Source organism: Stegodyphus dumicola, chromosome X2 (assembly GCF_044657685.1).
Source record: "Stegodyphus dumicola isolate Sdum_Otavi_A_Nest chromosome X2, ASM4465768v1".
Taxonomy (NCBI): Eukaryota; Metazoa; Arthropoda; class Arachnida; order Araneae; family Eresidae; genus Stegodyphus; species Stegodyphus dumicola.
Genome location: NC_140781.1, coordinates 9,590,264 through 9,651,708, shown reverse-complemented (window position 1 = coordinate 9,651,708; position 61,445 = coordinate 9,590,264). Strand labels below are relative to the sequence as shown.

Genomic DNA, 61,445 nt, shown 5'->3' with positions numbered 1-61,445 from the left:
TCGTTCACTTTTCAGAACTAAAAAAAAAAAAAAAAAAATTCTTCAGCCTCGATCGGAAATTATATTGCTCCGAAAAAGTAAATTTGTTTCTCGATTTTTAGATTCGGGTTTCATGACTTATTCTCTATATTTCTGTGTAAAGTAATATGAAAACGATACCAGAAACTTGAAAAGAATAAGCCTTTTTTTCATAATTTATTGTCGTTGTTTTTTTCTCGAGAAAGTTAAAATAATCTTTTAAGGGAAACTGAAAAGTTAATATTTGGCTGAAAATCCAATGTTTTAGACAACTGAGTGCAAATTTTTTTATAAGTTTTTTCTATTTAATTCAGTACCAGATTATTTCTGTATGTAAAACAGCTCTTTTTTTAAGTTTATTCAAAGTTAGAAAAAGACACAGTTTGCATCATTTAGATACGTAATTATGTGTAAAAAAAATTAGAAAAGTTAATTATTATTTACGGCAAGAAAACAATTATATATTTAACTTCTTTTTTTGCTTATTGTCATAATAAATTTAGAGCATTGTTTCTGTTTAAAGTTGAAGATGACGAAAGCCTCCATTAATTCACTGAAAGAATTATTAATTCTTCACTGTGGGAAAAGGCATTAATGAGTCATAAAATAATCCTAATTCTGTGTAATGGATAAAGATGGTTTTAGGAGTCATGAATGTAAATATAAGCTTTAAATATTGTAAACAATTATAAGCCACATCAAGCTGCTATTATTAAAGTATTCTTAGGCATTAGTTTTCGGGCGCAGAAATTTCTCTTCTTTAAAATCAAAAATAAGACTTGTGAGAAAAGACGTATATCTGTTGTGGAACATAAGAAGTCATTTAATCTTTTCATGTTAAAATTAGCTTCAAAACAATGATTCTTATATTTATAAGAGTTACTGTGCTGTTTTATCATTTTCATTTCTGGGAAAATCTAACGGTCGTAATGGGAAACCGTTCTTTTGAAATTTATTCTGCCTAAACAAAATAAATATTAACTTTATACGGTATTTCTCCCGCCTTCTTAGAATGCCTTCGTGGTGTATTGGTCAGCACACTCTACGCGAATTCGAGAGGTCCATGGTTCGAATCCCGGCGAAGGTATTACTCATTTTAGTTAATCTTTGGATTATGGTAACTTGGCGATTTTTTGGCGAAAATTTGGCGACCAACCCTGCTACAGCAACCTGCTAGTTTTTGTTTGGACGCCATTTTGTTTTCACGAAATAAAGGCTTTTTTTTTTTTTTTTTTTTTTTTTTTTTTTTAACTCAACTTTTTTTTTTCAACAATCTGCTAGCCGAATTACGCTTATGCTAGAACTTTTATGGAACAAAAGTGCTTAATCGTGACGAATATTAGATACGAAATTATGAGAAAACACAGAATCGCCCACTGCTTGCCGCGTTTTTAAGAATTGCACATACACGGTATCATCCATGTACCCGTCGACCTATTTTCACTTAAAAAAACATCCCAGAAATGCACAAAAATGGCATTGCGCACACTCTTGACTTTATCCATGTACACTGCTAAAGTCCTAGCTAGTAACCTTTATCGCCTTACCAAAATGTCGCCAAACTACCTGTTACCATATTCCAAAGATTAGACCTCATTTTTCATCTCTCCGGCTTCGAAATAACTTAATATCTCTATAGTGGCACCAGAACTAAAAGGTGATTCTTCACTATCAGGATTTGGCTATTGGGTCCCCTAAAATACCAGTTGCCCTTTAAAAGGAGGAGTATAAAAGGTATTTCTCCCGCCTTCTTAGCATGCCTTCGTGGTGTAGTGGTCAGCACGCTCGACGCGTATTCGATAGGTCCGTGGTTCGAGTCCCGGCAAGAGCGTTGCTCATTTTTCATGTCTCCTGCTTCGAAATAACCTAATGTCTCTACAACTTTGCTTGTTAAAATTAAATCAAAATTAATAGAAAAAATACACCTTTGCTGTGCAATTCAGCTCAAGTTAAGGAAATTCAAGGGAAGATTGTTGGAATAAACAGTTTTTTCCCACTAGCGGCAAATAAATTTAAATTGCTTCTATTTGGAAAATAAATTTTAGTGAATATCTTACAATGCTTGGTGTTCTTTGGAAATATAAAATGTAAGAAACGTCGCATACTTTACGTAAATTATCACTATATCTTGTAAGGTATCAAAGAAACTGTGAAAGGGAGTAAAGGATCCTTTGTTTAACCACATGAAAGTTATCAGAAGGCATCACTCGTGCTTACAAATATAACCAGCAATTATGGCTTGAGTCAGAGATAAGAAATGACTTAACTAAATAATGTTATTTAGCCTAATAGCTACACAATTAAAGTAACGCGAAAATTGGCTCTGATCTAAAGTCGGCGTGACAAGCTTAATGATTAGAATAATGCAACGCCGTAGAATACTACTTGCAAGGCAATGAAATTAGCTACATGGACAGAACACGTTCTATCATATAAAACCTTTCTTTAAATACTATCTTCTTTCTACCTCATTTGAATATCATGCGAGCTAGAAATTTATATTCTGGAAGGAAAAGGAGAAACGAGGAGGATAAAAAAGCTAATTAACTTAAAATAACTGGTTAATAAACCTAAACAGGACCTTATAATCTTATAACTGGAAGTCATTAATATTTAGTTCAGTCTATTTTTCTGCTTAATTCACACTTTCTTACAGATTGTTTAAGATTCTGATGTACGAAAAACCCATTTATCTAAAGAAACAGGTTTACAGTCTACATGGATTTATATGTGAAATAGTTTCACGTTTAAATTAGGTTTGGGTTGGATTATTTCGATCACATGAGCGATATTTGCCTAATGAATGGGGTGCCTGGTGCCTTCGTATAGAAAGTTTTAAGGGAACATGGCTAGTATTCACGTTACACATGGGGAAAACGTGACACTTCCCATGCAGCCAGCCCATTCCCCGGCATTTGAACCTGGCCAAACTACCAGTATTCAGCAATTTTTCCGCTCGGATGCCTGGTGGACCTCCATTTTAATTTTCCAGTAAATTTTTTAGCTAAAGTTATTTTAGATTACTAGCTTGCCAGTTTAGTCACAATAAGTGTCTAGATGTTCTGTTATAGCTAGACTTTACTTAATTCTAATTAGACTTTATTTATGTTATGAGCTAGACTTTATTGAATATTATTTGCATTCTGTTAACCTTATTTAAAACTGCAGGGACACAGTTGCATCATGTTAGCCGTAAATGATTTGTAAGTATGAGAAAGGTGTAACTTGCTGGGCACTTAATACCATAAACCCTAGGTACTGGAAACTAGTGGTATGCTATGATGAGTTGCACTGCATTGTTTTTCAGTCCTATGGTCACTACTCTATATATCAAATCTACTAAAAACAGCAACAAATGCCAAGAAATATGATTTCAAATATTAAGATTTGTAGAATAGTAGTGTTACGATCTTGTCACAGCTTTCATAATATGGACTTGAACCATTAGTGGTGGACTTGAACTGTAATGTATTGGGAGAATTAAGGCAACTATATCATCTTTTTGACATTTCGAGACTTTTTCTCTCAAGTAAAAATAAATAAGAATAAAGAACTGCTAAATAAGAGACCACATTGTTTTTTTCAGTAGCGATTGAAGTAACTTATTCTTTAATAGAATATATAAGCTGTTGAAGAAACTAATCTGAAACTGTAGAGACATTAGGAGTTTTTATGCTGAAAAACCTGAAAAAAGAGCAATGCCCTCCCCAGGACTCGAGCCATGGACCTTTCGGATACGCGCCGAATGTACTGCAAATTACATCACGAAAACAAGAATGGGGGAGAAATACCATATAAACCCCCCTTTGAAAGGGCGACTGGGGATTAGCCTACCCAATCGCCAAATCCTGGTGGTGGAGAATCATCATCTAGCACCTTTTTTTTTTTAGTTCGGGAGCCACTGTAGGAACTTTAAGTTATTTCGAAGCGGGAGCCATGAAAAATGAGCAGTGCCCTCGCCGGGACTCGAACCTCGGACCTCTCATACGCGCCGAGTGTGCTGGCCATTATACCACGAAGGCATGCTAAGAAGGTGGGAGAAATACCTTATAAAACGTCAAAACGTGAAATTTCATGTTAAAAATGCAAGTAGAAAAGAGAAAGCAAAAATATCATTGCTTTCTCCAGAAGTCACTAAATTTAAATTTTAGTAGGTACTTTATAGGCTAAAATAAGGATTTAATACATCTAGAAGTCAATAATGTTATAATAATAATTATATTTGACTATTAAATATGTTTATATTATAAGGTACTTTCTCCGTCTTTTTTAATTTCTCGCACTGTTCTCCTCGTGGTGTAACTGGAAGCATATTCTACGTGTATTGGAGAGGTCCAGGGTTCGAGTCCCGTCGAGGACGTTGAAAAAAACCTAATAGCTCTACAATATTTTAACTTAATTTTAAAGCAGTTAGAAAACAATCATTCTGTCTACAAAAACGACTATGTCTACGAAACGACTGATTTTAATATGTTATGTATAAAATATTGCTACTTTATGCATTAAATATTAAAATTATTTCAGAATTTAAATATTTAATGCATAGAACAGTAAATAAAATACTTACAATTGTAAGAATAAAATTTGAGTTATAAAAATTATTCTGAAAACGTTTGCTTTTAAGGGCAAACCCGTTGTCATCTTCATGTTCTAAGCATCAAATATAAATATAAATTAAAATATAAACTCATCAATAAAAATAAGTTAAGTTTTGTTAACTTTTCCTTTTTTTACAAAAGCACATTAGTGTATTTAAAATTATTCTACAGAGGAATTCACATTAATTATTAGTTAAATAACTCTTGCCTATGATCCCTTTTAATTTAAAGATTTTCACTGCTTTATTTCTCTCTATATAAAATGCATAATTATCTCTTTCTCTTCGTAGAATGTGAATGATAATTATTTTTTGAATTCATGTCTTATTGCTGGTGCGTAGGTTCACACCTTACTTTTAAAATTCATTTTTGAATTAGTAATGTAAGATTGTAAATAATATTTAGGCAAGAGAAACAATAGTTAAAAGAGACTAAAAAATTCTTTATTTGACAAATTACATTGGTATGGAAATTAGCATACATTTTTTTTAAGTTAATGTGACCCAAGCTTGTATATGCTGTAACATAACTCTTAGCAAATTCTTTTTGTCGTTTAAACGTCAAACTGAAAAGAAAAATAATACATATAATATTAGACATTGACAGAATAAGGGTGATGTAAAATTGTAGATAAAACGACAGTAATAATTGAAAGGGGAGAGTAAAATATACAATTTTTTTAATCTCCCGTTACAAAGCTGCAATGAAAAGTAAAAACGTGACAGCGAAGTACTAAACAGTTATCTTGCTTTTTCAGATGAGTAGTTTTAACTCTCCAGGCTGTACTTGTTTTTAAGTGATTGTAAGAATTGGAGGCTCCCTTCAGCGCACGTGGACACAAGTGTCAACATAGCTCAAAAGAAGGGGCTCTGTTTTAAGTGATTGTATAGGACTTGAGTATGAATCCATATGAAGATAAAAATTTACGTAAAAGAATTTTTACAGCCTTGATTAGAATGAATTATTTGAGTGACGGCAAAGCACAGAAGGGCCATCTGCCTAAGGTGAATGATGCCTTTGTGGTGGAAATTGAAAGGCAAGCTGGCTCATGTTCGCATTACATATGGGAAAGATTGCGAAATCTTTCATACATACAACCCGTTTACTGGAATTTTTGAGTCAGGTTGGAACTACGAGTGTTCAGCGATTTTACCGCTCGGCCCGATTACAGACTGCTTTGTTTAAAATTTAAGTTTTAACTTAAGTTTAGATTTCAGTTTAGGTATAGGAATACAATGGATACTTATTTGCTGAAGTAATATATGAGGGTACTGCAACCTTCCTGGGCGATAATAATCAGGCTTCATGATTAACGCAGCACACCAAGCATAGATTAAAATAAAAATACAGTTAAAAACATTAACTCAAAATTTTTCTATTGCCATTTATAAAGTTTATCAAATCCTTTGTTTATCAAATCTAAATTCTTTCTTGCGGCTATGCTACCATATGTTTCCTTAATATGTAGCAATAATACTTACTAAAACCTTAATAAAACTGTTACGTAAGAACTGAAAAAAAAATAGATTCCGCATGCATACAGATCTTTGCTGTACGCAATAAACACCGTACTTCCTGCACAGTGATCAATAGAATTTCAGCGTTCTATACTGTGCAGTATGGCATCAATTTGGATTCGATATCGATGGTAGTTTAGGCGGCCGTTCCAAAAATCTAAATTTGCATGAATGTTCCTCTAGCCATAATTTGAAGTCTCTAGATTTGAGTGATGATGCATTTTCCTACAAGAAGCCAAACTTAGCAGAATGAATTCTGACTACAAATGCTGCAATTCCTCATAGACAGCGTGCACAAAGTGTTCATTTGTCAAATATTCTTATATCAAATATATTACCTGTGCTTCCATTAAATGATATTTAAGTAAACCTCAAACTATTATGGAGCCACAAAAGCCTCCTCTCACTCTTCTGTTGATATTCGGATCCATGGATTCATGAAGAATGATCCATGCACAGATTCTGTAAGTGGACCGTTGGAAAGTTGAGCAGAGTAAGCTACTTGCTTACAGTCATGAAATGACCAACATACTATGTACTGATGAACCAAGGTGAGCTATATAACTCTATGTCGTAATTTTATGAAGGGGACTCTGATTGCATGTCAGCTTCTAAAGCTAACATAATAAAGGGAACATTCTACAAACTTAATTCTGAGATTTATTGAAACCCCTACTTTGAATTCTAATGCTGTCCAAAGCAGTATTGTACAATAACGCGTGAAGCCAGCTAATGCTGATCACGTTCATCCAGAGTCCTTTTACAAACACAGTGTTGTCTTAAATATATTTTTACCAGAATTCTTAAAGTCACGATACTTTCTTGAACTGGTCATATAAGAAAATTCTAGCTTTGTCTCCGCCTCTGAGAAGCTATGATTCATATAGAGTAAATAGTGCATTAAAGCTCTATTTATAGCAAAAACGTGCCATTCTCGTAACCAATGTAACTCTAGAAGCTTTCACAGATGTCTAACATATATGAATATACATTTTATGACGCACCCATTGGTGTGTATAGGAAGCGTAACTGTGTTTACTGCTTAGGTTGTTCCATACTAATTCTTCTAGTAGTTCAGTGTATTAGCTGATTTCTATCCTATAAATACACTGAAGTGCCACTAAATCAGGGACATCAAGTCAATACTGAGTTGGCCTTCTCTGGCCTTGATAACGACTACCATACAACGAGGTATCGATTCAACAAGTTTGCGAAGACGTTCTACGGTAAAGGTTTGCTAAATATCGACTAGAACTGTCCATAATTTAGGAAAGGTCACTAGTGTTAAGTGATGCGCTTTCACACCTTTCTTCCAAACATCCCAACGGTGCTAAATAGGATTTAAGTCAGGGTTTCTAGGCAGCCAATTTCTGACACAGAAAGCAGAGGAATACTCATCCAACCAGGCAGTAGCTAACCGAGACCTGTGAGAGGTGCAGTTATCTTGATGGAATACTCCAAGTTCGTGTGAATGACAGGAAAACATAAATGGATGGAGGTGATCTCCCAGTTATTCCTCTATATACTGAATCGCAATGAGAGAGGTTAGTGCAAGTACCAAAGATCCCATACGTTGCAAAGAGAAAACACTCCAGACCATGATTGAGACGCCATGGCCTTGTACAGTTCCAACCAAGCATGCATCATCAATGGCTTCATGGCCATTGATGCTTGATATAGATTGGGAAAGCTTTCATATAACAGTGAAAAATGGAAATATGATTAAATAGTCCCTCTCGTTCATTCTTATCTTCTTGATGGCTATTTACAATTGTCACGTTGGAAAATGAAATTGTCTTTGAAGACGATATAATGCACCTAATAAAGTTATTATGGAAGTTGTAAGGATCTTAAGTTGACTAACGTTTATTTTATTTTAACACTTTACTATCATCTCTTATTTTCCACTTCCGGCCAGAATAAACGCGTGAATATGTTTACGCAAATTGTACTTGCTAACGCTTAAGTTGTGGCTTTTTGCCAAGAGCAGAGTTAGATGGAGAGAAAGTGAGCAGCTTTGCCACTGCATTTCACGCGAGCTTGCCATCAGTTGCTGTCTACCTTTAAGGCCAGAGGTTTTATTCCTTTCGAAAGCTAAAGACGTATTGTAGTTTTCAGCAGTTTGCGTACTACATACGTAATAATTTAAAAGGCCAGTCTTAGTGTTGGTCATTTGTGTAAAGTATTCAAAATTAGCTTTTATTTAAATTTTAGTTAGTCAGTAGTTCTTATATTTTTACGTTCAGACCACAAGTGGTTGGTCTTTGTATCCCGAAGTGCGGGAGCGCCTGTAATATCGTAGAAAATAAAGGGTAATTTAACCCTTCTCCTCTTGTCATCTTTTCTATACTCCATAGGACATAGTTTGTAGTCAAACTCACTGTCTAGTCAGGACATGTCATGTTTTCCAAGCAGATTAGAAGGAAAGTAGTCCTGATAAAGTTTTATAAGCTATATTTTTATGAATAGTATTTAACTGAGTATAAACTGTATTTTTATAAACTGAGTATTATACAAAAAAAAAAAAAAAAAAAAAAAAAAAAAAAAAAAAATATTGCAGTGTATACTAGAAATAACTTTTTGTTGAAAATGTTTTAAACATTTCATTTATTTACATTACAGAATTTTATAGTATTAAAATTAAATTTCAAACAAAGTACACTTATCTAATTGTTTTAACGAAGCAAACAGTAGAATATATTAGAATGTTTACATGTTCTGTTTCACTCACATTAAGCGGGCAGCCGAAGAACTAGAAACAGTATTTAGTAGTCTTCGGAATAAATAATATATCTATATATAAATACATGGCGATCCCAAAAGAAGGATAAAAAGTTAAAATTTAGCAATTCTAAAATTATAAACCGTACGATCGGTTTTCACTGAAATTCACAAAAAGACAGGGAATTTCACTTTAATAATGAAAGATTTTTATTGCCAGAATTTTTTATTTTTAACCGAAAGGTCGACCTTCAGTTGTATCTGAAGCTCGTACAATGGGGTAGCCAGTATCCTCAATGGAGTGTAACGGTCTTCATTCATGAGAACAGCCATTAGACGTTGCATAATACTTTACTCAGCGTCAAAGAAGGCTCAGACGTTATTCTTGTCATATGAAGGCGAATAACGTCTTTACGTATGACCAGTAAAGTCGGAAAACGTTTATGCATCTGAATTTTAAATAGAATTTTCTTCTTCAACCGAAGAAGAAAGAACGATGTAATCTTTGAAACTATAGTACTGCAAATTTATCACGCTACAGTGATTCTTGAGTCTAATTATTATTATTTTTAGTATTTGTACTTCAACATATTCGTTTTGTTATCACTTCATACCTATGATTACCCAAATTATTTGATATCCTTTGTTCACTTTCCTTGCGTTTCTTCTCCCTCCGTTCTTTTTCTTACTTAAAATGAATTGACGATTGATTTTTCTTCTCTTGACTTCACCTTGAAAGACACCTTTTAATTAAGGATTATTTTTAAAATTTTTATATTACACTATAATTATTATTTAGAAAATATAAATACACCGTTCTGATTCATGGATAAATATTTCTCTCAAAAAGTAAAGAAGATACTCAAAATAAATTTCGATCCTCGTTACCAAATTGTTCTCCTTTCTTTACATAGATGGCGCCACCAAACCGCCAGTGTTGATTTACTTCGAATGCTATGAAGAGTTTACAACGCATTATCGTAACTCCAGTCTGTTAAGTGGAAAATGCAAATGCTACAGTACTTCATTAATTAACTTTTGAAATTATAAATGCCATATTTTTTAATGTCTATCAAATTTTTTTAAATAAACCGGTCTGGATTTTACTTATGTTCTAAACATATTTGGTCACCCATATTAATGCTGAGTGTTAGGAGATTCGCTATGTATCAGAACTAATTAGATGCCATTAAATTATTTTATCATATTTCAATATAGCTGAGGCAAGAAACAAATAAATAAATAAATAAAAATAAAAAATGTACTTATTTTAATTTTTTTTTCCAAATTAAAAGTATACGAGATGTCAAACAGAAGTAACAAAACCAAACATATTTAGGTTTAGGCTATTTGAATGTAGCAAAACACACCAAGGCCTACCTGCGTAAGTGGACAAGCTCCTTTGTAGAGGACTTTCAAAGAAAACTTGGCGCATCACACGAGGGGTAAACCAGCCATGCAGCCAATCTGTTCATCTGGTATCGAACCGAACCCAAATTCCCCGGATTGAGCGGGCATAACTTGCTCGGTCGCCAATAAGACCATATAAGCATAAAGCTAGAGAACTACATTCTTCTTTCATCTCCCACACCTACATCTCATCTTAATTTCCCACCTCATTAATAACATCTGATAATTTAAAATATTCACATTCTTCAGCACAACACGTGGTCGATTGGATAAGGCCGCTGAACACTAGTAGGGTGACAAATGTTCTGTTTGCGGCAAGCGGACTGCCTGCACGAAGCTTTCTCCAAGTGAAAGATAGTTTCTCTTTGAAACTCCTACGTGGAAGTATCCTTTTTGGGCCGACATCCCTCGTGTTTTTTGTGCCGTCATCACTTGATCAATTAAACAAGCAGTTCAGATGTTTTCTTTTCTGTAGCTAGTAGTAGTACGTGATTAATTTTTTTTTTAATCACGGGTGTAGTTATGTTTATTTAATATGTCATGCATTCAAAAAATTCCTTTTACTTAAAGCTATACTATCCGTCAAGTTCAGAAAAATTCTCATTAAATTAACAAATCAGAAAATGAAGACTTCAAGTCAAGTTTTGTAATATATGCCAAGTTTTATAATAGATCTGAAATTTACATGTCAGAATTCTTTATGCTATCAGCTTCTTGTAAAACTCAAAACTATCACTAGCCTAAAAATTTATGTTTCCTTTATTAAGCATGTATTGCATCAATCTTACAGTTTCTTGTTCAGTCATTCCCTCGAATTCACAAGTAATTTGAAATAATCTTTTACACTCATATAAATTTTCAGGGCTTCATGAATGAAATTTGAGACTGTCCCAATACGTACTAAGATAAAACTAAATACTAAGCCTTTTTTTTTTTTTTTTTTTTTTTTTTTTTTTTTTTTTGTATGCACGGTTTCTTCATAGAGAATTTTATAATAAAACTGGCACATTTAAATTCCATTCCCTACAACGGAAAATTCTGCCAATGTGTTTTTTTTTTTTTTTTTCTCTGTAGGAAAAAGTACTGCGTCCATAACATATTTATTAAATAGCAATCACACATTATAAGGTATTTCTCCCGACTTCTTAGCATGCCTTTGTAGTGTAGTGGTCTGCACGCTGGGCGCGTATTCCAGAGGTCCGTGTTTCGATTCCCGGCGAGAGCGTTGTTAATTTTTCATTACTTCTTCTTCCAAAAAAACCTAATGTCTCTACAGTGGCGCCCGCACAAGGACTCGAACCACGGACCTCTGGAATACGCACCCAGCGGGCAGACCACTACACTACGAAGGCATGCTAAGAAGGCGGGAGAAATACCTTACATTCGCCCCATTTTATAGGGCAACTGGAGATTTATGGGACCCAGTCGCTAAATTCTGGGTGTGGAGAATCATCATCCACCACCCTTTTAGTTCGGGCGCCACTGTAGAGATATTAGGTATTTTTTGGAAGCAGGGGTCATGAAAAAAGAGCAACGCCCTTGCCGGGAATCGAACCACGGATTTCTGGAAAATGAGCCCAGCGGGCAGACCACTACATTACGAAGTCATGCTAAGAAATACCTTATAACCTAACTGCACTTAGAAATATAGCTCCTTTGAAAGGCATTGCAGCATATTGCTTACAACACCAATTTTTGACAGCATTCTTCAGTACACCCAGCATGATCTGACAAGTATCGAGATTACACGTTTTGTTTTCACATGTTCGGAATTATTATTCCTTCTGTTATGTAAACTTTTCATGACTTCACGAATTTCCAATCTGAAAGGCTCCACTGATTTTCTACTTTGCTATCTTATATCATTTGTCGAATTCAGAGTTTTTTCGGATAGTAACTGTTTAATTTTTCAAATCTCTTAGGACGCAAATGAAAAGAAAATTTTGTACAATATTAAAACTTTAAATAATACCGAACTTTCTTTTAACAGCATCACTTAACATAGCTAAATTCAATGAAATGGGTACATAAGATACAGAAAAGTTTCAAAGATTTCTAAAAGTATGACCCAATTTATGAAGCGTCTCTTACGAGTGAACTACATTTCTTTTTCGTTGTACGAAAGGAATCCGAAGAAGACTGTCACGTTTAATTAAAAAAAATTCGGAAATTTGGATTATTTTCGGCAACCATTCTATACAGTAAATGAAGAGGTCGACTTTGAAACAGTCCGCAGATTTAGGGAATTTTTGCAGGATGTTTTAATTGTCTGCGAAGTTCTGTGTTATGGGGAATTATCACTTTAAGCAATTAAGAATACTGCAGTATTTCAAGCATTACACATTTAAACATGTCAGTTAGAAAATGCCAAAGTTAGAACAAAGGTTAGCAGGCAGAGAAAATATAAATATTCTTCGATGAGAGCTGTAAACGATAATAATCTCTCTTTTTGAACCTTACCTCCAGCAAATTTTCAACTTTCGAATACGGATGACTTAATCTGTTATCCTTAATACTATTACCTTTAACCCTTCCAATGTCTTTGTCAGACAAGTGAGATAGATAACAACAACAACACCCTTCCAGTGTGATTTTTTGCCTTTCAAGTTTAGGAAAATGAAGGTGTAATTACACGTTTTATTTCTATATATTTGGGTTTTATGCTTATCATCCATTCTTGCTTTTAGCGTTATTTTGGGTTCTATGCATTATTTAGAGCGATTTGTTACTTTTTCTCTTATAGGATTCAGGAAATGCTTAAATTATGTTTCCAAATAAATTAACAGTAATTATTTTATCACATTACGGTATTTTGGCTTATGGAAGGTTTTACTGAAACTTCTTACATGTGCAAGCAGAGGAAATTGCATTCTTATATTTTGTTCACCAAGTCACTGTATGATTAATATGAAAAATTTGCGCGTTATCAAATACCTCCCAATTATCATATTCCTAATTATATTGAACATTCAGTTAATAATCTGTTAAGAATAGGTAGAAAATTGAAAGATTTTTTTTCAATTAAGTAAGTCATTCCCTGCATGCAGCGCCTGATACTACACAAAGCAAAAGAACTCATTCTCGAACTGTAGTATTAGTCAATATTCACAAGGTTTACTACATAACGTTTCAGGTCAATATGACTGGATATAGCTAATAATCGAGAATTACTGAAAACATTATACTTTTGTGGAAGCTCCTTGTTTTTTCACTACTCCATGTTATTGACAGTAACAGGTATGATTTCATTTTAAAATTCATAGACTAATTAATGATGTATAGTAAGTTAAAACTGTGCTATGTTATTAACATGGTGTGAGAAAATAGAGGTCAAGTTTCACTAATATTAAAGTAGTATTTAAGCAAATTTTTTTATATGTTTCATATAATTTATTACTCTTAAGAAGCTAAACATTGCCTAAATGAAAGCTGTATAACAAGAATGACTCTTTCAATAAACGGTTCGCGATTGTTCCAATTATTGTAAGTACCGTTATTATTCTTTATCAGTGGCGATTTTATTATTTGTATGTGATTATTTGACTTGCCTCTTTTTTTAAGTCAAATCTGGAAATTAACTTTCGATCCTTTCCTGGAAAGCTCATTTTTTGAAAACTTTTATGCATGTATATTTTCAAAGATAATACGGTATTTCCTATAAATGCTTACAAACTTCCATGCAGAATTTGTTTTTATTCTAGTTAGCTTTTCGTCCATAGCTTTGCTTAACGATCAAACTAATTTCAGAATTTCGATCATTGCATCACTGGATAAATCAGAAAATAAATCTTTCAAATAGTTCTTTCGGAATTTCTAACACAATTTACTGAAGGGTTCTAAAATGTTGTTAAATTGTTTTAGTTATTATGGGTTTGCTAACAATGATGAAATTTTAAATTAAAACAATTAATCCTTCATTCCTAGCAGCTCCATGTTTACGTTTTCTCATATTTCTTATATGTTATGGTAGTGCAGGTATAAGTCATTTAGCTCAATTAGCAACAATTACGAACTCGAACTTCGTCGTGCATGTTTTATCTTTATTAATTAACTGCTTTGGGGATTATGAATGTTTGATTTAATAGCCGTTCATCGACCCAAAGCCAAATAATAGTGAGCAACTGTTTCACTTTATGATATCCAATTCTCACTGCCCCATGAAAATAGCAGTTAAGATATCGAAGTTAAGTGCTTCATATTAAACACAACACCTGACAAAACAAAACAAAAAAAAATAAGATTGCTTTCCGTTGTATAAAAGTAGTAATTTTTATTTTTTATCATTCTAACCCCATTCATTAAATAAAACACATAAAAATATACATGAGAAAAACATCTGTAAATTATACGGTTTTAGTTAGTTCACTAAAAAAAACTTCGCCATCATAATATTCTCTATCATATATGCGATTAAAAATAAAGTCTTCAAAGACCCGTATAAGAACTGCATTCGGGTATTTACAGAACTTTTAAGAACAGCAGAAGTGATACTACTAAAGTGATTAATACAGGGTAAGTAACAGAGATAAATCCTTAAATGCAGAAATAACTTTTGAGTGCAGAAAGTTAGCGCTGTAAAAGTTGTATCTGCTTATAACAAAAGGATTATGCTATTTAATATCTTGTTATTTAATAAATAACTATATTTATTGTTGAAGTGGCAACGCCATATTTGTATTATGTAACTGTTGCTCAGCAACGTGAGAAATTGTTTAAAAATTAGGATTCTGAAGTTTTTACTAGCTAGTAACAGTATTAAAGTTTTGCCACTAAAGAATTTCTTCAAATTATCTATCTCCGTGAACTAGAAATAAAATTTATGTTCTAATAAGAAGATTGCCTGTTTTGTCAATTACTGCGAAATACATTACACTATACCATATCATAACGACTGAGGCGTTTTTGCTCTTGCAGACGAATTAATTTGAACAGAAGCTCTTGCATTTCATACAGGCTCCTGGACACTCGATCACCGGAATGAATACGTTACTAGTCACATCGTAAAGGGTAAAATCTCTGCAAGAAATATTCCTCCTAAACAGCAATAAATGGGTGATAGTTTTCATGACAGAGCTCAAATAGAAGCTTAGCAGAAGCATAAACTGGAGTCAGTAAAGGCTTGTCTGACAGTGCGTAGATTTTCGAATCTCATAGCTGGTTACTCCAATGAAGGATACTTCAAGATTATTCTCTTGTATCGGGAAGGCACCTGTAGTGTAAGTGAAACAGCATAGCGGTATGTACGACGTTTTCTCAGTTATTCTCATTCCAAAACGCAGATGCTATCATGGATGTCACTGACGAGCTCAGAGAAAGATTTATTCAGACAAGCGACACTTTCAAACACAAGTAGTAAATGTCCTGGCTTATGCGCTAGCTTCACTCGGAACGTTTGCTCTACAGGATCAAGTTCTAGAATTGAACTCTAACTATTCAAAGATGTTTAGAGCTATAGCAAACCACAGTACTGTTTCCTAGATGACTTCTCCATTAGACCAACTGCGTTCTGTGTGGATAAATCACACCCCTTATGCAAAGCTCCTTTTCAGACAATTTCGACCATAGACCATTGGTTACGGTAAGTAATATGAAGTAGACATTTAAGTGGTATGACCAAATCCATCGGATTGCTTATAATGCTAATTAAATGACCAGGTGCAGTTCGTAATCCCGCTATGTTAACGGTCTGTGAAACCGTAATATCCTAACATATAGTAACGTAATACGTGGAATGCTATATTATAATGTATTTCTCCAGCCTTCTTAGAATGTCTTCGTGGTGTAGTGGTCAGCATGCTCGGTGCATATTCGAGAGGTGCGTGGTTCGAGTCCTGGCGAAGACGTTGCTCATTTTTTACTTCTTCTGCTTTCAGATATACCTAATGTCTCTACAATACAGCATCCAAAAAGAAATTCGAACTCGAATACAAATGTATATTGCCGTCAGTCGAACATGTACGAACATTTCATAATTCCAGAATATTACTACGAACGTTTAACTGTTTCATAATTTTAGAACATTATTTTGTGTTTTTCTTGTTTAGAAAGTCATACTGGCGAATAGACATTTTTTTACAATAAACTATACTTTGCTGAGATGTATTTGTTATGGCAGTAAATTTGCGAAACGTCACACACGCGATTTATGACGTGTTTAAGACGATGGTGTGTTCCGATGATAGAATACTGAGGGATTTGCATTTAAGACTTCTATTCGAGTAATTACTGTATTAAGACTTCATTTTATACCAAACTGAGGACATTTGTCACGTTTGCTCTTAACTCCTTTTTCGTTACTTCTTACAGGTTTCGCAATAAAATCGTTAATTCCGAAATTTTGCTTCTGGTTAGGTGGAAATTGGTCTTCTATGAAAGTCCTTTAATGTAGATAGGCACAATCTCTACAAATTTTGTTTTCTGTGTTCAAAAGTTACTTCAGTGCTTAGCGACTTTACTACACACAGTGCATAAAAGTAATTTCATTCAATTCTCTTAAATTTTTCTTCAACAATACGGATAAAAATTAAGCCACTGTTGGCAATTCTGGAACTTTATTTTTCGTCTCGTATCACCAAGAATAATATAATGACTAAAAATTATTTTTTTTGTTTTGAATTTTAATGTATTTTAACTAAAGCCGCATGCTTATATTTTTTATTAAACCCCATTTTTGCAGTTCTACATATGTTTTACATTCATTTCATAATGCGGTGGTGGGTCTGCTTCAGTCTAAAAATACCTGATAAGGAAAGAACATGAAAGAAACATGTCAGTGTAAAATTTAAAATCAGGCAAAAGCATAATTTTAGTTTGGTATAGAGTTTGAATAAAAACTCTAAAGACTTCGACAGCGATTACATACAGGACCACTTCTTCAGGAGAAAAAAATTGCTCGTGTAGAGGGTTTTGACTGTGTGAACGAGCATTTATTCTTTCGAGAAATTATTTCATACATTTGTAGAGATATTAGGTTATTTGGAAGCAGGAGACATGAAAAAATGAACAATGTCTTCGCCGGGATTCAAACACACGGACCTCTCGAATTCGAGTCGAGCATGCTGACCACTACACCACGAAGGTATGCTAGAAAGGCGGGAGAAATACCTTATACATTCAGTGTCTTTCTAACTTGTCATTCTTATTACATACTAAAAGAAATGTTATCCATGTTCTAATACTAAAAAATCAGTCTCAGATTCAGAGCAACGATCTCAAAAGATACGTTATCCATTCTAATTCTCGTACTTTAAACATTAGTTTTATTACGTATTGAAAAAAAGGATTTAAGAACAAAATTTTCTGCAGATTCTGCGATTAAATTATAATGGATTAATGCTGGATGTTACCTAATTTTAGAGCTTCAGTGTGCTCCAGCAGGAAAATATGATTTTTCTTGAAAACAGCAGAGAACAGGAGTCATGCCTCGCTGAGCTCCGGCTGAATTTAGTTGCTTAAGTCGTTAAAGTAATTTAAATTAAAGTTTTTTGCTTATAATTATGTAAAATCTAGCTTTATATATTTGGGGGGGGGTGGAATGATAACATAATCATGGATTTATATATGAAATTCAACAGATTTTGCCACGTGTTGAACAAAGAATGAAAGAACCATGAATTGAACAAAGTGAAATTGTAGTGTTATATCCCAATAAATGTAGGGTAAAGAATATTATTCCATTTAATCGTCTATTTTTTCAATGCAATTCTTCTGTTTAATGTCTTTCAGTAAACAAGATTACTAGTGGCTTTTAATATATAAATTATTTAAGAATCTCTGATGCCTTGTATTATATGAGATATGTGAAATTAATACTTTATTTAAGAATCATTCCTATGGTGTAGCTTTAATTTTTTTTAAAGTCTCATCAGGAATGCTTTGCTGCGAAACTACTTGGGATTAATTATTGTAGCCATTATCTGTGTAACATGCTATTCCCACAGAACATTTTCGCTGTATAGAGTTCATCACTTATAAAATGTTAGAGACAACTAGCCATTTAAAAAAACTCGCTGACCGGTTTCATCACTCAAGAAAAGAAGCGCGTCTTTTGCTTCTATACGAAACTATAGACTGCAGATTTCTATAATCAGTACCAATCACTGGTCACCAAAATAACAGTTAAAACTAGTTTTTATGTGTATGGTAACTCAATAAAAAGTTTACCAAAGTTTAGCTGTCCAAAAATATTTTGGTATATGATCCTAGCTCCATATAGCTGGAGACCTTAGAAAAAGACTCATAATAACTGCTTTAAACTTGAAAGCTCGGAATTCAGTGACGACATCTTTATAAACTTCAAGAAACATGGGAAGGAGAAGCGTCTATCAATATTCGTAACAACAAATCGCTCACATATTAGCGGTTCTTTAGTTAATTTTAAAGCTATTTTGAGTACTACGGCCAGGTGTACGATCATATATACTTATTTAGTACGTATTAGGAATGCAATCTAGTAACAAGAGCTTTTATTTTTAATAATATTATATTTTTATTTGAATGTTAAAATATTTTCCATCAGGAACTAAATATGTATTCTGTTTTTAATTTATTTATAAAAAGAATTTTTACTGTAAAGATTTTGGCTTAAGGGTTATTTCTCAATGTCGCGAATTCCTTGACAGGCAATGTCAAGAAAGCAGGGCTATGCACAACAGTGCATGTTGCGAACACAGAGAGAATGTTTCATGCTCCCTTGGTGAGATGCAAGCCACGGGGAAGGGAGTATGCCTAAGAATCGGATGTACTCTTGCAACAAGATTTCTTTGTCAGAAAGCCTGGAAGGGAAGGTTAACATTTATTTCGTTGAACGAGGAAAATGGATGCAGCAGCTTTGTAAAAAAAGACTTGACATAGAACATGGCACCATTTATTGCTTAATGGGTTCTTGGATTACACAGAAAATATTATTTTCTTGACAGATATTATCTCGGGGCGGGAAACTATCTCAGAAAGTTCCCATATCGATGGGGAGGAGAAAAATACCCTACTTGTTTTTCCCGGGGCGCTATAGAAATATGTGCGGTGTCTAATTTTAATTGCTATGTGGATATATTGGTTTGGAAAAGGTTGTGGTGGACCGTGAGGACTAATTAAGTTCAAATGAGAAGTGGTTGCATCAGAAAGGCGTAAAGAATTTAGCGGATAATAACTAATAGGTGGGAAAATGGCGGAGAGAGGTGAGAGTAATGCAGTGATGATTCTCGAACGTGTACGAGAAAAAGAAGAAATTACAGAAGATGTATCGGCCTCGTGGAAGTTTATGAGCTGCATTGAATAATTTACAGTTGATGAAAGAGAATGACATGAACGGAAAATCCCTGAGAAGGAACTGTGATGATTTGTGTGCTATGCAAAGAAATACCGAATTTGTAAATCCAAAAATGAAGATCGACCGAAACTCTGTCTTCGGGACTGTTCTTTAATAAGTGAAATAAAAAGGTGCGTGAGCATCCGAATTTCTGATTTAAGATTTAGAATATAGGTTTCTGGCACCAACTGATGATGTGCGATTATCTGGGCAATGTGTTCCTTTTTGCAAAATATTATAAAGAGACTGTTCCGGACGGGTACTAGTCAGCGACTTAGAATATCGCTTCTGACTGCCAATGTGAAAGGACATGGTTCAGTGTTCTCGTCTACGAACTGTAATACGAACTGGTATTTAGCCAACTTGAGAAAACGGCTCCACTCTTCGAACAATAACGAATAGTTTTAAAATTTGTAAATAACTTTTTAGGACAGGTCGCATTAATTAATTTGCAGCCTGATACTCCGAGTTATATTCAAATATAGCTAAAAAAGTGTAAATTATGTTATGTTAATCGAACTTGGGGTTAATTTTTTGCGACTGTACTTACTTGGTTATGAACATGTTCATTTGGAAGAAAGATAAAAGTATTGTGTTCTCAAATTTGTGGCTAATTATTTAGCGCTATTCCTTCCTACACAACACTACATTAACTGAAAGTACTTATTTATGCATAATTTAAATTTAGAAATTAAAAAATGCATTTGTAAACATATGGGATATTCAAAACAAGTGACACAACGCCTGTTTTTGCCTTTAATTTTGATGGTAAGCATGCACTAATTTACAAACGTTTTCAGAATAAATCAGATAATTTTATGAAAACAGTTTCGAGGCTGGAGGTTGGATGTTTTAAATTATAATTTAAATTTTATACTGTCAAGTTGGGACATTTGTCCACATTATAAAACGTTGATTGTGTTTAAATAAGTTAAATACAAAATCTTCCATGCTTTTAATTGGAAAATTCGCAGAGATATAAGTGAGGAAATTTCCTAATTTACATTACTTTTCAGTGTAGATAGCTAACGAATTTGGATCAGATACGTATTGAGAGAATCTAGAATTTTTTTTAAATGCTTAAAGTTACTTATTTTGATGCTTAATAATTCCTTACAAGGAAAAGAAATGCCATGGATAACATAATGCTATAAACGATAATGAGATTAATATAACAATACCTTCCATATTTCCATTTAAAAGAACAGAATGTTTTGTATTTTACTCATTAAAGCTCAATGAACATTTTGATCTGAAGACCATATAAAAAGTTAAATTTTATGTTATCGAAACTTCACAATTCCTAATGATAAAAAGTAATTTCGTAAATTTGTAGGGTTTTCCTTATTTTGCATAACAAATTTATTTTAAGTTTGATACTTTAGCTGAACTTCTCAACTTCCCCTCACATTCTCTCGCCAGGATGCAAATTTAAAAATAAGTGAAGTGCTTATTTAAACGGGTGAATCTCTAAGTTTATTCAGAGCGTGTTTTGCTAGCCAAGTGCACGTTTCGTTGTTGTTTTCGCTGGTAAGCCTCTTGGCTGTATCGGATTTATCATCACGCCGGTTAGGTTTTACTGTGAGTCCACCTGGTAGGCGTATCTAGCACTACTTATTTTAGGTTTGACTTAAAATTATATTCTATGTTTTAGTTTCACCGCAAGTTGAACGGTGTCTTTGTGACGCACGAAGACCGTACATTTCTTTAATTGTTTTAGATTAATTTTAAAGGGTTATTTTTCACCCTTCTTCTCGAGTCAGTAGTTTTCTTCACGCCTGTGCCAGAATCCGTCAGGTCATTTTAGGATCTACTGTAGTTTATGTGAAACAAGAGAGTATATAAATGTATCAACCTTATTTAGAAAATCTTTGCATCTGGGACTAATATTTAATAAATTGCTACGGTAAATACTTAAACCTGTGATTACATTTTTCAAATACCTCGTATATTAGTGCGTAATTACAGGCTTTTCCTTGCTACTTATGTTTGAGTAAGTGAAACAAAAAGATTAGAAATTGATACAAACTTACAGTTTCGACCATTTTCCTCCTGCTGCTCCAATTTCCATAAAAGCTGACTTAATTTCTTTCTGAATGATGTATCTTGAGTAATCTAAAGAAGAAATTAAAATAATTTGAGGGAAAATTTTTTTACGTACTGGATTACGAAAACATAAAAAGTTCTTAACTACAGCTGTTAGCTGATACTGATACATTGGCAGACTATATCCATTAGAAGAAAGTATGAGGTAAATACATGCATAAAGACAGAAGGAACAATAATAAAACGCAGAAAAATTAAAAAAAGAGTAGGCCTAGCGATTTTAACAAACCACGCTCATCTTCTTTGAAGTTTCAAATTTACACTTTTAAAACTCGGCAGTGTTAGGAGTGATATTTCAGCCCAGCTTCGTTGATTCTTGTTATTTGATTCCTCAAAGTCAAATATAATTACATGTGATGGAGTTGCCTTGATTTCCCAGTGAAATCACTTCATGTTGTATTCTGTATACATTTCACGCTGATTTCCTATGACATGGCGAAAGCTTGATTGTGGAACGATTTGTTTGAGCAGACATATTATTCATGCCAGGATGATCAGGAGCATTAACCACGGCAAACTGAGCCAAGGTGTAGTTAACAAATTGATTAACAGGTCTCAGAAATTTTTTCTGTAAACTCTGAATTTCTTTCCGAATCTCGTTTAAGCGCAGAAATTTCTTCAATGACATTGGTGATTGCTTAATTTTCGTTCTGTAACTTGTTTTCACATTTTTGTCTGTAGAAGATACTTTCTCATTCATGGCAATCATAACTTTCCCTCTAACTGCCGCCCTGATTTCTTTGTGTTCATGAGTATGTGCTGCTATAGTCTACTTCATTTCTGTGGTCATCTCAACAGTAGTAGCTTTGATGAAGGTCTTCATCTCAGCGGCATTTACTGAGACCTTTCTCATTTTGAATAGAGTCGAAGAGATATTTTCCTTCATTTCAGTAGTATTAGCTGATGCTTCCTCAGTACTGATAGCAATAATTCCCATAGTAGACATAACATGCAGTTCCATTTTCCTTATTATCATCATTCACAAAAATCCCACTTTTAACACCAGGGGTTGCAATCTATAGGTTCATCGACATCTCTTTGAACAATCATCAATTTTTGAACATCAAGTCACCAGATGAGACGGAATGAATTGACAATTTATTGTAATTAATAATAAAACATAGCAAAATTAATAGCTGTGTATAACTAACAGAGAACGCAGATATGAAGTACATCCTCGATAACACACAAAAAATAACGCAGTTTATCGGAACCACGCCCAAATTTAACTCTAAAATGGAGTTCAACTAACTCTCTTTGAACCGCAGTCTTTCTCAAATTATTCTAAACTGATTAACAGCTAACTTATCTTAGCTGTCAGAACTAATTCCACTACAGCGAACCTGGTTTATAATGAAACTCTGCGCCTTCGGTCCCATGCAATTTCTTAGCCATTTAATATAATTTTATACGTCTATAGTGAGCTTTAAAACGTATAATAATCACACAAAATGAACTTTGTGGATTACTTATACTTTTTAAGAGAAACTTACGTAATTTTTGTCTAGAATTTCTTAAATTTTAACCGAAAAATTATCAACATTTAAAATCATCATTTTATGCTATAGGATAGCGAAAACCACCTTTATATTACTGTTCTTTTATCTTCATCCCCACTTTTCTCTGTGTTTTAAGCAAAGGCTATGTGAAGTAGGTTGTAACAACCAATTCCTGAAAAATCAGAATATACAATAAGCATACATTAGAGGAGGCTGAGCCGCAGGGTAACCAATGAACATTGAATGAACTTGAATGTTTTAATAATTCCATTCAGATTTTTCAATGAGCTGTAAAACAAAATGCTCTTTGAAGTTTTCGCAGTTTAGAAGGAGTTAGAGAAGGAGGAAAGAGCAAATAGATTATTATGAGTGAAAGGCTATACGAGTAATTCTTCTTTTAATGAAACTCCTTTTATTCTAATTGATTTGTTTTATTCCAATGTTTAAAACTCTTTTCAATTTCTTTCTTAAAATTCTAAACCAGAGGTGGCGAACGTGCGGCCTATAGCTCTTGCATTAATTAATATTTAATTATATAGATAACGACAGTTCAAAAATTAATAGAATTAAGTAACGTTCTATCACCTATTGAGCCTAACATGAATTAGAATGCTGCAGTTCTAGCAGTCTTTCACAGTCTGAAATTATTGCCATTCTGGCGCACTTTTCAGTTGCCAACATCCAACAATAGAAATTCTTCTGTTTGGTTCTTATTTTTAGCTATGGCTCACTCCTACTTGAAATACACTAGCCCTAATGCTATAGCCACCGCCATCCACAAGATACCGTGACGATGGCTGTTCTGAGAGACAGACAGTACCTGCTTTTCTCCTTTTGCCCCGCACCCCTCAGCATTGCCCTGTATATTGCGGATTTGGTGATTTGTAGTTACCTGTATGTGCTTATAACAGTCTCCTCTCGTACTGCTATCCGGCTATTGTAAAAACTTAGTTATTGTTTTACTTACTCTGAAGTTTTACTAATACACGGTTTTATTGCATTTTTAGTAAGTATACGCTTTTTTAAAGATACTATTTGATAGTTGTTTTTTCTCCATCATGTCCAATTGTAAGAGAAGAAAATTAAATGAAGAAAATAGAACACTTAATGTAAAATGGAAGTTAAATTATTTCTTTACTTCTGTAAAAGACAAAATGATGTGCTTATTGTGCAATACAGTTTTGACTACTTGAATAAGCGAAAGCAAATAAACACTATTTGACTCACAAAGAAACATAAATATTACAATTTATAAGATGACTCTCGACAAGCTGCAGTTCAAAAATTGAAAAATGAAAAGCATCATCAACAGCCGTCTTTTAATGCCTTTGTAAAGAAACGTAAATTTGCACTTGCAAAATAGCACATAAACTTGGAAAAGAGGTACTCCATTTAGTGATGTAGAATTAATTAAAGAATGTGTGGTTGAAGCAGTAGGTATCTTAGATCCAGAAAACGTTGATAAATATAAACAATTGTCTCTTTCAAGAAGAATTATAACAGATCGGCCGCAACTACGTACAATTATACAAAATGAAGATGCTTATTTTTCGACTACTTTAGATGAAAGTATTGATAAAACTGACTCGGCGCAAGTTTTATATTTTATTCGGACACTGTAACTAAAAGTTTTCAGTATTGCGAAGAACTTCTTGAGCTGGGTACACTAACCAGAAGAATTCGCGGACTTGACATTTTAGAAAACTTCAGAGGAATACGAAATCGATTACAATTAAATGTCAGTAATTTAGTCAGTATACGCACCGATGATGCAACTTCCATGAGAGGGAAAAAAGAAGAATTCCTTGCTTTATTTAAAAAGAAAAACTTGAAAAAATTTATATCATTTCACTTCATTTTGCATTGACCAAAAGTAGCCATTTTGCATGACACTTTGGATAGAACTCTTTCGCTTGTGTACTATATTCGTGCAAATGCAATGCGTCAACTTTATTTACGGCAGATGCTAAATTTAGATGAAGAAACGTGCAGTGATGTACCGTACTACGGAAATGTTTGCTGGCTACCAACAAGACAGGTTTTGATAAAAGTTTTATCTTTACGGCGACAAGTTTTAAACTTTTATCAAGAAGAGGGAAAACTATGTGATCTATGAGATGAAGCATTTTGTAGAAACATTGTCATAATATCAGACAAATGTTTGCAATTTGTAGAAACATTGTCATAATATCAGACAAATGTTTGCAATTTGTAGAAACATTGACAAATCGCAAACATTTGTCTGATATTATGACAAAACAAAACAATTTAAATATTTGCCTGTAAGGTAAATATATGAAATGTGGTAATAGTAAGGTATATGAAATATGGCAAAAGATCCAAGCGTTTCAAAAAATATTAACAGTTTTCAAACCATTGCTCTTTTGCTTGAATATATCTGCAAGACACCGTTTAATTTCCTGTTTTGGAAGTACTTACTGCTCAAGTCAACATTTTCTCTCATGACAAAAATTAAAACTAGTTTAAGAACGCAAATTACAGATGCTCATTTAGAAGATCTACTAAGGCTACGCGTTACGAAGCTTGATTCAAATATTCAAAAACTTTCAGGCAAGAAACTATAGAGACATTAGGTTAATTGGAAAAACCGGAGAGATGAAAAATTAGCAACCGCCTTCGATGGGAATCGAACCACGGACCTCTGGAATACCGGCCCAGCGTGCAGAACCACAACACCCCAAAGGCACGCTAGGAAAGCGGCAGAAATACCTTATAAAACAAATACAAATATCCCGCTAAGTTAAATTTTCCATCTGACTTTAACATTATTTTACATATTGTTGCTATGTTTGTTTTTTATAAATTAATATTATTACTTTTCTGTAATAAATTTATTGAAAAATACTTCTACCTTTATTATTTTTATTAGAAACAGTACTTAAAAATATGTAGTTATTTATTAAAATTATTAAAGATTAATGCTATAATAAGTTAGTATTTCCTTATGTGAATACAAAAATATTTTATATTGCAAATTTTTATTTTAATAAACGACTTAATGTTTTTTGCATTATTTCTATATAATGCATAAAATGATAAAACTACACAAAAACTATAATAATTTCACAAAATTCGCATTTATAGGTATATCACCTTATGCGGCTTCCTTTATCACTGCGTAAGTTAAATGTGGCCCCTCATAGCAAAAAGGTTCCCCAACTGTGTTCTAAACGTTTACCTTTCATATTAAGACGTTTCGCATGAATCAGAATGTATTCAAGACAATTCGTTTCTGACAAGACACTTTTTAATGATGCACTTAACTAACACTAAACCTTCAGCGGCTTTTAAAGAAATTAATACGAGAAAAATATTTATGAATGGTAGGCGTTACCTGAATCTGTATAAATAACTATCATAAATCCTGTTAATTATTCAATAATTTAACATCAACGCTACAGTCTGCATTTATGATATGATATTCAGCTTTATGAAGTTTAGTTTTGAAACCTGTTAACTTTCATAAACCTAAAGAAAAACGAAAGGTCAATTTATTTTTATTGATTTTCCCCCAGATGATGTACAATCGCGGACGATTCTAATCAACTGTTCAAACACATACTGAACAAATCTGGAAGATTAAATCAACTAGCTTTAAAAACAGTTTTTATTATATGCCTATAATTCACGAGATGCCCCTGGAAAGAGCAAATATTTTGGGCAAAATATTGGACTATACCAGTCAGGCGGTCTATTATATTCCTCGGATGTCGAACTTGTCCATTCAATAACCATTTTTGCTTGGAATCGCTCAATTATCAGTTGTAATTTAAGCTTCCATTGCAGTTATTTTTAATGGACTTGTAAGTGATTTTAGTGTCCATGATGATAAAGTGCTTTTAGTTGTTTCTTATATCACCTACCGTGAGCATTATTTTATGACTGGATATTAGAATTCTTCTTTTTAGGTTTCTTCAGCGTTATTTCTTTCGTCCTAGTGTTTAATGCTATTAATGGATTGCTTTCTTTAGAAGTGTATGAAATTTTATTTATTCTTAAAATATGCATTAATTTGACACAAATCATTATTTGTGAAGTAATACATATAGTCTGAGTGTAATATCACTTGGATAAAGCGGTGTTAGGTATTTTCTCCATTTTTAACCACATGCCTTCTAAGTGCGATTGAAAGTACTGCTGGCTTGCAGTCGGGAGGTCCAGAATTCGAATCCTGGCGAGAGCACTGCGCTAATTCTGAACGTCTCCAGGATTAAAAAAACTTTAGACAACTCTACAGTGGAACTCGAGCTAAAAGATAGTTGACGATAATTCTTAATTACCAGGATTTGGTGACCAAGTTCCTTCCTCTACAGTCGTCCCTTAAGTTGGGGGAAGAATGTAAGGTATTTTCTCCATCCTTATGTTCGCCTTCAAAATATAATTAGAAACTACGTCTGACTAGCAATCGGAAGTTCAGAGTTCGAATCCAGGTGAAGGCACTGTAATTTTCTCACATCTGCTCCGAAATAACATGCCTTATGGTTTCTACAACGGTACCTACGTCAAAGATAGGAAGCGATGATATCTATTTGGGATGGTTTTCCTCCCTCCAAATACTGACTCCGAATCTATATCGACTAGATCTATAGGCATTCTGATGTTGGTAATTATTTTAATACTCTCTCCACACTTGGTGGTGACCAGAGTTACTCTTAATGATTAAACGGATTATGTCTGAGAACATCGTGGATCACTCCTGCTGAATATATTCATTGAACCTGCATAATCTTTCCTTAAAATCCATGATGTTAGTAAAATGAAGGATACAAGCATATAAGTGATATAGTTGCCAAGAAAAGGTCCTGGAAGATACATGAATGCTGGTAGCGTTTACGAGGTCCGTCCTATCTGTAGGAGTAAAATTTTTATTCCTTGAGGCTATTATATATATATCAGTCTAAGATGTGATGTTTCTTTCACGCATCTTTTAGCAGAGCAAATCTACCTTTAGTGGCCTTTTAAAACACATTTCAAGAAGTGTTTAAAATGTTTGCGTGAGGTAACACATTTCAAGAAGCCTATTGTTAGGGCAACGAAGAAGGACACTTTATAATATCTTTGCCTTACAACTGCTTCTCCACTATCGTAAACACTTAAATGATGTCTTAAAACATGCTAAACTTAATATTTACTAAAAGAGATGAAAATTTATAGTACTTTATCCCGCAATCTAAATGTTTCCTCAAATTTCATTGCTTGAAATTTGGAATAAATAAACAGCTCTTACGCACAGACACGAACAAGATTTCTTGCCCTGCAATGCGCTCTGAAGTTACTTTTCAACAATTTCGTGGTGATCGGTAAAGCTAGTTTGCATAAATAAATTGTTCCTTAGTAATTGTAAAGCAGCGAATATAAATACGCGTATTCCTGTTTTCATAATAATTCATTTATTTAGATTGATAATTTCACGGAAATGATAATTTCTTAAAAATGTTTCAGTAAAACAAAAATAGTTTTTTATAAGCAATTGCTAAAGACTCTTCATTTCTTCTAAATTTCTTAACGTGCAAACTAAAAATGATTTGAATTAAAAGTACATTTATTCTAAAATTTCTTAATAATACTCTACGGATTATATTTATGAATGAGAAAAATAAATAAATTCACATTAATGGAAGAGTACGTGGTTGACTAAAGTGACGAACTTGTAAGGTACTTGTTTTACTCCTCCTCAGCGCGGGCCTTCGCGGTGAAACTATAATCACTTTCAGCTAGTAGCAATCGTGAGGTTCGAATCCAGGAGACAGCATTGCCCATTTTTCTTGTTTTCTGCTTCGACAAACTGAATGATTTAGCTGAAGCAATTTTAATTATCTGATCTACACAGGTAGTAGAATATTTCATGGAATCATGAACTATTTCCGAAAACATTGTGCTTCTATAACACTTGGAATAACAAAACATGTTTCAAAAACTTTATTAGTTTATATACAGTAGACTTGTCATCTCGGAGAGATGAAGTAGACTTCATCTCTCCGAGATTACTGGGACAGTAACCACATTGGATAATCGAAATTCTGGTTTATAGAGACTAAATCTTAAACCATGCTAATTTTTCTATCGAAATGCTTTCTAAATTATTTACTGAAATTCAAAATTAAGCTCACACATACTATTATTGACATTTCTATCAACCTTCACACGGTTTTTCCAGCCCAAATAATTCAAAAGAAAAACATCAGGACGTTGTTCTGATATTAAACATTTTGCTGAAAGCTTCAGTGCGCACTTATTGCCGAGGGAGAAACCACTGGGCAACATAGACCCGGGTTCAGATGCCGGGGAACAGGAAAGCAGTACGAAAGCTTTCGTGGATTTCCCCAAATGTGATGCGAATATAAACCGAGTTTTCATCAAGGCTTCTTGTACTAAAATATATCTCTCTTCAGGCACACAGCCCTTTGAAAAGTATTTCACATCGTACGTTTCTGTTCCATCATCTTCGTTATCCTCAGCATCACTAGAGGTTTTACTGTTCTCTAGATCTAAGAGATGCATAGCTTAAAACTTGAAAACGGGGTTCTTCGTTTAAGGCGAGTCTACGGATTCATTATCAGTTAGTACTGCTTTCATCTTTAGAGTCATTAGTGTTTTTCTTTCTTTTTAAGGCGGAGAACTGAAAAAATGTGCAGGGAACATTCGGTAAGCTTCAGTAAATAGGTAGAAAGCAAAAAAGAAGGAATTTTCTTGCTGTGTTACGTTAATTTCTGCGAAACGAACATTGTGTTTCTTTCATGAAATTCTTCAGTGAAACAGAAGCAAAGTAAAAATCAATCGATATTTGAGCTTAATATCAGTATTTTAAAAATATACTGAAAAATAGAAAAAATAATGAGTATAGAAGATCTGAAAATAGAAAATTAGCTGATGCAAATTATTTTCTGTATTCAAGAAGAAGAGTTTTTTCTGCACTGAAAATAAAGGACGTTAAAACGTTTTTCTTCATTCCAGTCCTTTCCAGAGCTTAGTTAAAAGTAAGTGCCATATTAAAGAAACTATACTAGGGTTGGAGGGAAAGTTCTGTCGTATTTTAAAGAAAATATTTGAATTCACTTATAAAAATATGTGTTTAATATTAATTAATTATATATGCTCTGTTATTTGTTACAACCTGTTGCCATCTTCCAGGTAACCTGTAAATTCCTGTTTTGTAGAAGTTCTCATCCATGGATTTAAAATAGTCAGCAACTGCCTTAGAAACACTTTCAAAAGACTTGAATTTTTTTCCCGTTAGATAATTTTGCAGAGATCTGAACAGGTAATAATCAGAGGGTGCAATGTCAGGTGAATACGGGGGGTGACTAAGGATTTCCCATCCTAACGCATTCAGTTTTTGTAGTGTCACCACTGCAGTATGCGGGCGAGCATTATCGTGATGGAACACTATTCCTTTTCTGGACGCTAATGCTGGCCTTTTTTCTTTGATAGCTGCATTCAATTTATCCAGCTGATTGCAGTACAGATCCGCGTTGATGTTTTTTCCCTGTTTCAGCAACTCGTAATACACTGGACCTTTCCTGTCCCACCACAAACAAAGCAGTACTTTTCGTTGATGGATACTTGGTTTTGGAACTGTTGCTGATGATGTTCCTGGTTTGCAGTAAGATTTTTTTCTTTTAATATTCTAGTAAAGAATCCACTTTTCATCTCCAGTAACCAGCCTGTCCAAAAACGGCTCCACATTGTGTCTAATCAGATGTGATGAACATATTCTTACACGATCAGACAAATTCTTTTCCGTTAATTCATGTGGAACCCAAACACTTTGCTTTAACACAAACCCAAGAAATTTAATGTGATCTCCAACAGTTGTATGATGAATGCCAAACTCTTCTGCAATTTCTCGACTTGTTAAATGTGGATTATTTTCCAACATGGATCGCAAAACATCATTATCGATCTTGGATGGTCGTCCAGATCGAACACTTCCTTTGAGGCTCAGGTCCCCGGAACGAAATTTGCTAAACCATCTTTGACACGTACGAACATTTACAATATCTTTTCCAAATACCGCACATAAATTTTTACATGCAACAGATGCCTTGCTTCCTTTTTGGAATTCATATAAAATGCAGTGTCGTAAATGCACTTTATCTACCGACATGTTTTTCTCTTTAAATATTACAAGTAAATGATGAAGGGTAAAAAAGGGCACCTTTTATATTATACAGCAGCTAAAAAAACAAAAAAAAAAACAAAAAAATCCGATTGACTCACTAGCCAGATGTTTTTTTTATTTACAAAAAAAAAAAAAAATCACCTGCCTATTTAAAATACGACAGAACTTTCCCTCCAACCCGATATAAAGTGTGTTATTCACTACAACTCACTGAATAATTTATATTACATTCAAAGTTAATCGTGTTGGTATTATTAAAAAACAAAAAGATATTAAGAAGGTGTGCATTATTTAATATCAATAGGACACAGCATGTTTTAACCGAAAATATTATGTGCCAAACAGAATGGATAACACATTAAAGGTCTAATGCTTTATAAATTTGAAATATTACCTGTATGAGAATACCGTATTAGCGTTAGGTGACAGAGAATTACGAATGAGATAGATGGAAAGATTAAATTGTTGAGCAGTTGTCTCTAAATTCGAAATTCAATACGCATTTGAACTACTCTAAAAGTTTAAGTTATTTGGCGAGCGGTCTACCTATTTTTAACATTAAAATAGGTTAGCACATTAATTTCACAAAAAAACATAAAATGGAGATTACATAATTCATTAAGGACGTAAATAAGATATAGAATTTCTAAATAAATAACTTTGAAAAGAAAATTTACTAGTGTGAAGTGTGACATTCACTTTTCTCCTTGATTTATAGTGTGTATTATGCTTTCCGTTTTTAAATATAGTTATCAACGTGCTCATATGACAGTCTTTCTCCATATTTACTCAGAGTCTTCTCAGTGAAAATCCAACATTCAGTTTAAGGTGTATAAACGCGTTTAATCAAAGTGTTATTCGAACCAAAGTTTGACTTTCTCTTATTGAAACAAAAGACGAAGTGATGCTGCAGTTAAAGGGATACTCTACAGAAAATCCCATTCAAATTCAGTTTCTTATGAAGCGCCATCCTTTTCTAAAGTTTTCATAAGATAGCTGAAGAACTATTTATCCAATTCAGCTTTGGATAGTTTAGAATGCAAATAAATACTTTAAATTAAAAAAATCATACTATTTAAGGCACTCCTTGACTTATGAATTATAATTTAGACTAACTACTTAATCAAGTACTTAGTTTATTGCTTGTTATTATGGGCCCACCAGCGGCCGAGCGGTAAAATCGCTGAACACTGGTAGTTCGGTCCGAGGTTCGAATCCCGCGACCGGGCTGGCTGCATGGGCGTTTTCGTGGTTTTCTCCATGTGTAACGTGTATACGAGCCAGTTTACCTTAGAAAGTCCTCCACGAAGGCATCCCTCCCCTCAGGCAGATAGCCTAGTGTGCTTTGCCATAATTAAATAAACCAAACGAAACCCAAAACCTATTATTTTATTAAATAAGAAATTTCTCTTGCGAGCTGTAAGGTTTGGTGGCCATGTCTGAACCGCTTGACTACTGTTCTTGGGAGATTTCTGGATTGGCACTGATCTGGGAGTTCTTGAAATATGTCCTATAAGGAAAGCTATCGACTTCTCGAAGACATTCACCATGAAACTTTCAGTGATAATCAAGCAAGCGAAAAAAAAAAAAAAATGCGAAGTACGGCATTTCTCGCTCACCCGCAATCCTCAGAATAGGGGCTATATGGAAACTCCCGCGCCCGCAATATTTGCAATATCTTTTGAGTATCGAACTCCTATTTAGTAAATGATTACATCAATACTTATTTAACACATGAAGAACCATTAGCTGAACATCTTTGAATTAACATTCATTAATCAGACAGCTGCAGAAAAACACAGACGAAATGGACACTGGTCTTTGCTAACAGCCGCTCATATTTAAGTCCATTCTCTTTTGCTTTCATATCCATCTTCATTTCACATCATCGTGCTGTTTCCAGGTAGAAAGTAATATAAAATTTTAAAAATGACAAGGAAAATTTAACTGAAATTTATCCTTTTACGCATGAAACAAAATAAACTTCAGAATATTAGGAAATTGATCTAATAATACTCATATGATTCCGCTACTATACGAAAAGTACAAGAAAGGCAGTGAGTGCAATGATATAATCGTAAAATGTATATAGAATAAATTCTGTAGCGTTTAATAAACATTCGTTTTTAAAAGCTATTCAAGGATCTCATTTCCTTATTCTTTATTCATCTTTATTCGTAATATAAAAAAAGTAACTGGATTTGTTTTAAGATCTGTTTTAAAACAAGTCTTGATGTTGCTAACTAAAATGATCTGGACCTGGGTTAGAGTGACGTCAGCTTCTAGAATGTTTGAGAATTACAGTTGGTCTTTAGTTTGGTTGTTGTGTCTGCACTAGTATGTGCTTCATATACTTCAATAAAGGTTTTCCATTTTCCTCAGAATGACTTTTATATTCCTTGACTTTACAAAACACCTTGTATTGGTTAGATTCAAACCCGTGAATTTATTATCAGATTTTCATTCTCAACACCTATTAAAAAGAATTAATTTTTCAAATTTCCTTAGAGATCGCAATTTTCGCTTAAATATAATTACTTACATTTTGTTTAATACAAAATGTAGATTTAATGAAGTAATGATTTTAAAATATGTTTCAATTACTTCTCTGCTAAGGATGGCTCGCGGCAAAGCCAAACGTAAGTCGCACGATTACTAAGTATGGTTAAGTATTTTACGAACTTCCACGAATTTCTAAGTTCTGATTTATTCAAGAAGGTACTGCCAACTAAATTTGTATCACAAGGAGCAGTTATTGAATTGAAGATAAAGTAGTTTAACCCTTTCGCCGTCCTCTCCTGTCCGCGAAAATTTCCCCCAGCGGCTGTCTGTTTTTCGTAGCGTGTAATGTTGTTTTCTCTGTACATCATAACTTCGTAGTCAGAAATGAACTCCTATATGTAATCTATGAGTTTGGTAACCGCCGTTCATTCTCGCATTAGTCTTTCCTACCTACTGAATCGTGTGTCATCTACGATACCGTTCAACTACAACTGTTTCTAAATGTGGAAGTGACGACTGAATTTACATCTGCATAATTAAATACTTATTTGTGACATTAAACTACGAGTGTAACGATTGATTCACTACCTCGCTTTTCTGGTTCCTTTCTAGTAACAACATGGCTTAGAGAATTAACAAATTTAAGCATTTTATGTGGTACGTTTAAATTCAGTGCTTCAGAGAAGCATGAATGGGATATAGTATATGCGTAATATTTTAGAAACTTTCAATACTTACAAATAAATAATGCCAGAGTACTTAAATAACGATAAAAATGTAAATAAAATATACCGCAGTTCACATGTTACGAAAAATCTCACCATTTCAATTCGCAAATAGTTTTCAGTTTATTTTTATATTTGAACGTATCATACCTAATCACTTATTTTGATTAAATAAAAAAGTCTGGGATCAAGCACAGTAAGGCCAAAATAAATCTGGCTTGGGAAAATGTTTTCGGAAACAGCAAAGAGATAACTTCGGGTCAGTTTTGTTTTAGCTACCATGTTTTTGAATATAACTGTTATGAAAGATCCGATACGAGGTTAAGGGAAAATAATTTTATGAAAAGTCGAATATATTTGTTTTATTATCGAAATATATTGTTTCATTAAATCCTTTCATAGCATACTAGTTTTTATAATATCATGTTAAAAATATATTTTCTAAACTGATTTTTGCAAATTAAAGGGACGTTAAAAAATTAGCTATAAATGAAACTGATAATCTGCTAAGTAAGGCCCACCAGTGGCCAAGTGTCGGTTAGGTGCCGGCGAATGGACTGGCTGCATGGTTGGTTTTCACGGTCTTTTCACATGTGTAACGTGAATACAAGCCACTGTTTCTTAGAAAGTCCCGCATGAAAACTTCACTCTTCTTAAGCAGATATCCTGTTGCTTTCAATATTCAAAAAAACCTAACCAAATCTTCTAGGTAAGGCAAGTCAGCTTACCATATGAAAATTAGCCAGGATTATATCAATTTACGTAATGAAAGAGCTGCCAAGATCTTACATTTTGCAGTCAGTATATGTTTCGAGTTTAATCTTCTAAAGTATAAATTTGAAGTAGTACTTTCAAAACAGTAACTTAAAAATGTTAGAAAAGTTTTTAAAAAGACAGCATCTGCCAGGGAAATTCTCGTGAAAAACCTCTAGCTGGCTCGCGGCAAAGCCAAACGTAAGTCGCACGATTACTAAGTATGGTTAAGTATTTTACGAACTTCCACGAATTTCTAAGTTCTGATTTATTCAAGAAGGTACTGCCAACTAAATTTGTATCACAAGGAGCAGTTATTGAATTGAAGATAAAGTAGTTTAACCCTTTCGCCGTCCTCTCCTGTCCGCGAAAATTTCCCCCAGCGGCTGTCTGTTTTTCGTAGCGTGTAATGTTGTTTTCTCTGTACATCATAACTTTCCATACATGACTTTCGTAGTGGATGAATGTCAATGAATATTAAGTAAAATTATAAGAAAATAAAGCATAATGGAAAAATAATAATATCTCTGCTTATTTCTAACAGCAGGATAATTTGATAACATCTGATCCAGACGGTCCACTCCTCACATTTTGTTGTAATCTTTTGCAATTATTGGTATTTTTACAGTTCGTTTCCGTGTTCCAACATCAATCATCGAGTTATTATGGACTGTACTCATCAAACGTATATCCTTCTTGTGTTTCCAATTTACAACCTCACTTTTTCTCTTTTTCTTCTGAGTAGACGTTGAAGCCATCTCTCACTGTCTTGTATCTTATGTAAAATGGCGCGAATATTCATAAAACCCGGGGCAAATTACGAAAGTTTTAGTAAAAACTCAAAATAATCATTTCATGGATTTTGTCCCAAACAGGACGTATAGTAGATGATCCAACAGTGACAAGTTATTATAGGCTATAATCGGATTTTATAAAATCCTTTTAAGATTTATAGGTTATGACTTATTAAACTGAAGTATCAACTACTAAGCAAGCTACTTCTCTTACAAGTAACGATGTGGCGTTTCGCAGTTTTCCTTTTGTTGTGATAAAAGAATTTCTTCTACTCTATGATAATACACAAAGTTCTCGTTCATTATTATATAGTGACTGTGGTTGCGATTTCAAAGAAGCGGAATAAAAGGAAGACGATCAACTTCAGGTCAATTTTCAATTTTAACAAGGTCACGCTGTGCATGTTTATTGGTTAAAGGCAATAGCACATATTCTAGGCTGGTTAGGATAGCTTCAAAGCTCAATACTGATAAGTGATGTACAAATAATTCATCTGCAAACACTTGGAAAATATTCGAACTTTAAAGAAATTGTATCGTTGACATCTTACTTTAAAATAAGCAAATTATCTTAGCATAAGCAACTTTTGTTCTCATTCTGAGGAGAAAACACTTTTAAGCTTTAGGCTTTGGTTGCTATGGTGATGACAAAGAAGGAAGGTGAAAATGTTATGGAAACTATTTGGGTTAGTCACACACACACACACATATATATATATATATATTACAGGCTTCGTTTCGAAAACAGAAGACATTTCGATTTCGAGTTTCCTCTATTTGTAAGAGCTAGTAATTTTTTTTTCCTGTTTGCTTGCCTGTGTATAAATTTGATTTAGATCACATTATATACGCAATATTTGTTGTTGTGACTAATCTCGCTTTTCTGATATCAGAGCAAGCCCATGAAGTTTATCGTGGCAAGGAGTCAAGACGGCGGCTGCCATTGACAAGAGCCTTGAACACCATACAGGTGACAGTACGACTTTGCTCAGTTCTGCCCCGATTTTGAACGAGAGCTCCCCGAGGAAACAGGTCAGAGGTTTCCATCCTTCTTCCCCTATCACCAATCCCTCGAGAGAACTTTCTGCTAGCCGCATATTTAGAGTGTCTCCATGCCACACAGACACTATACATTTAGAAATATCCATGTCTTCTCCGGAATTCGAATCCGGAGCCTTCGATACGGCAGTCAAAGTCACTAACCACTATCCCAGTTGGGCTGCACGTGATATTTAATTTAATGAATATATTAAAAATGAGTGATTTATTGATAAACTACCAAAAGAAACAGCATTTTTGTGCCTCAGATAAGAAGACAAATTTCATGCTTCGCTAAGTGGGAAAACTCAAACGAACTCTATAAGGTATTTCTCCTGCCTTCTTGGCCTGCCTTCGTGGTGTGGTGGTCTGCATGCTGGGCTTGTATTTCAGAGGTCTGCGGTTCGATTCCCTGCGAAAGCGTGGCTCATCTCTCCGGCTTCGAAAATAATCCTAATGTCTCTGCAGTGACGCCTGAACTAAAAGGATGGTGGATGATGACTCTCCATACCCAGGATTTGGCGATTGAGTCCCCTAGAAACCCCACTCGCCCTTTAGAAGGAGGAGTATATAAGGTACTTCTCCCACCTTCTTGGTATACCTTCGTGGTGCGGTGGTCTGCACGCTGGGGGGGGTATTAAAGAGGTCCGCGGTTCGATTCCCGGCGAGAGCGTTGGTCATTTTTCATGACTCCTGCTTCCAAAAAAATTCTTAATGTCTCTACAGCTCTTCCAAAATTTAATACTGCGCGTAAGGAAAAACCTCAGTAATATAACAGGTGTTCTAACGCAAGCTCCTATCAGAAATCTTCATGGTTAACCGCATCGAGCGATTTAAATAACTTACATTGCTGAGCGTGTTTGATTATTTCAGAAGAACTGGAATCTTGAACTTATTGTTTAATCGAGAACTTATTGTTTGCGACAAACATAAAAAAGTATGTCGATTACAAGAAGAGATTTCACTACTTAGACAATAGTAGATAATTCGCAGAATGAAACAGTTAATGGAAATGTAATTATTTAAAAAAGATTAACTGACGTAGTTTCATTTTTTGGGAACAAGAATCACAAACAACTTGAAAATTCAGAAAGTTAAGTATTCACCTAAATCTATTGAAATTGTAACTATTCTAACTGGTCTAGTTTAGTAAATCACCTAAAATCCGGTTCTAATCTCAGAAGGGCATCACCTGTAATAAGAAATGAACTTATTGATGCTATAGCTAGTTAAACTACTGAGAAAATCAGTGCAATTTTACTCTGTGAAATTACTGATGTAACAAATAAATACTAATTATCAAAGAAATTAGATTCCTCATCAAAGAAACTGCCAAGAAAGGTTTTTGCTTTTTCTGTTGTGAATGCTAATCAAATTGTGTACAGAAAATTTAGACTGTTGGAAAAACAAATTACTGCGCAGAAACTGCAGATGACGCATTCAATAAAGAATGATCATATGGACGGATACCGCATCTGTAAACTATGGCCTTCAGATTTGAGTCAGAAACGCTTATTTCGCTGTAAATTATTTTCACTTTTATAGTGTGAAACAAATTTAACTTTGTTCAAATCTACAAGTTACATAAAGAAATGCAAATGAGTTTTCTTCGCATTATCTGTAGTAACTACTTTTACTACCTCAACAAATGCTTTAAGAAGGAAAGGAAGCTTCCAAGAGAGATACCAAGCAAACGGAATATTTCTTTAAGGTTGTTTAATATTATACAGAAAATATCATCGAATTCCTTTATTCAGTCGAAAATTATCCTGATAACTGGCCACGTAAGGAAATGAATACGGTTTCTAGTTTCATTCATTATCTGTCCAATAGAAGGAAGTAGAATTTTCTCTTGCTGTTTTCTTCACGATATTTAAGATTTTGGATTATGTCTTTGACTTATTGCAATACAAAGGTCTAGATATTTTGTACTGCTCAAGAAAAAAATTATGACAATGAAATTTTAAAGAAATTTTGAAAAAATGAAAATGAAGATTTTAGATTTTCAAGAAGTGCAGATGGAAGCCAACAGTAACGCCGATAAAGAAAATCAGCCACGAAAATTCAAACGACATAGAAATGTTGACTGTCATTCCGAACACATAAATATTTTTTTACGAAACTCTGGATAGTATCACAACGCAAACAAAGTTACGATTTGAATCTCTGAAGGGATTTTCAGTTTGTGGTTTTATTAGATTCAAAACGTTTTTCGGAAACTTTCCTCACGATTTCTTGCCACAGTTAAAATAACCTAATGCTTCATATTTTGACTATTTAGAATCAAAAATGAATTAGAAATTCTTTATTCTCTTACCTAATGCAAAAATAAATCAATATATATATTTGTAATAATAATAATAATAATGTAAATAATCAAAAATATGTAAATTTGTGTACGAGAAGATAAACTAGACATTGCGTTTAGTGGAGATTACCAAATAACAGAACTAATGTTAACGGCGACATCAAATACTGTTACTGCCGAAAGAAGGTTTCTTGCAATAAATACGTATTTCAGAGCAACACAAATACAAAACCCTTGAGCATCTTTGGGCATTCTTTAAAAACTGTACGACCAAATGGATCTTTTCACAGATTCTTTTGTATGATAATATGACAGCGTTATTTAGAGGTAAAAGCACTAACCTTAAAAATTACTTTTATTAAAATAAAAAAGTACAGTTTTTCTAATTTAATAAAAATGAAGTTTGACCAAGACAGATCAGCTTTTGAACCCAATATACAGGGGTTGGACAAAAATATGGAAACACCTTTAAAAAAACATGTTTCTTTGCTTAATATGGTGTAGGAAACCCGTTGGCATCCAAAACAGCTTGCAGTCTTCTCAAAATGGATAAATACAGTTCCTGTATGTTTGCCAAGGGAATATTATACCATTCTTCCTGCAAAACGGTGGCAAGTTCAGATAACGATGTTGGCGGTGGATAACGAGAATGAACTTTCCGTTTCAATGTAGACCACAAAGGTTCGATAATATTCAGGTATGGTGACTGTGGTGGCCAGGGGAGATGGGACAACTCATCCTCGTGCTCAGAAAACCAGTCCTGGACAATGTGAGCTGTGTGAACAGGGGCTTTGTCGTCTTGGAAGACACCATCACCATCGGGGAACAAAGTTTGTACCATGGGATGAATTTGATCGGCCAAAATGTTCACATAAGTCTTGGCAGTCATGTGCCCTGACACAGTTATCATGGGGCTAGCAGAGAACCACGATATGGCTGCCCAAACCATAACAGAACCCCCGCCATGTTTCACTCTTGGCAACAAGCAGTCTGTATTATAGGCTTGAGATGGCGTTCTCCAGACGTAAACTTGGCCAGAAGTGGGAAACAATGTGAAAGAAGACTCGTTAGACCATATTACTCGCTTCCACTGCTCTATAGTCCAGGCTTTGTGACTTAAACTCCACCTTTTCCTGTTACGGGCATTAGCATCACTGATGAGTGGCTTCTCAATTGCAGCACGACCAGCAATTCCCTGTTTATGAAGCTTCCTTCTAATTGTTTTGGTACTCACAGGGTTCGGTAACACAACATTCATTTCAGCAGTAACTTTTGCAGCTGTGGTCTTCTTATATTTCGTCACAATTGCTCTTAATGATCGTCTGTCACTATCACTCAGGACACACTTTCGTCCGCGCTGTGATTTAGCAGATGATGTTTCTCCGCTTTTCAAATATGCGGAATAAATCTTTGATACAGTACCTCTTGAAACACTAAACACCTCGGCTACCTTGCTTACGGAAGCACCTACCATACGTGCTCCAACAATTTGCCCACGTTCGAAGTCTGTTAACTCTGACATAATGCAATGACAACCTCACATAACAATACTCCGACAACAACTGAACTGTTTAGCACATTTACGAAGTTGTATAGGTGGCGTCAGTAGTCAAAAACGCCAGCACCACCTATATATTTCATTAAAATCAATCTTTCTTTTCAAACATGCATTTCACAAGGTTTTTCCATATTTTTGTCCATCCACTGTATGTCACAAGTCCGATACCACAAGTGAATGCCGTCTTCTTCTTTACGCTCTAGACTAGCTACTATTGCATGAAAACCATTGTCCATTAATAAAATGAAAATGAGAGTGCACATTTTTGGCATTTACCTGCAGAGACTAACCAGTTGTGTGCTATAGTGTTACCAGGAAGAGAACTATATCTGCAGTGGTATCGGTAGCGCGAGACTAAGGTTAATGTCTGGAACGATACGATTTGAGATTTTTTCCGCAGAATGTGAATGGACTGGATTTAGTGCAAAGAACGTTGGGTGTACATTATTAAACCTATTATATATTCATCTATTTGTTCGCTAGCTGTCCGGGATTTAGTGGTGATGCTGTCAGTGTATGTGTGACATTATTTCCATAATCCACTCATTCTCCATATCCTAGGCACAGCATTATAACAAAAAATGGCATGTGACAGGTGACGGAGGACGGGGACGCCTGGTGTTTAACAGAGGTAAACAGGCATATGTCCCGCGCCCTCCCCTATCTACCGGGGGTTTATTGAGATCTTAAAAGATTTATTACATTGCCATACAGGGGCAGGTGAGAGATACATTGGCTATTTATATTGTATTACAGATATTAGGTTTGCAAGGTATACGTTACATAACATACTGGTTACACATTAAAAAAAAAGAAAAAAAAAAGAAAAAAAAAGAAAAAAAATTATTAACATAACACATACATGACATGACACATAAATACTATTAATAAAGAAGGTACATGCGCTTAGCAGAAGGAAGGTACTGTATTTCCTTAGATGCAGAGGAGTACTTACATTCACTTAAGACCCTGAATTAGTGGGGTTGTCATAGGTCTTGCGCCAGGGCGGTTATCTGGCTGATTATTCTGCAGATGGTATTCACTGTGCCTTTGTTATTAACGATGAATCGTTTGAAGGCTGCTGGCAAGTGGAGGTGATTATCCTCCGTGAGCGGGCATTCAAAGATGTAATGGTCTGGAGTTCCGAGCGACCCACAGACGCACAAGCCTGTATGAGAGATACCAAATCGCTCAAAATAGGTGGGAAAGGGCCCGTGCCCCGAGATGTAATTAGTGATGGGAGGTATGGAGTATTGGCGCTCCATTTTCACTCTAGGCAGAAATAAATTGGTTCTGCGACCCGTATCACAGGTCTCCCATTCAGCTTGCCACTTCTGCAGACCTTTTTCCGAAATCTTTTATCCTTATTTTAAGCATTTACAATTTATATTATTTCATAACACCATAGGACCAGATTTCACTTTTATAGGGGCCCACCAGCGGCCGAGCGGTAAAGACGCTGAACACTGGTAGTTCGGTCCGAGGTTCGAATCCCGCGAACGGGCTGGCTGCATGGGCGTTTTCGTGGTTTTCCCCATGTGTAACGTGTATACGAGCCAGTTTCCCTTAGAAAGTCCTCCACGAAGGCATCCCTCCCTTTAGGCAGATAGCCCTTGTGTGCTTTGCCATAATTGAATAACCTAACCCAACCCACTTCTATAGACAACAACATCTCACCCTATAAAATCAGCATGTTATCATTTTGTCTAATGACCAAGACAATTCTTAGAATGTCATTCATCAATACAGTAGCCCGTCTTCGACCTTCTTGAATATATATTAGATGTTCTTGGAATAGATGTAGATTTCTATCAGTTATTTCAAAGAACCACCAAAGTAAGAACTCCATTAAGTTTGCCGACGTAAGTAGGGATTAATGTCTTTTGACTTCAAAGAGCTTTTATTTGCTGACATAATCATCATTAAATAACCTGCGTAGTTCTTAAACCTGCATTATCTCACGCATTCTGTATGAAACAGGGGGGGGCATACAGATATTTCTATGTAGAAATGTTTTAGGCTTTCCTATTTACTTGTAATCATTAGTGTTTTAGCAATTTGTTAACTAAAGAAGTATACATGCCCCTATATATTCTGCCATTTTTGTGAAATGTGTACGGTTACAAGAGTCAGTGACCTACTACATATTACCATAAATTTTGATAAAAGTTGTTGTTTTTTCTACTTATTTCCTTCTATTTTAGTGTATCTCTTTTCATGGGAAGTATGTAAGAAAATAGAAAGAAAACAATGTTATAAAATTAAAGGGTTTCTCTGTAGTAGTCGCTGAACACTGGTAGTTCGGTCCGAGGTTCGAATCCCGTGAACGGGCTGGCTGCATGGGCGTTTTCGTGGTTTTCCCCATGTATAACGTGTATACGAGCCAGTTTCCCTTAGGCAGTCCTCCACGAAGGCATCCCTCCCCTTAGGCAGATAGCCCTCGAGGCTTTGCCATAATCACATACATTCTCTGTAGTATTCTGTGTGTGATATTTAATAGCACTGATATTCATCTTCTAAGGAAAACATTCTCGTGTTTACATTAAGCATTAGTAAAGCTACTATTCATCATAGATGGAAGAAGTCTCAAGCGCATTTTGTTTTAAACTGATGTGCTACAATACTGACCAAAACATTTATGGAAACATGAGGCATATTTACGCAACAAAAAATGGAAAAGAATTTGAAAATAGTTGATAGTATACTTACCATTTCGATAAGATCGTCATCAAAGTCATTGGGTCTGGTGGACGAGAAGGAAAGAGGATACTGTTGAAGTTCTTTTTCTACTTCGTGAGACCTTTTCCTTCCATTCGTCCACCCCCTGCTGTATTGATAAGTTTGACCGACAGTCGATAGTGCAAGTTGAAGAACAACCAGCATTGTGACAGCTGTAGCGCTCTTCATCTCCACCATGAGTGATTCCTGTAAAAATCTCTATTTAACTCAATTGAACAAATATTTCATTTATTCCCTTTGCTATCAAAGAATTTTAGGGTCTTTGTATCCTAGCATTCAACTACTCGAGGTTTAATCTGCTGTGGTATGAAATTCATGATTATTTATGGAACTTGTCATTTTTTTGTCATTCTACGAAGAAACAGATCACAAGCTATATTTGTATTAAGCGCATTCCGATATTAAGGACTAAACTATTCTGCACATCATAAGAAAAGTAAGCCTACCCGTACAAATGAATTTTTCATCATTTCTCAGTAAAGATAAGAAATCATATCCTAAACCGAGTTGTTTACTAATTTTGGTTCAAGAAGCAAAAAGAATTTTGAACAGTTTATGTGTAACGAAGTATATTTGCTGTCTGGATTGCTTCACTAGTATGAATCTTTTATTTCCTAACTAACGGATAAACTGCTGCCTCGTATGAAAACGTGGATGAAGTAAAATATTTGCTTAAGTCTAAAATGTACCTTTATGGGTCCCATTAGCAAAATTATTCCATCATGGCGACATCTATAGTGATAATTTAATCTTCTAAAAAACCACAGAATGGGTCTTGGTCGAAGTAAATGCTTACTGTAAGTATTTACCGTCTACTGGAAAGATATTTTAACAGAATCTAAATGTACTCCTAGTTTCGTAATAAATTTTTAAAGAAGCAAATTTAGTCATTAAGATTCCTGAAAAAGGAATAGGTAAATTTATCAGCACTAGATAAAGTTTTACAGTTTGCATTCTTACCGGGCTTACTATTTTGCTTAGAATTGACAAATTTTATCAGTGAAAAGAGCTCGTCCTATAAATATAAATTTTCAAATTAATCAGTCAAAACATTATAATAAAAATTACCAAGCACTTACATATTTGTTGTATGAAAAAGGTTTCTGATGTTTCATAGTCACATAAAGTAATTTATCAAACGAAATGATGGCATTCTTTCTTTTAAATATAAAATGCATATTCTATTAGAAAAACGGCGAACGAACAATATATTTTTAAAAAATGTTTTGCACAGAATTTGTAAAAAAAGGATTTCTGTTTCTTACTTAGTTACATAATGAATGACAGCTAGATAACATATTCAATGAATAATCATTGCCAATATACGTACTTCTTAAAATATTAAAAAAAAATTTAAGCGGTTTATAAAGCATAAAAATTAGGCACTCAGTAGTTAAATTCAATTATCGATGTTTCTTATAATTTAAAAATAATTAAAAATTACATGATATGTAAGAGATATATATTTATAAATTTGCTTACACTTAAAGAATAAGAAATAAGTTAACAATTAACTGAAAATGCAATAATCTTACACTTAATAGGGTTTCGGTTAGGGGATTTTTCCAGTTAGCATGGCTTGTTAATTGCTCGTTCTTGTATTTATCATGGGTAGAATTTTTCCTCAGTCTAAACTCAGTCTAAACAAATAAAGACAGTACTTTTGTCGAAAAAAATGGAAGAGAAGATGGGCATTTGCCATGACACCAATCATTCTATAGTTAGCTTTAAACGGCAAGTGGGAGAGAGTGCATTGTTTTCGTTGCCCACTAAAAATCTAGTTATATACTTTTCTTCCAAGTTTTTTTTTTTAAGATTAAAAAGTATCTTTACCTATTAGACAACAATATGTGAGTAGAAGAATGAAAGCAAGAATAACTATCTTAAAGATGATTAAGATTTTACTTAATTAGCAATAATCAAAACGAAATAATCTTAAGAACTAAGATAGTGAAAGATAACTTGGTGCTGTTTTAGTATAAACTAAGAAATAGGATAAATATTTTTAAAACTTACTAATATTTCTAAAACGATAGCACTATATTTCAACTATAACATAACCTATACAAAACCGATGAAACATAATTGAAATTTAAACTGCTTGTCATTAATATGGCTTAAAATCATAATCAGACCTTAATTCTTATTAGTATCAAACCTACTCAAAGAAAAACTTCAAGGACCTTTTCCTCAGTTTGAAACTAAGCAATGACGCAGTAGGCGAAAATAGTATCTTAGATAGCTATGTCTCGTTTGAGAGTTTGAAAAGGGCACTAGATTACATAAGGATCTGAGGTGAAAGAAAAAGTGCTAAGGGAAAAGACTTGAGAAAGCTTAAAAAATCATTCAAAGGTTCTGGAACTTGAAATCTATGATGGCAGACGGATATTTAATGCAGATGATAGTTCTTTATTTTTTAAGGTTATGTTTACGAAAGTAAGTCTTTCTTTTTAATGATGAAAGAACTTCCCTGGCGATAAAGTATTAAAATATCTGTCACGGATTTAATGGAAGAACAAGTTGAGAATGGTTTTAAAATAAAACCAGTGGTCATAAGTCAGACTAAATTTTTCTGAAGCTTCCCAAAGAAAACATCAAGCAAGTATTTCATTTAGAAAATGGGCACAATTAAGGCATATTAAAACTTTTCATATAAAATATAAAAACTATATAAAATAAACTATGTAAATATATATATAATATAAAAGAAGAAAGCACGAAATATGCTTTTGAAAATGGGCTGGCTACAGATCCATGCTCATTTTATAAAATTAGAATTCTAAATCATAAATTCTTATCTTATAAAAGTTTTTTTTCTATTTTTGCGTAAGTTTATATATTGCGAATAGCTCTTTCTGCGGATATGCGTTTTTAATTAAATCCAATGCACGTTTAAATTGAAATCCGCTTTCAGTAAATGATTACATAATTTCACTTTAACGGAAGAAAATTATGATTTAGAGCAAAAGTAGTAATTGCTTAATATACCTTTTTGTTTTAAGAAAACATTTGTATTTAGGTCAATGTTTTAAACTAAACTCGAAAGAATTTTAAAGGCGAAACTTGCCTGTCAACACTTTATTTTATGTTATTTATTTCTGGAGGAAGAGGGTATTCGTTTTAGGGTGCAGCCAGCGAATTTACCTGACCTAAAACCCATACAGTATGTTTGGAATGCTTTAGGGAGAGCTAATGCACAATGTTAACACCCTTCCAGAATTTTCTAAAAGTTAAAACTTTTGGTTTTGAATGAATGGGACTTGTTGCTACAAAATGTGATTTTACAGTATAAAGACGTATTTTAGCCGTTTATGGTTTCCATTTATATACTGCAAGACCTTTACTCCCTATCTATTTCCTTACTTTACTATTGTCTCTCACTTAGTAATAACTTCTGAATACAAATGTCAATACAACAAACACATTATTTAACGAAATATCACTTTTATGTGCTTGTAAAGTTAATTTTGGATGGCAGTGCATTTTAGATATTCTAAGTTCCAGCTGGTATTTAGATACAAAAAAAAAAAAAGTAAGAAATAGCGAATTTAGTTTAAGACTTCTGTAATGAAATGGAGTACCTAAGCTTCATAAATATTTCATTTCTTTGCTGGAATTATACCAAATTACTGAAAGCACCCCCAGAATGCACAGATGTTGGTAATCAGATGTAAATTTGAGATATCTAAGAATTTAGCCTCTCGACTAGGCAGTCATTTCTAACGTTACACTTTCAGCGCACATTATTTTAAAATGTAATGCATCGGTCCAAAAATCTATTTGATTACCAATACACTGATCTCAAATTTTCTTCCAACGTGTCCCTCAAACTGTTTTAAATTTCATGAAACATGAAAATGAAAATGAAAATGAAAAATGAAAATGTTTAAACAAAGTTTTGAAGCGTTTGAATAAATGGAATAAATAAAACATTCAAATTCATTGCAAAATCAGGAAATTTGGATAAGAGATAAGCGCAATGATTTTATTTATTTATTTATTTTTTTTTATTTATTTATTTTTTGGTGACGAAGTATTCAGCTTAGAAGGAAAAAATCGAAAGCTCTGTAAAATTGTGCAGTAAAGTGTAAACAGTCGAATTACTGGAGGACTGGATTTCAAATGAAAGGAGGTGAGATAACTCTCTTTGGCATTTATTCCAAATACGCTAAATATTAATATTTAACCCTTAGTGTTTCCTTTAAAATTCTCTCCTTAGACATGGTGTTAAAAGAAATGTTCTAAACAACAAATTAAATAAAAAGTTACGACATATTCACTAAACCCTTTCGTTCAGTATGAAAATATCTGTATTTCTATTGAGCCGTAATGTGTTTAGGTGTACACGTAAAAGGTAAGTTTTTATTGTATTATGCTTAACATCGATAAATGGGATTCTGGAAAATAATAAAATTGTGTATATTCGATTAGATGTTTCTGATGATTTTAGACCGACGCATAATATTTTTGAAACAGCCAGAAAGAAAAAAAAGGAAATGTAGAAATTCATCTTGCTTTAGGAAGTAATAATTTTCAGATTCTTCCATAGTCCTCTCACAAATGAAGAGATTTCGCATTCTAATGCATGTTAAGTTTACATTTAATTCAACTCATCACATACTTTTAAAGCATGTGATGAGTGTCTCAAGTGTCCGAGGGGCTTTAAAAAACACAATTTTCACGCTAAATATAAAATTTCTTGCTAAATGATACTTTAACATGTACAACGTTTACAATTACTTACTTCTCTATTTTTAAAGATTTTTAACAACTGCATGTTATCAGGGAAGAAAGAGACAGGTTATGCAATGCTGCTTACGTAAATGAAAAATACTTCTAATGCTTTGGTAATAGTTATTCAGTTAATTGTAATAAAACAATGATATAGATAAAATTAAGGATTTTTTTTAAAAGGGGATTAAGTCTTTTCCCCTGTGTATTTGTATTGCTGCTTTTTAATTTGTTCTTCATATCAGTGTTAATTTCTTCAAGTGTTAAACTGGTGAGAGGGAGGCCGCTTACTACTGCCCTGGGTCTCGGAGAAAGTACGTCTGTTTATAAATTTATAGTGTCTTTTCGGCATTAGGGACTTAAAATACTGTCGAGCCGAACGTTTTCTCGTGAAGAAAAGGAAGAAAGATGGGAGGCTCTACTTTAACAGATGAAATAATTCAAAACAACAATATATTAACTTTAACAATAAAATATTAACTTGAAATTGTTAGTCATCACATAATCTTACTGACTTTTTATTTCATAAATTTTGCTGTATTTTATGAAATCACATTAGTAATATTTTGTTTGTATTAATTAATTATTATTATAAAATGGACTATTTGGACTATTTAATATACAAAATTTCTCGGAGAAATAAAATAAAACATTAAAATTTAATTAAAATTCTTTCATGAAATTTAATTCAATATCGTGAGTTCACTCATTTAATTTAAGAAAATATTTACTTCAAATTCAACAGTCGAAAGCAGTTTATAATTTTAATTATTTCTATGACTTTAAGGTATCAAAATGCGATAATTTAGAAAATGGAACAAGGAGATAAAATTTTAAAAACACGTTGACGAAATTTATAAGCTAACTGGAGTTAACTATATTCATATTTCGTCCATTAATGTGCGTCGACGTAAAAGTGCTTTATTTGTACTAAGGGCGTTATTTTATTGGAATGATACATGCCTCAATTAATTGGAGAAATTTATAAAACATTTTTAGTAATAAACAATTTTGAAGTCGTGATTAGAGGCAACTTTTGTCTCGAATTGTTCTGGATGAAGTTAATAATTTTGATGGGGAAACTGAAACGTAATCATTCTTACCTCCTGCAATGTGGTGAGCAACTGTAAACAGAGTTGTCCTCTGAATTCCAAGTTCCACTCTTCACCTCATGCTTCATTTCGCCATCATTTATTCTACCAGTTTCTGGGATGTCCAAACCGAAGTCACGTGGGAAGTCGCAATCCTCTCTCATTGGCGGAAAACTGCATTTAGAAACTTTCGGCTGACGCCGAAATGCATCTCCTAGGAAATGACTTCATTCTCACCTACCTGCCACGATTGTTCCTTAGGTATAAATTAAACGCGTAGGCACTAATAGTTTTTATGAATTACATATTTCAGCGGAATTCGTTTCGTTATTTAATTGCAAATACATAATATATCGTTCTTAAAATGCCTTACATGGAATTTAATGCCCAAAACATCGTGTTTATTAGTTTTGTTGAAGTAAGTAAAAAACATAGGGGCCATAAGGTTTATCTGAAGCACCTTATTTACTGCTATTACTTCAGTAATTCAAAACTTAATCTAAAACCATCTTTGTACAACTTTCTTTCAAGCTTCCTTATTTAAAACTTAAAACTTTTTATTACACTTTTATTTCTGACTCTTATAAAGACTAGAGAAAGTTTTAAAAATATCTGTTTCTGTTGATGTATCGAAGAAATTTTTTTTCGCGTTTTTATAAGACGTTTACTACGGAAAGATCTAAAATGAATTTCTAAAACAAAATGTTTGAAACAGTTATCATGTAAAAGTTTTAATGCTCTTAATAATCGTTAATAGTTTTGATATTAAAAGTAAAAAAAATTAAGGAGGTTACTAAAACGTATTTTGTAACCTTATTCTCTAGAATAAAACTATCTGTTAGGCTCTCTTTGAGCATTAGTTTGTAGGTTAACAAAAGAAAGCCTTATTTTAAAATTATTAAAATTTTAAATAAATTATAAAATTTTTGTTAAAGCAAAATTTAAAGATTTGTTTTAAGCAAATTTAAGGTGCTTTTTAAGCAAGTATTAAAAGTTAACTCGCACCGAAAATTACATAAATTTTGAGATTTATATTAATACAAGATATTAATACAAGACTTTTGTTTTTCTTCAGTCATAATTTTTAATTTTATTTTAAAAATTTCTTTTGAAGATCAAAATGAATATCACGTTATTGACATTTTAACGAATTAAATTATGTGTCTTAAAAGTGAATGCTAAGCGGGGAAAGTATAATTCATGAAAACTTGAAAATGATCCTATTTAAATGTGGCTAACGGTTTAACGATTTCATGATTTATATTACTGGAAAAAATGACACAAGAATCAATATTTCCAAACAAATGACACTCTCTGCTTCGTTATTGATTGTCGATGGAGTGAAGCTATTTAAAGGTACTTGGATGCTTGATGACAGAGTAAATGATATAAACTAGAAAAGGCGCATTTTATTTGTCTTAAACATGAGATAGCGCTATTGGAAAAGGATTGCAGTTGGAGCTTTTAACACCCACTACATTCCTGTTAACAGCATTTGGAATTATTTTGTAAGTTTCCGAGTATAAATCATGGGAATAATAAGAAATTCTACAAATAACCTAACCCGTAAGCATGCTTGTGAGGGAGAAAACGAGTAAAGATATTTTATGATTTCACTATAATACATTACAGACAGAATGTGAAAGCTCGAAATAAATTTCTATATATGTTTATTAAAAAGTTCCTTGCTTCTTTCCTTCACAGCTTTTAAGTCGTCCAAAAACTGCATACCAAGAAAAGGGACCTGGGAGTTTCTGCTTTATTTGACAACTATTGCATCTTATGTTAGCTTCTTATGTAGAATTTTGATGACTTCATAATTGAAGATCACGCTTATTCGGAAAAAAAAAAAAAAAAAAAAAAAAAAAAAAACCAGTAAAATTAAAGCTTCTGCAGTAGTATAAAAGAGCCGTTTCAGGGGCAGGAGGAAAAGTCCGCAAAGACAACGCACAGGTAGAACTAACTAATTAAGAAAAGGACAGTGTAAATGAGATAAGGCAAATAGGTTGTCGAGGTGATGTTGCAATCTGGTAAGCGAATTAGGCGCTAGATAATTTTTACTCAGTTTAGGTAAATTTAGCGATGATTATCTGAATAAATTTTTAGGACTTTTAACCGTTGTAACTTGCATATTCCTTTGTATTTCGACTATTTTACCTTGTAGTTGTTAATTTCCATTCATATCTGCCCATTTTCAACAATTTCCTTCACATTCCTACTTCCGACATTAATTGCTCATTCGAACGACTATCATTTATTTTACTTGATTTAGTCTTTATTTTTAACGTTTCCCTTTCTTTTTGTCTTCATACTTTTCAACCTTTGTAATTTTCAACATATTCCGAATTTTAGCTTATTCCTAAATATTCATGTACATGATTTTTATTTAAATTATTTCCTTTTAAATGTAATTTAATTTTTTTTTGGAATTTTTAACCTTTCTAGTTTCTTGTATTCTTCTTCTTCCATAATACCTTCTTCCATAATAATTCGTTTCTGTACTCTTAGTACCCAACATCTAATTTCGGCGCTTAATTTAAGTTTATGTACAGCTTTTGATTTCTTCCATACAGTTAACACCATATAACGTTCATACATTGTCCAATATTTTTAATTAAACATTTCATTTTACTTCTGTATCTGTTTATTTCTGTTCTGTAGCTGTTTTAATAGCATAATTTGCGTCAATTTAAAAATTATTTCATGTTCATCATCCTAATACCATCATATATTATTTTTAAGTCTTAAACTATCAAAGTAATTTTATCGTTATTTAATTTAAATTTATATTTCAAAAGTGAAATTTCAACTTTAAATGGCTTTTCCTCAAAGTACTGTATTTTAATCTTGCTCGCATGATACTTATAAAATCGCTTAAGGTACGGCTTCAAAATATTTAGCACATATGAATATCAAGACAATAGTGCTATAATTATGAAGAAGTGATGAATAACAAGTGTTGTTTCAGTAAAATTGCATCCAAAAAATTAAATAATTTTTTATGCTTAGTTATTTTTTTATATTGAACTAATTAAAAGATTATACTTCAGCTAAATAATGAAATGAATGCGTTTAATATGACATGAAAACTTTGCAGATCGTGTTAAATGTGCACAAGATATCTAGTGCACAGTGAAGACAATAATTTGAGTTAAAATTACACAACGAAGGACGATTATTTGAGAAGATAAATCGAAAAGAATCAATGTAATTTTCATAAATTTTCAGGACTAGTTTCAAAGTTTTAAAATAGAACAAACTTCTTCAGCTGCAGAAGTTCAAATAACGAAAAAGAAGCCATTGGTAAAATAAGACGATAAGAATTAAAGCAAGGAAGTCAAGCTACGGGCACCATCTGTTGATGAAAAATGAAAACAACTAGGAAATACTTTTTTTTTAATCTTAGGGTAAAGACAGACTGGAATTAAACTAGAACTGAAAGATTTTTATGAAAGTGAAGCGCCTCTAGAAAATTTAATTCTCCAATGGAAGATGTTTTTTGAGAAATTTTGGCTGCAGAAAAATGGAAGATGTAATTTTCTGCCCAACAGTGTTGGGCAACAGATGATGTATAGGTTTCTCTCTTCTTAACATATATCTCATTTTCCTAAGCAAAGCACTGAATCAAATAAGAAAATATAAATAAATAAATAAAAACAATATTATGCAAAGAAAAGGAGGTAAACTATAAATCAAAGAATTAGGAAAAAAGAAACTTAGCGAAACTTATACGACGAAATTCTTAATCCAAGAGTATGGACACTAGAAACCAAGAAAATGTCGGCACAAAATGGCTTGTTAAAAGCCAATCAAATTTGACTTAAAATAATTTGTTAAAATAGCGTTTGCTGCTTTAACTCCTCCGAGTAGTATAATTAGAGACTTTAATTATTTGGGCTTGACAACAATATTTTTTGAAACTGTTCCGTTTCATTTGAAGTCTGTTTAATATGTTTTCACACAAAGTGGTATCTAACAATCTTGAACCTAGGTGCAGTGGTTATTAAAAAAATCTATAATTTATATAAAATATTTTGCGCTTAGTATTGGTAAAAGTTGCATGGAATCTGTAGGGGGGGCGGCAGGCGGGATTTCATTGCTAATTAAACTGATGATTGGTTATCGCCGGTCATACTGTAGTTTGTATTACACTGTAGAGACTTTTTTTAAAAGGAATAATCATATAAACGAACTGTTCTCTCACAGGAAAACCTAACAAAGGGTCTTGAAATTTACTAGCTGAATGTTTTAGCCACTATAGTGCAAAGATGCACGAGAGGAATGCCTTTAATTTCTTATAATACGATTAATTGTACAAAAATGAATAATGATTTCTTATACGATTTGAAATTATTTTTGTAACAGACCTATTTAAGTGTAATTGAACTATTTTATTCATGTCATGAACTGTAACCGAACTATTTTATTTAAACGCCATCTCGTGGCGATATGAAAAACGTCAGTCGACCTCCAGCCGCCATGATGATAGCTTACTATGTTATGTTATTCTCAATGTTTGATGTTCCATTTGGTATAAGTTTCATTTTTATATATATTTCTTTTGTTTGTAACCGTTCCTGTGTGCTCTGTTAATAAATCCTTTTAAAGCTAGCCGGCATTAGTGTCCATAGAGGAACGGCTACATCACATTTTTAAATAAAAGCAAAAATTAGGTAACTTAATCAAACTGGCACCTCATAAGATCTCATAATACTATCTCACTCATATTTATATAATACAGTATTTCAATACTTTATAATTAGCTATAAATGTAAGAAAAGTGCTTAAATACAATTAAATGCGCAAAACTAAAAAAGAATTCTTTTATTTAGTTTCAAAATTACGATCTTTTAAGTAACAGAAGAATAATTTAACAATGTTGGTAAAAGGCTATCTTATATTTTCACTAATTTAATATTTCTCAAGTATAGTCGCATTTGCAAAAAGTATCAGAAAATTGAATATTGTGAATTTCCATGCTCGTCGACCATATGATTCTTAAGATACACATCTTTAATGAGCCCTTCATAGCACTTTTAAAAACCGATGAAAGATTCTCATGCTGCATATCTTGAAATGCTGTAAAAAATAACTTAGGCATCAGGCATTACTAACGGAATAATAGTATAAGAAATTTTGCAATTCTTTTAGTCGTTTAGATATTTTACCAAGTCTCTCAGAAATAATACATTCTTTCCAGAAAGTGGGCTTTAGCAATTTTTCTCGAAATCAAATGGGTTACGGAATCCATTTACTTATCTACCGACGTCGAAAAGATCCATTTGGGAAAGAAACTCTCCGAACTGGTTGCCTTCAAATTATTCTACAGAACATCTGGACTTCTAAGATGTCTAGCTTCTCCTGTTACTGCAATGTAGCTCGTATCAACGCTCTTAAGTTAACAAGTTTGGAAGGCAGTAATTGTTAGAAATTTAACTGTTTGTGAATCGGTTTGGTCATGCTTGGAGGAATTGAAAAGAGGCTTTTAGAAGCCCCTTAGTGGGTTTGAGTGCCACTCTTCGTCCAACAGCTGAATCTGATGGATTCCTTTATTAGACGAGATTATGCTAAATGGGCAGCAGTTAAAACATCTCTTTGATTAGAAGTTCTACTAAGAAATATACTTTATGAAGTTTGCTTGCCAAAATTTTTTGTTCAGCAAATATTTAACTGAAATAAAATTTTAAAAAAGCTAAATTCATTTCCTTTTCTTTTGATAGTAAATATATTCAATATGTCTAAAATTTATTTGCCAAAAACTGGTGTAGTGGAGCTTTAAGACACTTTCAAAGAAAGTTTCATCAGCTTTGCATTTGAAATAACAAATTTCTAAATGAAAGTTGATGAAAATTTACCCAAAAATGTTAAGTAAATTATTATTTAGAAAATTTTTAAACATTTGTTGCCCTAAGTTTCAAAGTGCAGTAGAACTCGGGTCTAGTTAACTGAAACTCCAAATCACTTTTTTCTTGCAGTTCGGAAGAGAAACAAATGAGCCTTTTCCGTTTTCTTTCCTTAAGGTCATAAATTTATTTCAAATTTAACCTCGAAACTAATATACTAACAAAGATGTTACTTTGTTAGTTTAAAATACTAACAAAGATGTTACTTTGTTAGTATTTGTATTTTTATTATCACCATTTTGTTTCTTTCGCTTCAATAAAATATCGACCAGTGGCCTTGGGTCTTATTCCCGACACATCGGTCAAAGGGTTACTTGCATGAGGGTTTTGTATTTTTTCTCGTGTGTAACAAACAATAAGCCAGATTTCCTCATCAAATCTATCACAAAATCCTCTTTCCTCACAGTCAGATGAGCTTGATATGCTTTAACATGTTCAAATAGTTCTATTCACTACAATATCAAAAGTATGTTTACTTTCACTTTAGTTTAATATTAATGTTTCATTGTTGTTAATTTCACTTTAATTTAATTACTAGAGAGTAATGACCATTTGAGCCATTTTTAGAGAATATGTAAGTGAAATAAAATGTGAGGAAATTTTATTGCACTCTAGTTTAATAATGCATAAAACTAATTAGTTTTCGCTTCTTCTTCTTTTAATTAAACAAAATGATGAAAGAAATACACCCCAAAGAAATTAAAAAATACTCTAATTGAATTTAAATTCCGTAATTTAAAAGAGATTCATTACAGATGATAGAAACCATCTTTATCAAATATTAGACTGAGATAATTGAATTTAGTTTTGAATATTTCAGAGACATAGGCTTAAATCCAAATCTTTGGTTGTGACCTGAATTGTCTGTTTAGGCAGCAAATGAGATATTTAAATTTCTTATTAAGATATGAGGACTTCTCTAACGATATTATCATTAAAGATTTTGAAGCACAGTTAGCATCATATAAGAAAGCTACCTTCTTTCAGCGGTGTAGGGTCGCAAAATAAATTAACATGCATCACGATATACATGTTAATTTGCCACAATCTCTATTAAACATTTCGGTTAGACTAAAACATTTAACGTCTCGCAAACAGCACGTTATATTCTCTTGAATCAGCCATTATAGAGGTTACGAATTAAAAAATATTAATATTAAAATCGCAGAAGAGTATGGGTATTGTTTTAAGTGCCACATGTTTTTTTTAAAACTTCGGTAAATTTTACTATTATTAGTATTCAAGTTTTAAGAATATAAAGCAGATTTAAACTCTAAAAATAAAATATTCTTCACTATTTCTAAAATGAGTAACATTTTCTAAGATTAATTTCTAAGATTAAAAGTAAATAAATAAGTAAAGGTTCATTCTCTTCAGCAACCTATTTACCTCACAAGCCATCTCATCGGTCACCATCAACAAAACATAACGTGAACGCAAAATGAAGGGAGAGAGGTGAAATCTGGTTGATTTCAATTTGGAGCAGTTCTCTCTCTAATCATCTATATAGCATTGGAATCCTCATGAGACTGTTGTGACAACCCACATTATTTAAGCATTAATGCCATTTACGTGATTACGGCTACCTTTCGCTGCACTTTAATCAAGCGACACTTGTTGAGTAACGATAGCTTATGTATGGTTGTTTCTTAAACGCAATTCAAAAGTAAAACCCTAATTTGCTACAAATTTTCAGTGATGACTGCTTGTTAAAAAGTCAACTATATAGTGTATATATTTACAAACTGAATAAATTAAGTGAGAAGAGAATGGCTGGGCTATTAGATCTTACTTAGTTTGAGTCTAGGAATGTTAATATGATGAATATAAACTTAATGTTATAAAACATTGAACAATTAATTGTATAGTTTTTCGATATGATAACGCTAATGTAATAGAATAACAAATTAATGGTCATGATTAGTATTTTGTGCTTTATTTCAAAATGGTAAGGGAAATTTTGAACATACGCGATTTTAATGAAATTAATCCCACAGTAATAAAATTTTACCAAACCATGTAAGAGAAACAGCGTAATAATATTCATTCATTGTAACAAACAAATTTCACGGAGAAATTATCTGGAAGCATCGGAAAAGACTTAAATTATTAAATTATTTAAAAATGTTTTAAAAAGTGATAGCAAACATTATCTGAAATTGTATAGACTATAACTTAAATTTAAACTGTTCAGAATTAAAATTTATTTTGAGTAAGTAATTTTTAGCTTATTGTTTATAATTTTATTTATATACGCATGATTAAATTTTATTATTAATGGATCCTGTTAAATAATCAAAAATCTTTCAACACTTGAAAATATGATTCTAAGTCATCCTCTTAATTTTATGCAGTCTTTTCTTTGTATCAAAATAATGTTCTATGAAACTGCTCTAATTTTCTCTAAATAAGATTAAGTACTTCAGTTAAATATTCTTCCGCCGGTCATAGCTAAATACTTTTACGTCGTATGAGATTTTTTCTTATTAAGAAATAATTATTTGTTCTTGTTTATATTATGAATCACGGTATAACTTACACCAAAAGGAGAAACCGAGACTAGAAATGCGCCCTTTTTGTTCCAGAGAAGTACAAGCAATATCGAAATACCATTATTATTTTCTTGGTCAATAGCTTTTATACTAAAACGTTTTAACTTTTCGTTTCATCGCTGGCTTCAGGCATCACTCACTGGTTAAGAGCTAGAAAGTTTATTTGCATGCTTAAATTCTATCTGCAGCGCTTGCGGAATTATTTATGTAAATGAATTTCAGTTAAACGAACCACAAAGAGGTGCATTACTCGGGTGTCGTTAAATTATTTAAGTATAATATCGTATTACTGAATAGACGTAGTAAATCAAACTGATATATTTTGTAGAAATGGAGAACTTTGGAGCAGTCCCGTTTATTCCATAGCTTATTATCAAAGGTTTTATATTGGATTTGAGCTAAAATTTATCAATTAAGAATTTTTAGTAAAGTCTAGTTATTTGAAACTTAGGTACTTTATAACGAAGTAGTTGTTTTCATTTGGGCCGAGGTCACAACATTGCTCTGCGACGTGTTGAACATGTTCCACGTTACATTGCTACTGAATTTCAGCTTAATAGCTGCAAATAACTTTTGTATAATGACTACAAATACAAAACGTGAAAATTCTGATGTGGCCAGCACACGACTTCTCGTGACTTCCATGTTTTAAATAGGAACAAGCATTAAATAAAGTATCACTTCCTGCTCATCGCTTGTAAACAAAATCTAATTTATTGTTCCAGTTAAGAGAAAGATCTGTAATACGAAATTTTGGATTACACTTCCTTTTATTAAAATTTGTATTTTGTTGCGCATTTGGATAATAAATAATTTAAGTGGTTTATAATTGAAGAAATTTAAATATTTATAACATATTTAACATGAATATTTTGAAAAGAACACCGTAATTTAATTTTATTCTGTGTTTGTTCTATAGTATTAACAAATCTAAATTCATTTTGATCTGCATATGTATATATACCCGCAGTATTTATGTATCAATGAACGAAGCTTGGTAACTTACAGCTGAAGAGTGACTACTGTGAGTTCCGGGATCAGTAAGAAGTGCAACAGATGCTTTTGAACTTTCTATTTGCTCTTGGGCCTAGTCATGCATCTACAGTGCATTTTTTTCCTCTTTCTTGGCAATATGCTTGCATTACAAAAGCTTTGATGCCCTGCGAATGAAACGTTGTTATAAAAATCCTTCTCTTCTACTGCTTGATAGATCTAAATACCTCGTCTAGTTATAATAAAATAACTTAATATATACTGCATCTTTTAAACTGTAAAGTAAATCTAAATTTTCCCCTCACGAAAGCCTGTTAAGAACTCCAAGTAAAGTAACAATTCCGGTTTATCATATATAGTCAAAACCAAATATGTTATTGTTAATCATGATTTTACATGCATCGTATACTCATATATGAGTTTTTAAAACCAAATATGAGAAGTTGTAGATTATATCGTAATATATGTTTTCACGAAAGTCTGTTCAAAGCATCAAGTAAAGATCCTCTTCCGGTTTATCAGTTTTAGTGAAAATCTAATATGTTGTTCCTATTCATATAAAAGCCTTAAATACTAAACCTGAAAAGTTTTGAATTATATTTTAATACAATTTTTCATTAAAATCTGCTTTGAATTTCAAGTAAAGTACTACTTCCGATTGCCCAATTTACCTTAAATCTAATCAACTCTATATGAATCTAGAAAGCTTAAATACGGAAAATAGAACTTTTTAGAGATACGAGCCAACAATAAGAGCTATCGTGGATGAAGAACCTGTCCCCCTCATACAGGCACATTATTGAATATACATCACCTTAAAAATAATAAAATGTTTTCTTGGGATTCTATATAACACTTATTCACTGAAAACTTGCTATCGAACTTTTGGACGGAAAACTTTACCTCCCTTACCTTGTAGAGACATTAGGCACATTTTTTAAACAGGTAAGATTAAAAATTAGCAACGTCTTCGCTGGGAATCGAACCACGGACCTCTGGAATACCGGCCCAGCGTGCAGAACCACTACACGACGAAGGCACGCTAGGAAGGTAGGAGAAATATAACCTATGTATATAGATTAAGGGGGAGGTAAATATTTTGAAAAGGTTTCTCAGGCAGAAACGGTGATAGTATACTGAATATGATCACGGCCAGATTTTAGATACACAATCGATTGCAGTACTTGGCAGCTCCTGAAGCTTTAGGATGTTTTTCTGCCAAACTGTCTCACACATCTACGAAGACTATAATGAAGTTGAAGAGGAAATATGGTCATGAACGTGTCATATATTTTGTGATGATCGTAAATTATAATGCATCGATTATACGAGAAGGTCTGTAAAAGGAATCAGCATATCGGAATTTAAAGAGTGCTCGTTTTCGTGTTCAAGTTTGGGTAATTAAGGCAAAAGTTAACTCTAATTACAAAAGCAATACACCAGTCTAAAATTTAAAATTATGTAGGAGAAGAACCATTAACCAGCATGGATTTTAAATAACATTTAAAAAAATTTTGAAGTCGATCAAACATTAAATCCTTCTTCATCGAAAGCAAAAGGTTTTAATCCTGAAGATAAGACACCTATGTCTAATCACGCTCGAAATCTGTAGAATTTCATTCAAACTAACGTCAATCTAAGGTTTTTTTAAGGGGTGTCTGATTTTAAAACTATTTTATAAAGCTTACTTTTCTGCTTTCTGGTGTGAATGTGCAGTTTTCTGTCTGTTTTATTAAACAGGTTTACCGAAGTATCAAACCGTTTTATGATAGGATACAATCCTCTAAGTATGAGGGTTAAAATAGGTACATTTTGGAATACAGTAATACTCGCAAGTTGCATTATAAGGGGACCTACCGCATAAATCAAGGGTCTAACTTTGCATCTAAATATATACGAATTTCAGTTAAATATGCAAAAGGTTAAAATTCATTTTAGAAGAAACGTATTCAATAAATAATATACTTTTATACTTATAAGTAAAAAATAGCATTAAAATAACTAGCTACATACAGTGGAGTTATTTCGATGCCGATGACTGCATAAAATTTAACAAACTAGTCTGATGAATAAGTGACGTTTTTACCACGTAAAATTTCTTCATAGCAACATAATATGATTTTTATTCTTTTCCTTGCAGCTACAAAGCTTTCCTTATTACAGACTATGTGTTCCAAAATCTGTAAACTTTTTAAAGTTATCCGAAACATTCAGTAAGACTTGCAATTGCCAGATGCTGTTCTGGTGGATTCTGGGTACAAAGTGTCCGCTTCTCAGTAAGGATTTGGTCTCGCATTTCTATAATCTCATCGATTGTCAACTCTTTGCTAACAGATGGTTGATGTCAGCTGTTATACCAGAGTTAGGGGAAGGTTGCTATCGATGGGCCACTTTTACAAAATGATCCTTAAAATCGTCAAATTTGATAATTTTACAGAT

At 33.1% G+C, this 61,445-nt stretch overlaps 1 protein-coding gene across 1 annotated transcript; it reads right to left on the bottom strand.

Annotated features, from left to right (window-relative positions):
- Window positions 1-5,037: 5,037 nt before the first annotated feature.
- LOC118190405 (uncharacterized) lies at window positions 5,038-49,649 on the bottom strand. Its single transcript, XM_035361102.2, has 4 exons — window positions 49,571-49,649; window positions 43,707-43,922; window positions 21,605-21,686; window positions 5,038-5,181 (listed from the first exon to the last, which is right to left on the bottom strand). Exons 2-4 carry the CDS (start codon window positions 43,911-43,913, stop codon window positions 5,177-5,179), a joined length of 294 nt encoding a protein of 97 aa, XP_035216993.1. The 5' UTR covers window positions 43,914-43,922; window positions 49,571-49,649; the 3' UTR covers window positions 5,038-5,176.
- Between the last annotated feature and the right edge of the window lie 11,796 nt (window positions 49,650-61,445).

Coding starts and splice junctions, on each gene's coding strand:
- LOC118190405 (XM_035361102.2), bottom strand. CDS start 43,913: ATGGTGGAGATGAAGAGCGCTACAGCTGTCACAATGCTGGTTGTTCTT. Junction 21,687..43,706: donor ATGACGATCTTATCGAAATG/GTAAGTATACTA, acceptor TTTCTTCTTTAG/ATTACTCAAGATACATCATT.